General features: G+C 34.9%; 1 protein-coding gene across 1 annotated transcript; it reads right to left on the reverse strand.

Moving 5' to 3' along the window:
- Window positions 1-36862: 36862 nt before the first annotated feature.
- Window positions 36863-38286, reverse strand: LOC131054716 (embryo-specific protein ATS3A). Its single transcript, XM_057989286.2, has 2 exons — window positions 37996-38286; window positions 36863-37613 (listed from the first exon to the last, which is right to left on the reverse strand). Exons 1-2 carry the CDS (start codon window positions 38077-38079, stop codon window positions 37137-37139), a joined length of 561 nt encoding a protein of 186 aa, XP_057845269.2. The 5' UTR covers window positions 38080-38286; the 3' UTR covers window positions 36863-37136.
- Window positions 38287-72089: the final 33803 nt, after the last annotated feature.

Genomic DNA, 72089 nt, shown 5'->3' on the forward strand with positions numbered 1-72089 from the left:
CTTCTACCGGTAACCAAAACCTATCTACTAGTAACCAACAAAAACAACTAGTGTTGACATCAATGACAAAACATCAATGCAACACATAATCAATTCCTCCATATTGTCAACAATTGTAAGGTTGTGAACCTTCCTTGATGGTTGTAGCCTTTCCGATTATTATATTTTGAGCAGTGAGCTCTAGACAGTGTGCCTGAATCCATGTGCATTCTGCATTGTAATATTTACACATACTACTACATAGTATCAACTTATTTTGGGTAGGTTCTCACCATGGTTTTTCCCTTAACTAGGTTTTCCACCTTCAAAAATCTTGGTGTTATGTGTGTTGTTGTTACTATACTTATATTTATTCTTGCTACAGTTGATCAAATTTATATTTGTGCTTAAATTGTAAAATCCGGTGAAAATTGATTCACCACCCCCCTCTCAGTTTTCCTTCATTGTTGTTGCCAACAATTGGTATCAGAGCTAGATCCTCTGGAAGAAGCTTGACCACTTGAGGAGATTCAGGATGACAACCTATATTTTTAAGAAAGAGATTCCAACATTTGATGGAAGCAATTACACTATATGGATGGATTGGATGGAGTGTCATTTGAAGTGTCCTAGAGATGATTATTGGAAGATTACAAAGAATACCTACAATGTTCCTCAAAATGGTCCGGTTACTGCAACAATGATCAAGGATGTTGGACATAACATAAGAGCTAAAGAAGCATTGCTGAGTGCCTTGACCGATTCAGAGATGACTAATGTGATGGGTTTGCAGACTATACATGAGATCTTGGAAAAGGTAGAGACCTTGTATGAAGGAGATAAATATGTCAAAGTTGCTAAGTTGCAGAGTTTGAAAGGAAAGTATGAGATGTTGAAGATGGGAGAAGATGAGAACATAACATATTTTATGGCTAAGGTGAATGAACATGTCATAGACGTCAGATGTGCCGGTGAAGCTCTTGAAGAAGATGAGATTGTTGCTAAAGTGTTGAGATATTTGCCTCCTGCTTACAAATCTAAAGTTATTGCTATTGATGAGGTCCAGATTGTGACTACTGTAGCCAAGAGACATGCTTGTTTGTAAGCATGCTGCATGGGTTAGTGCAGGATCATGGGGGGCCAAAAAGTGGCAATGTGAAAAAAATAGCCTTCTCCACTTGGCTAAAAATGCGAAAATCCGTGTTGACTTTTTTCTTGGCCTAGGTGTCAGTACACCTTGGCATGGTAAACACCTAAGCAAATCAAATATCTATTTTTTATTTGTAATTTTAAATTAAAAAATAAATTATATAATATATTATTATATTATATTATATTATATATTATATAATATATTATTATAAATTATATAATACGTATTATATAATATATTATTATATTATATTATATTATATAATATAATATTACTTAAAAATAATTTTAGTATAAAAATAGGATATTCGATTTTCTGAGATAATATATTTGGACTGTGACAACCCGTGAGTTATTTTTAACCCACGGGTTGCGTGATTTTTGAGAATCTGATATTCGGATTTTCGCCCAAAAATTGCTAAAAAATACATTGAAAGGTAATATTTTTATTGTTTTAAATCATTTTCATTTAATTTTTGTATTTTTTTTAATGTTTTTTTTTTTCATTGAAATATAGTTGTTTTCATGAAAACTAGGTTTTTTTAAATCAAATACAAAATTGTTTAAATTTGTTAACTAAATTCAATTGTTTACATTCAATTAGGTTAAAAATGGGGGATAACAGTGAAAACATTGATCAACCACAACCGCAACAACCAAACCCTCCTTTGCCAAACCCTCCCACAATTTAGTATTTTATTGCACAAAAATTGAAAGAATCGAGGGGGATTGCAGATGTATATCGTAGGATCCCTCACCTAAACCCAATGTTTGATCCTCTCACATTGATCATAAAGAGTATGGAAACCATGACTGAGGAGCACAATGGCGCCCTTTTGTGGTGAGATTATGAGGGAACAATATGCAAATGGCTTGTCCTATAAGGAGATCAAGGATCTCGAGACATCCAAAGCCGATATCGACTCATTGTTTGGGAATCCCCACACTGGTCAACCCGTAGATCCCCCAAAAACAAAACTTTCTATTAAATGATGCACAAATGATGGTATTGTGAAAAACTTTTGGGATCACTAGTGGATGGTTTTCGACAAACAACCCAACAACAATCTTGATGTCCCCTTCTACTTCATAAAAAAATTGTATGCTGAGTTTATTTTAGGAAAACATGTGAACTACTTTGACATCCAACCTTTCCAAGGTGTGGGTTTAGGTATGCCCAAAAATAGACTTGGGGTAGTCAGAGTAGTCCAGGGCCCATATGTACCCCCTCCTCCTATTGATCCCCCACCTCCAATGAAACATCCAGATATCATTTGTGAGGCGACATCATAGACCCTATCGATTATTCACTCTTTGAGTAGCCTTTTGGTTTCTCAGGCTAGGTCAGTAGTTTAGCCTACTTTTGATGGTAGCAGTGCACCCGGTGGTGCTGAAACTTCATCCTCAACTCCACACATTTGCATGCCCCATAGTTGTGTCATGTGTGGGCACGTATGCTTGGGTCCAATTGGACAACCTGTTGATCCTCCTACAGACAATGTAGATTATGAGGTGCATGAGATGCACGATGCACCAAATGTTATGACACAGACTGGAGGATACCCTGAGGAGTCCTCGCATGATAGAGGTGAGGATGAACCGTCATCATCCATTGATGATGTAGTAATAAGATTTGTATTTTCACAGCTCATCCTATATTTTAAATGAATATTTATTATCTAGATTTAATATTAAGTACTAATTTTTATTTACATGATCTATTTAACAGTTGATGATCGAGGAGGAGTTGACACAGATTCAGGAGGGCACCTTGATGACCATTTCATTTGTCCTTGATAGCTTGATGGTACATATATTATTGGACCTAGTTGTTTGTATTTTATTGTACGTACATGCTCATCATTTATATTGGTATTAATTAGATTATGTAGTAACTTGAATGTATATCTTATTTTACTATTGTAGGGAACAAGCAGCACGAGTGCAGGGTAGTGTGCTTTAGGATTTGGTAGTGCAATTGGAGACAAGGGAAAGGTAATTGAATGCAAATATGATTGAATGAATAGTTTAAATAACTTATAGTGATTATACACATCTAGACATAGATTGATAGTTTCATATACTTGTTGTGTATATGTACAGAGAATTCTTGGCTTCACATCCTTGTTGACTACACAATGTCATGTTTGTGAACATATGTAGGTTGTGTATGAAAATATTTAAAACATACCTCCTCTACGGAAGACATACATCAAGAACCCCGCAAAGATGAAGAGAAAACTTGGAGATGAGGTAAACAAGAGTAGTTCAAATATAGTTCATTTTTATGTTAACTTTTTGAATGTAAGTTATATAATATAACTAATATTAATCGTGGTTTGTTTTTTCTTGTGTAGGATCCTTCAAAGCTGAGCAGTACTCCGAAGAGGATCGATTTTGATGATCCATCAACAACTTAGGATGTTATAGATAGTTTTGGGATGCTTACATGTCTATTTGGCATGTATATTTTGTATATGAACATACATTCACGTATATAGACATACATTTTGTTTGAGTTGGCGTTTATGCCATATTTGTGTATGGACATACATTTGTAATCATTTTGACATTTTCATATATACAGAAGTTGATATTTGATCATATAAATTGTTGCTCATTTGTGCATGGTGTTATCATGTAAATATTTAATCTTCATTCCAATAATTAACAATGGTTAATAATGGTTATTTAATGAACAATACAATTCATTTCATTTCATCGTAAGTGTTGTTTGTATAATGAACAATACAATTCATTTAATGAATAATAATTGATACAATTCATTATTACCCTATTCATGCTCCTATTTTGGCCCCTCACTCAGTCGAACCCTCGGGGTCATACCCTACCGGCACCTGCGAATGGTCCCTTGAGCACCCTAAGTGCTAAAAATTATCAAACTTTGACGAGACCTAACTCGAAATTCATGGCACTTGTGAATGATCTATTTGAACCTACGGGTACACGAGAAGGGTCCCTACAAAAGCCTATCTCAGTTTTTCAAAATTCCCTATGGTTTTATTAGGGCAACATTTTTTAGGTTGGCAAAAAAATCGTCAGTCTCATTCAATCGAATGATGTCGCGTGACCAATTTATCGTTCTTCTCTTCGTGATAATGAGCCATCGGCTCTGACATGTCTAGTTAGGCATTATTACCCTATACATGCTCCTATTTCCACCCCCACTTGATCGAACGCTCGGGGTCATACTCTACCAGTGTCGTCCCTTGAGCATCCTAAGTGCTAAAAATTGTCAAACTTTGACAGGACCTAACTTAGAACTCATGCGACCTACAAATGGTTCATTTGAATCTACGGGTCCATGAGAGGGGTCCCTACAAAATCCTATCTTGGTTTTTCAAGTTTCCCTACGGTTTTATTAGGGCAGCATTTTTTCAGTTGGTGAAAAAATCGCCAGTCTCATTCGATCGAATGTTGTCGCGTGGCCAATTTCTTGTTCTTCTCATTGTGATAACAAACCCTTAGCTTTGACATGTCCAGTTAGGCATTATTATCCTATGCATGCTCCTATTTTTCCTCCCCACTTGGTCGAACGCTCGGGGTCATACCCTACCGACGTCGTCCCTTGAGCACCCTAAGTGTTAAAAATTATCAAACTTTGACGGTCCCTAACTCAAAATTCATGGCACCTGCAAATGATCCCTACAAAAACCTATCTTGGTTTTTCAATTTTCCCTATGGTTTTATTAGGGAAGCATTTTTTTTGTTTGCAAAAAAAATCATGAGTCTCATTTAATCGAATGTCATCGCGTGGCCAATTTATCATTCTGCTCATTGTGATAACGAACCATCAGCTCTGAGATGTCTAGTTAGGCATTATTACCCTATGCATGCTCCTATTTTCCCCCCCCACTTGGTCGAACACTCAGGGTCATACCCTACCGACGTCGTCCCTTGAGCACCCTAAGTGCTAAAAATTATCAAACTTTGAAGGGCCCTAACTCGGAATCCATGGTACCTATGAATGATCCATTTGAACCTACAAGTCCATGAGAGGGGTCCCTACAAAAGTCTATCTTGGTTTTTCAATTTTCTCTATGGTTTTATTAGGGCAACATTTTTTCGGTTGGCAAAAAACTCATCATTCTTATTCAATTGAATGTTGTCGTGTGGCCAATTTCTCGTTCTGCTCGTTGTGATAATGAATTGTCGGCTCTGACATGTCTAGTTAGACATTATTACCCTATTCATACTCCTATTCCCCCCCCCCCCCCAATTTGGTTGAACGCTCAGGGTCATACCCTACCGACGTCGTCCCTTGAGCAACCTAGGTGCTAAAAATTGTCAAACTTTGACGGGCCCTAACTCGGAATCCGTGGCACCTGCTGTTATGATTCCCAAAGATACTGAGAGGGGGGGTGAATCAGTATCTAACCGGTTAATGGATTTTCTGAACATATTAAGTAAATTGCATTCCAGAATAGTGTACCGGTAAACCAGAATTAATGCAGTAAATAAGAACAGTAAACACAACATAGAAAGCACACCATAACACATTATTTTTGGTGAGGAAACCCGATGTGGGAAAAAAATCGATGGGATTTGTAACCCAAAATATTTACTCACTGGCCAATAAATGAATATTACTTACAATAGGGGCCTGCACATGCAGGAAGGCCAACTGCCTAAAGCTCACTGCTTAATTACAAAAAGGAAGTCAAACTGACTTACAAAATGGATTATGTAAATCCAATATCATGTACTGCTTCGGTTCAACATCTTCCATGCCAGGTTCAGTACTGGTTTAAGCTCTTGCAATAATCATAAACCTTACTTCAATATTCGCTCATCATATCCATCTATCATATCCTTACTTACAAAATGTTCCTACAAGATCTCATACTTATATATGAGTCTTATTACAATTCGCCATGTCGGCTTACAACAAGATATTACAATTAAATAAATTAAACAATAAACAAAATATTGTTGGCCAGGGTGTCGGTAATCATCTTTGTTGCTGCCAGTGAACTATTTGTCGGTGTAGAGTCTGCCGGTGCCGGTGCCTGTCGGTGTCATAGGATTGCAAGGTTGCCATCAATGACAATACCTTCAATCACCTACAATTTCTCATTGGAGTGTGCATTTTCCAACACCTATGAATGATCCGTTTGAACCTACGGGTCCATGAGAGGGGTCCCTACAAAATCCTATCTCAGTTTTTCAATTTTCCATTAGGTTTTATTATGGCAGAATTTTTTGCATAGTTGGCAAAAAAATCATCACATTCAATCTAATGTTGTCGCGTGGCCAATTTCTCATTCTTCTCATCGTGATAACGAACCATCAGCTCTGACATGTCCAATTAGGCATTATTACCCTATGCATGCTCCTATTTTGGACCCCCACTCGGTTGAACGCTCGGGGTCATACCCTACCGGCGTCATCCCTTGAGCACCTTAAGTGCTAAAAATTGTCAAACTTTGACTGGCCCTAACTCAAAATCTGTGGCACCTGCGAGTGATCCATTTGAACCTACGGGTCCATGAGAGGGGTCCCTACAAAATTCTATCTTGGTTTTTCAAGTTTCCCTTATGTTTTATAAGGGCAAGATTTTTTGCAAAGTTGGCAAAAAAATCGTCAGTCTCATTCAATGAAAAATATAGATAAACAAGCATTACATTGTAGACACATAATGATCATCAATATTTCCATGTATTTTATACACATAATTACCATTACACTTGCATGTGAGATCCATGAATGGATATGCAAACATGATTTTTTTCATTATCAATACAACTACACCAATGTACTCATGTACAGATACATTGTATGTCATCAATATAACTAAACCAATTTGCTAATGGACACTTTATATCATCATAACAAAGTTACATCAATTCACATCCATATACAAATACAACATCCCACTTCATCTACATCAGACATCCTCATGTCCTAAGAGAAAAGCTTACGTACATCAATGCCTGCATATAAATGAAACCCAAAATAAGTAACCTTTTTATGCATAATGAATGTGCTACAAGAAACAAATTATAACACTTAATACAAATTATTTTGTCAAATTATAAATTATAGATCATTTGTAACAATTTTAAGACGTACAAGATTGTATAATTACGAAACTTACCAGTTTCTCTACAAAGTATACAAGCATAACTTTGAAAAAAGATGCATGTTGATTAAAGCCCTTCTCACTGCATTTCTCTTCATGGTTGAAGATGATGGTAGATATGGTCATTTCTAAATAGAAATATATTCACTTGACTTAGTGTTTATGCACAAAATTTAATCTCATTAATGCACAAAGGAATATGTACCATCACCAAGAGAGGGTCTTGTCAACGACGAATGATCTAGCATGAACTTGCATTTTTAAGAATTGTTAGTCTACACATAAAATGCATGGATGAACATAAGGGCTTTATGATAATCACTTCTACTGAGTATGATAATAAATGAAAAGGTGGGATTATATACCATAAAAATACGTCCCTTTGAATTATATCAATAGAACCCACTATGTTGATGCAAAAATCATAATGTGACATTGTTGTATATCATCAAAAAAGACTTGCATGAGCATAAAGGTTTTGTGATAATTATATCATAAAAAATTGTCAAATAGTGTTGTGTAATAACAAAAATTGTAAAGCTCATCAAAACATGATAATAAGTCATCTTGCAAAAATACATCCCTTCCAATTATATTGAGTGTACTCGCTATGTGCATGTAACATATAATATATTTTTTAAATTAAAATTACAAATAAAAATCGGATAAAATCCGATATCCGATTTTATCGGATATCCGATTTGTATAGGTGATTACCAGGCCAAGGTGTACTGACACTTAGGCCAAGCAAAAAGTCAACATGAATTTTCACGTTTTTAGGCGAGTGAGGAAGGCTATTTTTTTCACATCGCCACTTTTTGGCCCCCCTTGATCCTGCACTAACCCATTTTTCTAATGTTTTTCAGTCGTATCCACTGTCGGTTTCTCTATCTGTACCTCTGCATTGTCCACTACTGATATCTCAATTGGTTTTTGTGTATTCTCAGTAGGTTTAACTTGTGTCTCAACCTCAATATTATCAGTCAGTTGCTCAGTAGCAACATCATTTTTCTTTTCCTCAGTGCTTTCTTTTTCAAATACAATATTTACCTCCTGAGTATCTATGTTCATAGTATACAAAATTTCAGACTCAGGGTTTGTGTCCTCATGTGGTCTTTCCACATTTTCAGAAGTCAATGTATTGTCAGTCTGTATCGGTGGAGTAACAGAAGGTGGTGGTAGATTATCTATCACTTTTATATTAGGTAGTCCATCTACCTTTCCTTTTCCCTTGTCTTTATCCTTTTGGTATACCTTGAATGGTTTAGGTCCTTTTAATTCTTCTTGTTTCTCTTTCTCAACAAAGAATATGTCCCATTTATCTGTTGTTTCTTCTGAGATTTCATTAACCCCATCGGCCATTAGGCTTACATGCCGGTGTCCGCTAGCAAAGACTGTTCTGTTAGCTTCACTAATCAATTCATCAATTTCTTCAACTGGTTTCATAGGATGTACAACAATTAGTTTCTCAATTTTTATTTTCTTGTCAAGTTCCATAATAGCTAGCCTTTTAGCATCTAATCGCCTATACAAATCACTAGGAAAATCATCTACAACCTCTATTAAAACTTTCTTATAAATATCAAGGTGTAAGACGATGCTATTTTCAACACTTTCTTTCTCCTCATTGATAAATGTATCATACAATTTGCTTATATTAGATAATTTTTCATCATCTGTTATCTCATTTAGTAGGTTGTCAAGTGGAGAAATGACCTGTTTTTCCTTTTTCTTTCTAGGTGTGATCTTCTTAGCTGGTGGCCTCACTGCCTTTTGTTTCTTTCTTGCCTTCTTAGGTGTAGGAGAGGGTACCGGTGAACGTTTTCTCTTCCTATCTACTCTTTTAAACTCTACAGGGATTTCACTGTCTGATGAAGTTCCGACTAGTGAGAGATGAGCTTCCGATTGTAACCCTTCTAAATCACTCTCCTTGATACCAGTGATATTCATTATGTTTTCCTTTATCTCTTTGACCTGCTTGGTTTCACTTTTGATGTATTTCTCTCTTTTCTTCCTTTGTTTCAGTGTTTGTACATAACTCTCTATAGTCTCAGCATTACCAAAATCGTTTTCTTCTGGTTCTCTAGGGTCTTCAAGTACTGCTTTGGCATATGTTTCAATTATGTACACATCAGCCTCATATCCCATTTCTGTTAACAAAACAATTCTAGGAAGAACTACATCCATCCAGATCTCATCTTTCTTGATTACAAAATAAATTTCTTTCTGATACTTGTCTACAATGCTTTGTGGTAATCTCTCCCTTGTTTTCATTTTTGCCTTAAAGGCTTGGAAATACTCTGTTATTTTGTTGTCCTTGTCTGTCCCCATATCGGTGAATATATCTAATGGTTGTTTCCCTACCAGTATGTCATAACCAAAGTCTTTCTTGCCTATACCGGGAACCTCTTTTGTAAGATATAGCATTAAGCATACAAGAAGATTACCAAAATGAAAAGTACCTTTCTTATCTCCTTTTATTTTCTTTAGATTGTCAATCAACTCATCTTTCAACCATTCACATACATCTATCTTAGCTTCATTGTCAACCATATCATATGCACTTTGTTAAAGTCATCACCTGTTAAAGTCATCACTGTGTTATTTGAAACTTTCTTAGTTTTATCTGGCCTGCTATCGGTGGATGGTAAGCCAGTCACTGCCATAACTGCTTCCTTAGTGATTTTATGAATGGAGTCAAGCCAAAATAATTCACCATGAACTCTACTAAGCACAATCCTTACAACTTCGTCAAGGATTTCCATAAAACCTAGGGTCTCAATAAACTTATGTTCGGGTTTCACAACTCAACTATCATCATAGATAACATTTTTGTAAATTTTCATGATTTCCTCAGAACCTAATTCCTCAATGTGGCAATGTATGTAAATTCTAGGGTCTTCTGCATATGCAACTCCTTTAGGGATTTTTGAGAATGCTCCTAGGGTATCATCTTGTTTCGCTACCTTGGGGATAATTTTGAAAACTAGCCTAGGGCGTTTAACCACTTCTATAACAATAGGGTTTGCAATGAATTCTGGAATAGAGGAGGAAGCCATTGATAAATACCTTAATCTGCCTAATAGGTTTGGATTCTTGAAAGATCTTGCTTCACTTCTCACTAAGGATTCCTTTGCTTGGGTTTTTCGCGCTCTTAGGAAATTTGAATGCTCGGTGAATGAAAAAGAGGGAAAAACACTGATTTATAATGTCTTTTCCTTCAACAACCACAATAAATGTCTGTTGGTTAAGTGAAACTAAACACATCTGCCGGTAAAGAAGAAGTTCATCTTCTTACCATCAAGCGAGGGTAAACTTGCATGATTTTCAACTTGTTGTCATAGCCCCAAAAGGTTTTAGTTCAGTTGGATGAGGAATCTTTTGCCGGTGGAGTAATACTTTGTTCTACCGGTGAAAGAATAGTCTCATCAACATCCTGATCTCTTTTTCTAATCCATTGTTTTGAAAAGTATTGCTTTACTTCATCTACCTTCTCTTTGCCTTTCAAACTGGGTCCTTTATTATTTTCCAGTGATGCCTTACTTCTATAAAATTTTGTAATATGTCCAATCTTGTTACAAGCATAACAAGTCACATTGTTCTTTTGAATAGCCTTTCCATATCCTATGTCGGTATGTGTTCTGCATTGATTAGATAAGTGTCCAAATCTTCCAAAAAAATAACATCCTACATTCATTCTGCAGTTTTCTGAATTATGACCAATTTTGTTGCATTTGGAACATTGACCGGTGGGAGCATTAGTGTTTTAATTGTTTCTAGATCTACACTAATTTTCTCTATGACCATACTTGTTACAATTAAAGCATTTCCCATAAAATTTTTAAGCATTAGGTTGTCTTATCGATTTACTATGATCATGATTGTTTGCAGTACCGGAGCTTTCACCAACTTCAAATCCAAGTCCATTAGTGTCTCCATTAGGTTTATGATTTTTCAGCATATTATCAAGTTCTTTTGAACTTTTCTTGAATTTCTCTTTGTGTTGATTTGCAATAGCCAACTCATTTTCCAGGATTCCCTTCTGTCTCATAAGTTCAGTTTTATCATTTTGTATGTGCATTAAATATGTCTTTAACATATCATTTTCATGACAGAGTCTTACATTTTCATTTCTAGCATCATTGAGTCTCCTAGTCAAGTCATCTTCATTCTTCTTTCTGTCTTCAATGTCTTCAAAAAATCTCATAGTCATATCTTGCATTTCATTCCTCATAGCACTGTTTTCTTGCCTCAACTTGTTCACAAGATCAGTAAGAGTTTCCTTTTCATCATCATCACTCTGCATCTTTTCATAAAGTTCTATTTTTTTGTTTCTAGCAATAGTGAGATTTTCTTGAAGTCCTTGAATGAATTCCTATGCAGTCCTTAGATCATCTTCAAGTTTGATATTCTTCAACTTTTCTGCATCAAAGTCTACAAGAGCTGCTTCCAATTGCTTTCTCAAAATTTCCATCTATACCGGTGTTAGAATCTCCCTCAAGCTGTTAGGCTTTTGAAAATAGAGGACCAAGCTTTGATACCAATTGTTAGGATTTATGATAGTCCCAAAGATACTAAGAGGGGGGGGGGGGTGAATCAGTATCTAACTAGTTAACATATTTTCTGATCTTATTAAGTATTTTACATTCCAAAACAATGTACCGATAAACAAGAATTAATGCAATAAATATGAACAATAAATACAACATAGAAAGAAAACCATAACACAAGATTTTTGGCGAGGAAACCCAGTTTGGGGAAAACCTCGGTGGGATTTGTGACCCACAATATTCACTCACTAGCCAATGAATGGATATTACTTACAATAATGTGCCTGCACATGCAGGAAGGCCAATTGCCTAGAGCTCACTGCTCAAATACAAAAGGAAGTCTCACTGACTTACAAAATGGATTATGAGAATCCAATATAATGCACTGCTACAAAAGCATCTGCTATGCCAGGTTTAGTACTGGTTTAAGCTTATACAATAACCATAAACCCTTATACAAAATCTACCTTGCTATTTGCTCTACATATCCATCATGTCTATCCTCTATCATATGTATGTTCCTAAATAATCTACAAGATCTCATACTTATATATGAGTCTTATTACAATATGCCATGTCGGCTTACAAAATACAATAATCAAAATCCTGTCGGCTAGGGTGCCGGTATTATTGTCCCTGCCGGTGAACTATCTACTAGTGTAGAGTCTGCTGGTGCCAGTGCCATAAGATTGGAAGGTTGCCATTAATGACAACACCTTCAATCACCTTTAACTACCATTTGAGTGTGCAATGCCAACAACAACAAGTTGAATATCATACAATTTACCCTCGATTGATGGTGTGAAGATGAATTTCTTCTCTATCGGCAGATATGTTAAGTTTCACTTAACCAGCGAGCATTTAATGTGGTTGTTGAAAGAAAAGACATTATAAATCATCGGTTTTCCCTCTTTTTCGATTCACTGAGCATTCAAACTTTTAGAGAGCATGAAATCTAAGCGAAGGCATTCAAGGCGTATAAGTGAAGCGATTTCTTTCAAGCACTCAACCTTTATCAGGCAACTTAAGGTATTTTTCAAATGGATTCCTCTTATGCTCCGGAATTTATTGAAAACCCTACTGTTGTGGAAGTTGTAAAATGCCCTAGGTGTGTTTTCAAAATCATTCCCGAAATAGCTAAGCAAGATGATTCCATAGGCGCATTTTCAAAAATTCCTAAAGGTGTAGCTTATGCTAAAGACCCTAGAATTTACATGCACTGCAATATTGAGGAATTAGGTTCTCAGGAAATAGTGAAGATGTTTAGAACCATTATCTGTGATGAAAATGGCATTGTCAAACCTGAGCACAAAATTATTAAGACCTTAGGTTTTAGGGAAATCTTGGACATCCTTGAATTTCCTAAGGAGGTAATGAGAATTGTCCTTAGCAGGGTACATGGAGAATTTCTTTGGCTAGATTCAGTTTGCAAACTCACCAAGGAAGCAATTAGGGCAGTGGTAGGTTTACCCTCCACCGGTAGCAGGCCAGACAAGACAAAGAAGGTACCTAACAACACAGTCATGACCTTAACAGGAGCAACATCTGATAGTAGATCCCTGAGAGTAAATGACATCAAGGATATAAATGTTAGATTCATAAGTATGATCTTAGGTTACAAAACCACACATGCAAACAATATCAATTCAGTTTCTAGTCTTTGCATTAAAAGTGCTTATGATATGGTAAATAATGATGCAAAAATAGATGTGTGTGAGTGGCTAAAGGATGAATTAATAGACAACCTGAAAAAGATAAAAGGTGATAAGAAAGGAACATTTTTTTTTGGTAATCTTCTGGTGTGTCTTATGTTGTATTTCTCAAAAGAAGTTCCCGATATTGGAAAGAAAGATTTTGGATATGACATACCAGTAGGCAAATAGTTTCAAGAAGCCTTCATCGACATGGGTACTGATAAGGAAAACAATATAACTAAGTATTTCAAAACCTTCCAAGCCAAAATGAAAACAAGAGAGAGACTACCACAAAGTATAGTAGACAAATATGATAAAGAAATCTGCTTTGTGATTAAAAAGGATGAAATATGGATGGAAGCAGTTCTTTCTAGAACTGTATGGGTAACTGAAATGGGGTATAAGGGTGATGTAAATATTATTAAGACTTATGATAAAGACCTGTTAGAAGCATCTAGAGAACCAACACAAGAAGTTTTTGGTAATGTAGAAACAATTGAAAGCGGTGTACAGACATTGAAACAAAGAAAGAAAAGAGAAAAGTATATAAGGAGTGCAACAAAACAAGTAAAGGAAATCAAAGAAAACATCATGGACATTACTAGAATAAAGGAAAGTGAACTTGAAGGATTACAACCGGAGGCACATATCTCACCGGTTGGTACATCATCTATAAGTGAAATACCTATTGAGTTCAAGAGAGTTGATAGGAAGAGAAAACCCTCACCGGTACCCTCTCCTTCACCAAAGAAAATAAGAAAGAAGCAATAGGTGGTAAGACAACTGGAAAAGAAGTTGACACCCAAGAAGAAACAAAAACAGGTTATACCACCTTTGGATAACTTATTGAGCGAAATCACTGATGATGGCAACATGGCAAATGTGAGCAAACTGTATAATACATTCATTGATTCTGAGAAGGAAAGTATTGAGAACAACATAATTCTACATCAGGACATTTACAAGAAAGTGTTAATAGAAGTTGTAGATGCTTTGCCAAATGAATTGTATAGAAGGTTAGATTCAAAGAGGATTGCAGTTATGGAGTTAGATAAGAAACTTAAGATTGAAAAACTTTTGGCTGTTCATCCAGTTAACTCTAAAGAAGAGATTGATTAACTAATTAGTGAAGCTAATAGATCAGTTTTTGCAATCGGTCACCGACATGTGAGCCTAATGGCTGGAAGAGTCAATGAAATTGTAGAGGAAACAACAGATAAATGGGATATCTTTTTTGTTGAAGAAGAAAAAAAGGAAGAATTGAACAGACCCAAGAAAAATTTCAAGGTATATTAGAAGGATAGACACAAAGGAAAAGGTAAAGTTGGTGGAATACGAAACATAAAAATAACTGACAACCTACCACCACCCTTGGCTACTACACTGGTAAACACTGATGACATACCGTCTACTGAAAATGTTGACACAAAACATGAGGACACTAACCCTGAATCAGAAATTCTATTCACAATGAATATTGATACTCAAGAAGTGAACATTGTTGTGGATAAGGATAGCACAAAGGTGAAGAATGATAATACCAGAAACATTGTTGAGCAATCGACAGAAAATATTGAGGTTGGAATACAAACAGAGCAAACAGAGCAAATAGTGCATACAAAGCAACCTTTGGGCAGTGGAATAAATAATGGTAGTGTAGATGTTGGCATAGAGAAACCGATAGAGATAGAGATACCGATATTAGATAACACAGAGAAACCAACAGAGAAACTGACAGAGGCACATGTACATGTTGAGATAGTAAAATCGGTAATCTCTGAGAAACCCAAACCATTGCTAGTAGAAATGCAAACTCAGACTGATCCACCGAAGGTTGATACAAGAAAATTGGTTACTAAGACTGCAAGCACTAAGATACCAATAGCAGTTGGTCAGACATCAAGTACTTCACTAAGTGAATTCAGACCTACAAATGTGACTGAAGTACTTTTGGACTCAATCAAAAAGATAACTGATTGTAATGCTTTGGCCTACAAGGTAGTTGATGATACCATACCTATTCTTAAGATGATTGCACCAAAATTCAATGTAGATAATGTAAAGGATTCATTAAGTCAGCTAGACACATTATTTAAATTCATTACTGGAAATGTAATAACAGGTGATCAAATAAATGAGGAAATACTCAAAGAGAAGATAGAAAAAGAAAAAGAAAAATTCTTTGAGGAAACAATAAAGAAGTGCACAGAACACATTAACACACTTTTACCGACACTGAATACAACAATTTTGGAGTATAAGGAACTCTACAAAGAAACATGCAAGCCACATCTATTGACCTAGGACATTGGAAAAGAAATAAGTAGAGTACAAAAGGAAATTGATGATATAGCAGATAATATCATTGGTTCATCCGAACCTATATCAGTTATTGAGCAAGAGATAGTAGGATTTGAGGACAAGTTGGAGAAATTGGAGAAAGTAAAAGAAAGGATCAAGGCAAATGCCAGAGAGCTGAAGTATAAAATAAGTTCTAAACTAGATAACCTTATCTCTCTGAGGAATGAGATCTCTAAGGAATTAATTCAAGGGGAAAGGTCATTCGAGGAGCATATGCATCATCTCACCGGTACAATCCAAAGAACTAAGGCAACCATGAAGGACAACAACAGATTCATGCAAAGTTTAAACTTGGTTTTGGCTAATATTTTTCAGATTGTAACCAATCGGTTACAAACCTTAAGGTGAAATTTTGCACTCGTTTGACAATTTTTGACAACCTTTGTCATTGATATCAAAGGGGGAGTAGTGGGATAGAGAAAAATGGCTAATTAAAGGAGATCATCTGCTTAGGGGGAGCACATATTTTTGGTAAAATTTTTGGACTTTATTTTTGGATTTTTCTCATGAGTGTTGCCATCAATGCCAAAGGGGGAGATTGTTGGCATTATAAAATCTAATAAGAATTGAAGGTATTGTCATTGATGGAAACCTTGTGGAAACCTTGAGGAAACCTTGTGGCATTCATCTGGTAAACCACCGACAGGCACCAACATCAGCAAACACTCCATCGAGAACAATGCATACCGACACTCCAGCCGACAGGAATAAACTTTTATTTATTGTATTAAATTTTAAATATCTTTTTGTAAAGACGACATGACATATTGTAATAGACTCATATATGTATGAGATCTTGTAAATTATTTTTTAATAAGGATAGTGGATGGAATAGAAGATGATATATATGCGAATGCATAGGAAATTTTTTGTATAAGGTTAATGGCTATAGTGTGAACTTAAACCGGTACTAAACCTGGCATAGTAGATGTTGAATTATAGTAGTACTTTGTATTGGATTCTCATAATCCATTTTGTAAGTCAGTGAGACTTCCATTTTGTACATTGAGTAGTAAGCTCTTGGCAGTTGGCCTTCTTGCACGTGGAGGCACCATATTGTAAGTAATATCCATTCATTGGCCAGTGAGTGAATATTGTGGGTCACAAATCCCACCGAGGTTTTTCCCACACCAGGTTTCCTTGTTAAACATCTTGTGTTATGGTGTGTTTCTTATGTTGTCTTTATTGTTCCTATTTATTGCATTAATTCTTATTTACTGGTACACTGTTTTGGAATACAAAATACTTAATAAGGTCAAATATTTTGTTAACCGGTTAGATACCGATTCATCCCCCCCTCTTAGTATCTTTGGGACTATCATTAATCCTAACATAGGACACAATATGACCCCTTACGACACCATAGGACCCATAACGACCCAATATGGTGTCATAAGGGGTCATATGGTGTCCTAAGGGGTCGTAGGACACAATATGACCCCTTAGGACACCATATGACCCCTAACGACACCATATGGTGTCATAAGGGGTCATATGTTGTCCTCTTATGGTGACCACATATGACCTCTTATGACACCATATTGCGTCATTATAGGTCCTATGGTAACCTAAGGGGTCATATTATGTCCTACGACCCCTTAGGTCACCATATGACCCCTAACGACACAATTTTATATTTTAAGGGGTCATATGGTGTCCTAAGGGGTTGTAAGACTCAATATGACCCCTTAGGACACCATATGACCCCTCAAGACACCCAATTGTGTTGCTATGGGTCATATGGTGTCCTAAGGGGTCGTAGGACACAATATGACCCCTTAGAACACCATAGGACCTATAGCGACCCAATATGATGGCATAAGGGGTCATATTGTATTCTAAGGGGTCATATGATGTCTTAAAGGGGTCATATGACACAATATAACCCATTAGGATACAATATGACCCATAACGACACAATTGGGTGTCTTAAGGGGTCATATGGTGTCGTAAGGGGTTGTAGGACACAATATGACCCCTAAGGACAACATATGACCTCTTATGACACCATATTGGGTCGTTATGGGTCCTATGATGTCCATAGGGGTCATATTGTGTCCTACAACCTCTTAGGAAACCATATGATCCCTTAACACACCAAATTGTTTCATTGAGGGGTCATATGGTGTCCTAAGGGGTCGTAGGACACCATATGACCCCTAAGGATAACATACAACCTCTTATGACACCATATTGGGTTGTTATGTGTGCTATGGTGTCAATAGGGGTCATATTGTGTCCTACGACCCCTTAGGAGACCATATGACCCCTTAAGATACCAAATTGTGTCGTTAGGGGTCGTAGGACAAAATATGACCCCTAAGGACAACATATGACCCCTTATGACACCATATTGGGTTGTTATGGGTCCTATGATGTCTATAGGGGTCATATTGTGTCCCACAACCCCTTAGGACACCATATGATCCCTTAAGACACCAAATTATGTCGTTAGGGGTCATATGGTGTCTTAAGGGGTCATAGGACACCATATGACCCCTAAGGAAAACATGTAACCCCTTATGACACCATATGACCCCTTAAGACACCAAATTATATCATTATGGGTCATATTGTGTCATATGACCCCTTTAAGACATCATATGGCCCCTTAGGACACAATATGACCCCTTATGACACCATATTGGGTCGTTATGGGTCATATGGTGTCCTAAGGGGTCATATTGTATCCTACAACCCCTTAGGACACCATATGACCCATAATTACATAATTTGGTATCTTAATCACTCTCTCTTCCCCTCTCCCCTAATGCCTCTCTCTCTCTCTCTCTCTCTCTCTCTCTCTCTCTCTCTCTCTCTCCCTTCCCTTTTCCTCCTCTCCCTCCCTCCCTCTCTCTCTTCGCTAATCTCTTTATCTCTCTCTCTCCCTTCCCCCCTCTCTCTTTCCCTTCCCCTCCCCCCCCCTCTCTCTCTCTCTCTCTCCCCCTAATATCATATACTAATTTATTTATATATTAATATATTAAAATATTATATATTAATAAACATTAGATTTATTATGTGCAAATTTAGTTAGTGAATTTACTTATTAAAATCAGATATCCGATTTTTGTTGTAAAATTTTTCAAATTTCAAATTTTGGCTCGGGAATGCTTTGGGATTTGGCTTGGAAGTGACAAGCTTGGAAAGTCAACTAAAAAAACGTGTTTTTTAGTATTCCTTGATTTTCCAAAATTTACACTGGTGGCTGACGACTTTTTTTGTAGCCAAAATTGATAAAACAAAAAGGGTTTTTTGAGGACGTTCTCAGGTTTCCAACAATATAAGGCTTGTCTTATTTTGACTTTAATAAATCATTATTATTTATTTTCTAATTGAATTCTGACAATAGTCCTGATTGATAGATTGATTGAAAAACACTCATAACTTTCAAACGGTATAACATTTTTTGAATCCAAAATATGCATCACATCCTATGCTTCTTCTACTATAGGTAAAAATTAAAAAAAATAAAAATTTCATAAGGTTTTGACCAAGTTAAAGTGGTCAGAATTAGGAGTTTCTGAATTTCTGAAAAGATGTAGTAAAAAAATCATAAATAATTATTTACTTTATAAAAAATAGAAAAAAATATGTGTCACATCTGGACATGAGTCTAATACTTACTTTATAAATATTATAAAAAAATATTATGATTTTATTGTGATTAGGGTGGTCAGACATACGTCTACTTCTTATCTTTTTCCTGAAATTTAAGTACCACTGCATTGAAATTTGAAATTTTCATCAAATAGGATTTTTTTTTCCAAATAACAACTAGTAGCTTAGAAACTAAATTCAATTTTCTATAGATTCTGTTCTTACATATTTTAAAAATAATGGTCATAGCTTATTCAAATTTTCATGTCAAGTTGCATAACTCTGATTTTCTAAAATTTCATTGCCACTTAAGGGCCTATTTTGGCACACCATGATCCTACACATACCCGGTTTCCAGATATGAACGAGAAATGAGAGAGATGGAAGAATAAGAAAGAGAGTTGGATGAGCTTGAAGCACTTATTACTCGGAGATTGCCTAAGGGATTCAGTAATTATCATGGGAAAATGCCTTTAAAATGTTTCTCTTGTAATAAGATAGGGGATTTTTCTTCTAGGTGTCCTGAAAGAATGAAAAGGTATGATAAGCATGATAAATTTGAAAGGAATGATAGATCTGATAAGTATGATAGATACGAGAAGCATGATAAGTATGATAAGCCCTATAAGCCTAACCTAAAGTACATATATCAGAAGAGATGTTATTATTTTGTTGATGAAGGTGTGATAGATGAAGAGTCTGAGAATGGGAATTCAAAAGTCTTTATTGCTATCAAGGAAGATGATCCAGTACGAGTGCATTCTACAAGATAAATTGTTGAGGAGAAAGCTTTTTTGGCTAAGATTGAAATGAAAGATGAATGTGTAATTGACAACGGTTGTTCACATCATATGATAGGTGATAAAAGAAAATTTGTGAATATGGAGAGGTATGATGGTGGTATAGTGGGATTTGGAGATGATAAAGCTTGTGTATTTCGTGGTAGAGGTTCTATTTCCTTTGATGGTAATCATAATACTAATGATATCTTATATGTTGAAGGTTTAAAGCACAATCTTTTGAGTGTTAGAGAGATGGTTGACAAGGGATATGATTTGCAATTCAAGAATGATAAATGCAAGATTCTAAATGCCTCTGATATAGAGATTGCATCACGGAATAAGAATAAAGGTAATATCTTTCACTTGAATTCTGGTGAGAAAATTTGTTTGATTGCTCAAATAGATGAAAGTTGGTTGTTGCATAGAATGATGTGTCATATTAATTTTGACAACATGATTAAGATAAGTTCTACTCAAGTTGTTAGAGATCTGCCTAAAATTGTAAAACCTTCTAATCATGTATGTAAAGAATGTCAGTTGGTAAATCAAACAAGAATTTCATTCAAAAGTAATTTGTATACATCTAAAGGTTTATTGGATCTTGTGCATACTAACTTGTGTGGTCCTACAAGAGTGAGAAGCATGTAGGGTGACATATATTTCATGTTGTTGATTGATGACTATTCTAGAATGATGTGGGTTACTTTTCTAAGGGAGAAATCAGAAGCACTGGAGAAATTCAAGATATTCAAAGCTAAGGTGGAGACAAAGATAGGGTTGAAGCTGAAGTGTCTAAGATCTAACATAAGAGGAGAATTCACATCCAGTGAGTTTGATTCATTTTGTGAGAAGAATGGAATTAGAAAACAATTATCTTCTCCTAGGACTTCTCAATGGAATGAAATTGTTGAAAGGAAGAATATAACTATTTTAGATGTTGCTAGGACTATGATGATTGAAGGAAATATTGCACAAACCTTTTAGAGGGAATTTATTAGCACTGTTGTATACACATTCAACTAGGTGCATATAAAAGGTGATTCCAGTAAGACTCCTTATGAGTTATGGTTTGGTCATGTTCCTACAATTTGATATTTTAGAATTTTTGGAAGAAAATGTTATATTAAAAGAGATGAGGATATAGGAAAGTTTGATGCAAGATGTGATGAAGGAATATTCTTGGGTTATTCTACTAAGAGAAAGGCCTACCAATGTTACAATAAGAGGTTGAAGAATATTGTGGAGAGTGCAAATGTGAAGGTTGATGAACGCCATGGAAAGCAGATCAGAGCATGCCGATGTGAGTTTTATGATCAGGATGTTATTTCAAAGCCTATGTAGCCTAAGATCTTAAAGAAGAGTGCTCCGGTAGAGACAATTAATCAGGATATTATTGCTGCCGGTGAAGAAGTTCAAGAAGCTGATAACCAAAATAATCAGAAGACTCCGAGGCATGTAAAATTGAATCATTTAAAAAATCAGATTAGTTGTGATAAAAATAAAGGAGTGATGACTAGGAGAAGGATTGTTGCTGAAGAGATATTTTTGATTTCCAAGATTGAACCTAAAGATGTTGCAAAAGCATGTAAAGATGAGAAACTAAAATATATGGAAGAAGAGTTGAATCAGATTGAGAAAAATAATGCATGGTAACTTTTTCCAAGACCTAAAGACAAGGATGTGATTGGTACAAAATGGGTGTTCCAAAATAAATTGAAAGAAGTCAATGAAGTGGTTAGAAACAAATCAAGATTGGTATGTAATCTCGATGTTCTCAAATGGAAGGAATTTCTTATGAGGAGAATTTTTCTCTGGTAGCTAGAATTGGAGCTATTAGATTACTTTTGCATATGCTACTTATAAGAATTTCAAGGGATATTAGATGGATGTTAACTCAACTTTTTTAAATGGTGATTTGGAAGAGGAAGTCTACATTGAGAAATCATATGGATTTCATTATCAGATGAAGGAGACATGGTATGCAAATTGAAGAAGGCATTGTATAGACTGAAGCAAGCCCCTAGAGCCTGGTACGCTAGATTGGACAGGTACCTTTACATAATCCCAACTTTATCAAATACCTATGATTGGACATGTATTTGATAAAGTTGGGATTCTGCAATTCTAATAATAATTTCATCTCACCTATCATAGACCAGATATCATGCATGTTGTTTGTCTTTGTGCAACATTTTAAGTTGATCCTAAAGAAAGTCATGTTACTGTTGTGAAGAGGATTTTCAAATACTTGAAGCGAACAATTGATTATGGTTTATGGTATATGAATAATGATGATTTCATGTTATGTTATTATATTGATGTTGATTTTGGCAAGTGATATTGATGAACGAAAGAGAACTACCGATGGAGCATTCTTTTTGGGCAAGAAGTTGTTTTCATGGTCCAGTAAGAGGCAAGATGCTATATCTCTATCTACTACATAAGTTGAATACATTGCTGCTGCTAGCAATTATAGTCATGTAGTTTGGATGAAGCAGATATCAAAGGACATTAGAGTTGTGTATGATGAGCCTACTATTATATTCTGTGACAATTCAAGTGCCATTAGTATTTCCAAGAATCTGGTACTGCACTCTAAAACAAATCATATATCACTTGAGTATCATTTCTTGAGGGAGAAAGTGAGTGAGGAAGAAGTCAAATTGGAATATGTATCTACAAAGGATCAGATTGCAAATATCTTTACTAAGCCTTTTCCTGTAGATACATTTGTATTTCTGAGAGACAAGTTAGGGGTCTCTGCCCCTCCTGGTCTTATCTTCTTATCCAGATTGATTAGTTGGTATTGCTGCTCAGTCAGAGTAGTCAGTGTATCATTCAGATGTTTAGATTTGATAGTTTATCCTAAGGGGGGGAGAATAATGATTTTTATTTTTTCTTTGGCATTGTTGTCAAAGGGGGAGAGAAGAATGTGAAAAATTGCATTATCTTTGAAGCTTCGTGTGCATGATCTTAGTGGGAGACTATTGGAGATCGCTAGTGTTCATTTCATTCTTTGCATTGATTGTTTTTCACATTTATATATTTCCATCAATGCCAAAGGGGGAGATTGTTGGATATTACTGCTGCTAGGAAATGTTGTTACCATTGATGTCAACATATTCCTATGCTTTGGTGTTTAGGTGATTGGAGAGAGTTAAGTTTGTATTTGATCTGTTGTGCTCTGGTATGATTATATTCTTGGTTGTGGATTTGGGAGAGTGTTTGGGATGTTAGTGTGTATATTCAATTCAGATGGTTCATGATTTGGTGCTCCACAAGTAATCTTTCCAATCCCAGTTGCTGCTGTTAGGTGTTCTTGAGTATCAGTGTGTTGATCAATGGAGATTTGATTAAGTGGTGTTGGTGCAGCTATTATGGATGGTTCTAACATTCTTGTTGGTGTTTCCTAATAATGTCCTATTTATTTTGGTGGTCCACATTGATCATTGTTCATGTTATTGAAGATCTTATGGGTCCGGTGATGTTCTTTGTGTTATGCGGTATTTTTGGTGGTGTAGCATGTTGCAGATGATCTTGGTGAGATATCTGATGGTGTTGCATGTTCAAGGATTTGATTTGGGTTCGTGCTATTTCATCTATGATATTGTATTGGTCTATTGGTTGATTTATGTATCGTGTGATGTAATTTTGTAATCAGGTCTTAAGGGTTGGGTAGTCCTTGTAGTCAAGGTTGATGATTTATATAAATATTTGTCATATTCATGAAATTTGTAGATCGAAAGTTGATGGGAGTTGTTTCTACATTATCAAAGAGTGGTCTATGTGCGAACAAGAGAATTCATCTTTTCGTGTGAATTATTGAGTAGAGATTATTGCAAGACAGAAAAATGAGCTTAACCAGAACTGTCATTAGGCATTTGGAGATGCGATTCTTTCAATTCATCTAAACTGGAATAGTCATCAGGCATTTGGAGATGCTATTCTTTCAATTCATCTAAACCGTATTGTAGTCCAAATGTTATTGTAAGGTAGTGAACATTCCCTGAGGGTTGTAGCCTTCCGGGTCATTATATTTTGACTAGTGAGCTCTAGGTAGTGTGCTTGAATGTATGTGCATTCCCATTGTAATATTTACACACACTACTACAGAGTATCATCTTATTGTGGGTAGGTTCCCATTGTGGTTTTTCCCTTAACCTGGTTTTCCACGTCAAAAATCTTGGTGTTATGTGTGTTGTGATTGTGCTTATCTTTATTCTTTCTGTAGTTGATCAAATTTGTATTTGTGCTTAAATTGCTTAATTCGGTGAAAACTGGTTCACACCCCCCCTCCCTTAGTTTTCCTTAATTGTTGTTGCCAACATAGCTTCTGGTGGTTGGCATTAGAAGGATTAGGGTTTAAGGGTAGGATGTGAGTATACTATTTTGTTTAATCTTGCAAGAAATAGACAATGCAAATTTATACTATATTAATACAAGGAATCAATTACCAATGAAAAAAATTGCAATGAATCAAGCATGTCAAAGGAAACAAGAAACCAACATTCAAGTAAAGTAATTTAATATGTACAAACAAAATAGATATGGACAATTCATGCTCCATGTAATGAGATCCAAAGTTCTGAGAGTAGAATTTAATAAAAATATGGATTACATGAGAGAATGGAGGAGGATCTTGGAACAAAATATTACAACTAGAAATGGAGGTGTAAGGTTGTTGATTGAAACACTATAACCATGCTCCAAGCTGATAAAATGGAATGATGTGAGATCATGTAATGGATCACTATACCCAACAAAGGAGGTGGTGTAGTAATGTTTAATGAATCTTTCTAATCATAATCATATGGTTTTTGATCCTTGGAGAGATATTATAGCCATAAACGTAAAAGAATATCTATGACATAAGATACTTCTCCTAATTGACATGCATTGCTCAAGAAGATTAATCTAAACTACATTTGTAATAAAAGGCAAATTTTCATGTATATACAATGTCTTCTAGACTAAAGGATGCATTAAGACTACTTAATATGATAATTTCAAACACACCCAAATATTTCATCCATGAATTCCTAGAAGTATACCTAGATTATTAGATAATTAACACATTAATGAAGACCATATCTAAGAACTAAGGATGATGCTAAAATACATAGAAGTTTGAGAATTTATTTAGAAGTTTCAAAAATTTTGTTAGCAAATGTTAGCATAGATTTACATTTACATTGTTTTAACAACCACTTAATTTCAATCATTATGTAGTTTACTACTGATGGTTATGTAATTTGGCATGTATTGTAATTATATTTCTCATTTTTATAAATGAGTATTTTATTTCATCAACTATACTAGCAAACATTGTGCCTCACATATTCCTATCAGTGAAAGATTAATAATAATTTTCTTGTGAAGTTTTGCCACAAAGAAAAATATATGGTGGCACGCTTGTCTCTCTAAAAATATATAAGCCATGAAGCTATGGGGAGGCATCTAATGGATTTAGAAACCCACTTTCTTAGAAATTGAATGTTTTTATTAAAGAAGTAGGAGTTCTCAATTGGATTTTAGAACATGAAATATTTGGATTCTTCATAGAAGATTATGGTTGCATGGAGAAGAAGGCCATAACAAATAAAGAGTAAATATTCACATAAACATTTGAACTATTTTATATCATTTAGTCACATCAATGATATTTATAAATATATCTTCTTCAAATTCATGCATGTATTCTACTATTTATTCCTTGCTAAAATGGAAGGGAAATGGGGGTTTACCCTAAAAATACAAACTAGGAACCATTTCTACTTACGATATATTATTTCACCAAGAAAAATTAATTAGGCTCAACTTAAATCCCCTAGGAGAGGTGAGAACTATGATCAATTTTTCAATTGTTTGATTTGATGCGATTGTAATGAGAAAAAATGCAAAATAGACAATAATCAAAATAAACAAATAGATATATAACTTGAAGTCAACTCAAAAATAAAAATCAAAACCCAAAAATATAAATCTATAAATGAGATGTAGAGAGAAACCTATAGTTGAAATCTAAGATTGTAAATGATAAACTATGAAGCTAGTTTCCTTAATCCTATAGGTTTCCTTATCAACTGATGCTTTGAATTACGGATAAAGAGGTTATGTAGACCACTCTCTCTAAAATTAAGCCAAAAAGGATTGGAATGTGAAGGTAACCAAAGTGTTCCTAGAATTTTCACCTATTTAAAATACGAAATTATGTGTCTCAGTCTACTTTTCACAACTATCTCACTTTTAGTAGCCAAATCTATAACCTAGAGAGAAAATGTTGGGTTGAATAGCAGCTTGTCTAACTAAAAACCAAGGTAAATCTTGAACCACTTCCATAAAAATAATGATGTATTAAAGATAGCACACCCTTGGTAGAGGCTGGAAACCTTAATGAAATTATTGAATTAACAAATGATACCTTGATATAAAAATCATTTCCTTGAAGCCTCACACAAAGCTTGATGTTGCTTGATAAACATTAATGCATTCCTTCATTCATTGAGGAGGACACAAATTGATCATGATTGTTGAAGTTGAACACTTGAATTCTTAACTTTAGATATCTCCTCAATTGCCTTGATAATACATGATTGAATGCTAAATTGGAATGATAGGAAATATGAACTTGAAAGATGCAAGAGAGAGATGTTCAAATGAGAGAGGGACTTGTATTTATACATAACTTACAACTTTTTGGGTTAAAATTTTGAAGAAGATTGACATCAGGGAGAAATTTTTGCTTCTTAAATTCTGAACCATTATGATTTTAAATTTATACCTAAATTGAATAGACCATGATGCTAGGTGACATAGTCTGAGAGGTCTGAGGTGCTAGGTACCATAGTACATGATATTTGAGATAAAATCAATGTTAGTGAGTATAGGATTATGTTAGGCTTCTATAAATCACCATTGACTAAGCACAATCAGACATGAATGAGGGGCATGAGGCACAACCACCAAAGTGAACCCAAAATGAATGTGGAATTGTAAAGGGATGACGATTTATAATACTACACTTAGCCCCCACCTTGTCGGGAGTATGAACTTATGCTCATACTCTTAGTAAAGTATAGGATAGCATAGAAATAGTTTCACCAAGATATATAAGAGACAAGGCAACATTAGACCCCAGGAATTAGGATCTTATTAGTAAAAAATATCAAGATAAAGGGAGAAACATGATCAACATAGGTTATGTACACATACACATGTACCATGTAAGACTGAAAAATGATACAACATCACAGGTCTAGTAATGATCCATAAGAAACTTACTAAGAGCCATAAGAGAATAAGCATGGCATCTAGGACTAGTAAGGGATTCTTGCTAGAAGCTATGTTAAAAATGGGAGAGTCATATAGGTCTAACAAGGTGTTTTATGCTAGTTTACTCATGCTAAGGAAGGTTACAAAAAAAAAAAATGTTTGTTAGATAATTTTCAAAGACAATTGCAAAATGGGTGCTACAGTATGCACCAAGGAAATCGTGGTGTGTGACAAATCAACCTCATTGTGTGTGCACAATGTGTAACACATAAAAAATTTAATTCTCCCATATTAAAGTGAATATGGATGCCTTACTAGGAGTAATTAATTTAATTTAGCTTACATACATCCAAAAGACAAGAATGTTGCGATACAGAGAAGGAAGACTAAGAGAGGGGGTGAATCAATCTTCACCGGATCAGCAAATTTAACCACAAAAATAGATCTAATAAACTACAGTAATAAGACAGATAAGAAAATTGAAGGCACAACACACAACACACAACACCAATATTTTGATGTGGAAAACCCGGTTAAGGGAAAAACCATAGTGGGAACCTATCCACAGTAAGATGATACTCTATAGTAGTATGTGAAAATATTACAATGGGGAATGCACATGCATTCAGGCACACTGCCTAGAGCTCACTACTCAAATATAATGGAAAATTTAAGGCAATAGTCATAAGACATTAAAGAGAACATATGGGATCCACTATATAGGGTCAATATATGCATTATGTAAATCATGAATATCAAGTATGCTTTATTTTAATTGACCTCATCTACCAAATGTTGTGGAACTATAAGCACAATGGAATAAGAGCACATAAGATGAACAAAAAGTTTTTTTAGGTAAAGATGGAAGATACCAAAAATATATAAATGTTTTGGATCATCCCTAAGTAGACATCACAAAAGAACATTTACTAGAAGAGCATGCTTACAATATCACATGTATACAATATATTGAAAAGGTGAGATGCAAATAAAGGAATTTTATGACAAGCTCAATCTCTTTTATATCCTTGTGCCAACAAAGAAACCAAGGTTCATTGAAAGAGATCTTACAAAATACAAAGAAACATCAAACAACACCATACAAGAAACAACACTGCATCCAATCAACACAAAAAATAAGGAATCTTTTGCATGAATGAGCTAGTCTAGCAAATTATCCACCTCCCAATCTTTCTCATCACCTTTTAGTGATGGTGGACAAAATTGAAAAGGAGCTATGGATAGTATTGTAGATTGAGCTTTATGCAGAGCTTAACATGGACCATTCTCTATTGATGGATCAAAATGTGTGTCACTAGGAGCTAGAGTTAATGCTTTTGGAAAAATTAAAGACAGATCATCATTACCATTTTCAACAATTTCAAACTATATCATGGAAATTTCCATCTGAATAGATTGCAATAGGAGATTTCATAGGTTGAGGAGGAGAAGAAGAATCATTTGGAATCAACATCTTCAAATTTTTGCGAGACTAGCTAAGATAAGGCTCCTCTCCAAGTGTGGAAGATGACAAGGAAGGTTGAGGAGGTGAGATCAAATCAACATTTGACTACTTAGGAGAAGAATCGCTTTTGGAAGAAAGCTCATGAGAATTACAACAATGTCTTCATTAGAGTTATATCACAATGCGATTTCATCATTTATGAATAAAAATATTATTAGAAGAAGGTTGGGGATCACTCAAAATTGATTCCTTTCTTCCTTTGCTCTAGAAATAGAGGAAGTATAAGGAACAACTAAAGGTTGAGAGATAGAAGGTGTTAGGCATTTCCCTCTTTGTCCTTTGTAGGATTGTGGAGGTGAAATCACAACATATATGATGAATATTAGGAGTAGGGTGGATTCCTAGTCTAGGATGTTGTTTACTAATTACCTATGGACTAGGAAGAGCTCATTCTATATCTGTATATGATGAATGATCCTGAAGGGTAGTAGTCAAAGTGGATCTTGAATAATTACTTGAGGATAAGTCAACTATCATATTGGATTTAAAATTTTGATAGGAAATGAATAGGATATCTTGATAATGTTTAAGTGGTTGAGGTTTTTGAGGTCAAAATTAATGAAGGGTAAAGTTTTCATGATTAGCTAAGCACTAGAAAAGATTATGTTGTATTTTATAACTTGTCCTTTGTAGGGAAATTTCAAACACTTATGCATTATATGTAAGGTATTTATTTCATAGATGTGGCCAAGGATGACACAAATTCATATGAAATTGGTCAAAGGTAGGGATAATGTTAAAATGAACATTTAAGAAATTAGAACCAACTTCAACGAAAAGGTTGATGGAAGCTACGGTATGACAAGTGAAACCATCATGCACCCTGGATCAAGATGTTGGATTTATCATTTGTGTCTTGGTATAATTCATGTGTGTAAAGGTTTACTTCTATAATCACATTCACCAGACATATTGACTCAATAAGCACTCCATGTGAGATTTTATCTTTGATTTTCATAATATTTTTTAATGGACTATCGGGTGCATTTATGTTATCATTTGAGGTAAAGGTGATATTAGGTTCATGTTTAGGCTTAGATTTCTCTTGGTCTATCAAATTCACAATGCTTTTTTGGTCAAATAAGTCATCAGTGGTTATATGACTATCATTCTTAAGCTCAACACCATTTGCGGAATGGGAAGGTAAAGGATTGATAAATTATCATTCACACCATCCACTACAATAAAATCAGAGTTGATGAGGTCTTGAATTTCTTTTTTTTCAGATGCTTACATATCTCTATGTCATGTCCAGATTGACAAAGATATTGACAAAAGACTTTTGAGTTAAAGGAAGGAGGTAAAGGTTTTGAGGTATGTATGTGATGGATAAGGAGAAGCTTCATCAAATTGTCATAATTTTCATAGCACATTTAAACTTTTGTGTTGACTCCTTAACATATGAGATACCAATCAAAACTAGTTCTGTGTCATATGTAGGTGTGGCCAACATGCTTGCTTAATAAAATTAAAAACATAGAAAAACCTAAAATAGAATATAAATGCAAAGAATAACATGTGAAAATAAGTGTGTATATATATATAAAAGAGAGAGAGAGACGGTATAGATACATAATGTATACATAATTACTTATCTCTACTCGTAGTTAAATGTGTAATAAATGGATATGACTTGAGGGTTATGCTGATCTTGGTAAGCTTCTGAGATGTGATCCTCTGGGTCATATGAAGAGCTTCAAATAATTGTTGTTATCATTTAAAGCTTTTTTTAAGTTTGGAGGAATTCAATAATACTATCTAGTATCTGTGAGCCAAATTGTGTAAGCCCCACTTGGAAAGTACTCGGAAATATTGTGTTGCAAGCCAGCTGTGTTGCAAGCTTTAGTTGGTAAAATTTTAAGACTAAAAGAAGTTGCAGGCTGGACCTGTCAACAAAATGACAGCAATGATGGTGACACTCACAACTTGCCGATATTTCATTATCCGAATGGTTAATTAACAATGAATTTTAGCACTTTATTCTAACGACTCTGCAACTTTTGTTAAAATAAATTTGACGGATTTCCTTTTTCTATGTTATAGATGAATTAATAAATTATTTATATTTACTTTCCATTTTGGATTTCTAGATTTCTGATGAAAAAATGATTTATAAATAATATTTTTTAATATTATAATTTAATCTTATTGATTTATTTATTTTTAAATTTTTTGTCAAAATGAATTGGGTTCTTCTTTTTTTTATTTTTATATATTTTTACTAATATTCTGTTATTCTATTTATCAGTTTTTTATTATAAAAATGGTTCAGCACTTTGTTGAGTTTTAAGAGATCATTCTACATCTTTTGTTAAAATAAATTGAATTAAGACTTTCTTTTTCTTCTTTACAGATTTTTTTTCTTTAAATCATCTTATATTTACTTTTATTAATATTTAATTTAGATATTATTTATCAAATTTTCATTATAAAAAATAATTCAGTCTCTTTCTCTAGTTTTAATGGACCACGTTGACACCTTTTTGTTAGAATGAATCTGAGTAAGATTTCCAAATTTTTTATGTGTGAATTTTTCTTTCTTAAGTCATTTTGTGTTTTTTTAAATCAATATTCTAATTGAAAGCTTATTTGATAAATATTTACTATTGAAATTGGTTTAGCAGTTTACTCAAAGATTGAGGGGACCATTATGCACCTTTGTTAAAATGAATTGGACTTCCAATTCCTCTATAAAGACATTTTTCCACAAATAATTTATATTTATTTTGATCAATATTCTATTAAAAGTTTAGTTGTCCTTTTCTCATACTAAAATTGAATTAGTACTTAATTCTAATTATAAGAATCTACTTTACACATTTTCTTAAAATGAATTGATTTATGACATCCATTTTTCTCCTTATAGATTATTTTTCCATGAATTAATTAATATTAATTTCACCCATATTATGTTGAAATCTTATTTGTTAACTTTCCATTAATCTGACAAATCCATTCTACATCTTTTATTAAAATGAATTAAACTAAATCTTCAGTTTTCTTTTTGACAATTCTTTATAGTTTAAATCATTTTGAATTTACTTCTACCAATATTGTTTTCAGTAGAAGCATGAAATAAGATTTTCCAAGTAGCTTGCAGGCTTCTATTAAGGTAGGTAAAGATCTGGGAAATAAAATTACTAATCTGATTTAAAAGTATGAAGGGCGGGCGAATAGATCTATACTATTCTTTTTGCATGCGTATTTACTCACTAGAGCATTCTAATTCTCACTTTCTTGTCATATTTGATCTGTAGAAATGGCATGTACGCTATCATGCTTCTATTTCGAATGTTTATGTTCATGGTTTTTCAATTTTATAGTGTATATAATAACATTAGCATTTATTAAATGACATAATTACATATAATACAATTTATTATAAATAAATATAATATAATATTTAAAACTATAATTTTAAAATTATTTATTTTCAAAATAGAATATAATTATTTCTGTTTTTTAGATTAATGTTAAGAAGATTATTTTAATATTTAAAAATAAAATTTCAGAAATTTATTTAATTGTAATAATAAGTTTTTTTTTAATCATTTATAACTAATAATTCTATATATATATATGTATATGTATATGTATATGTGTGTGTATGTGTGTGTTTGAGAGAGAGAGTGTGTGTATGTGTGTGAGAGAGAGAGAGATTGTGTGTGATTTCTTAAAGAATTATCACGGAGTTTTATTGGTGAGCATGATAATGTGGTAATTGGGGTAGATATATAACTATTAGATTAACAAGGAAAATATATCATTTTCTTGATTTTATATTTTAGTCTAATATATTTGAAAGTTGCGATTTTGCGATGATCATAAAAGGAGAGACCACACCAAAAATTATATTTATCAATATTCTTTTGGTTTATTTTCTTTATTTTGTTATGAAAAATGATAAAAATATTTTAATATAAATAAATATAGAAAACAATTAAATTAAACATTATTTTGATGATTTCTATTTTTCTCAAAATGAAAAAAATGAGACATTTAAATGAATAGAATAAATAAATAAAAATGAATGTCAAATTCTACCATGTAGACTAACATTATTTGTATTTGAGCTACCTCCATTGTAGCCCATGTGCCTCCCAAAAGGTTGTATTAATTTTCGTCCAAGTTGGTTTTTAGATTCTTATATATAGAATTATTTTAGAAGATTGTGTTTTTTGGTGTTGAGGGTATCCCTGCAAACCAACCTAACATCCATTGGGTAAGGACTCATATATTACATACACCCTATAAACACCGAGTTTGAAGAGTCAAACTCACGACCAATGGGGAGCAAAGCCAACTCTCCTACCCATTGCAAACTTATTTTAGGAGATTGTTATTATAGTTTATGGGTTCTAAATTCATTTAAAGTTTGTTTTTGATCTTTTACCTTGAAAAGAAAAATCGATAAATTATGACTAATAATACGACTCTACCACTTTCTATTTGTTTTGATGATCCTAATAAATTCTTAATCCAAATTTATTTATGGTTCATTATATCTAAAATATGCAATTATATTTTATTTTTAATGTTTGAGTTTTATTATTATTAATTTTTATATATTTTTTATTATTATATATGATAATTATTTTTATATGATGATCTATTGTGCGAGTTTACTCTTAATATGCAACCTTATCTTAACATTTTATTTGATAAACAAATTGTAATTTAAGTTTATACAACACCCTTATTGTAATATTTTATATTCAGATTTGAGGACTAAAATTATTTTTCTATTGTCTTAAATTTGGATATTATTTGAAATGTAACACCACTACTATATCTATTCAAAAACTCATTCCATTTTAAATCTATAAGAATTTTAGACCACATTTTTTAATACTTGAGTTTTAAAAGTAGTCATTTGCTGTAGGCTACTTTTTCACTTTAGAGAACTCATATTTTTGGTTAAAAATTATCACATTTATTTCCAACATGCAAGCCAACCTCCATTTCGTGGGATTATGTAAATTGTCTGACTTGTTTTCAATCCAAATGTAGAGCCTCTCTAAAGTTTTCCATTTTCTCAATCCCATGTCTTTATTACTATCTATTATCTCAACCCTCAATGCATTCTTCTCATTTTTTATTTTCAATATCATGTGCGGTACTTAAAAATAAAAAAATAATGTGTGGCTTAGTCCCATCTTATATATTTATAAATTAGATTAATGCATAGATATACAAACTCATTTTGGTGTGAATTTATGTATAGATTGACATAATTTAACTTGTTGTTATTGATTTTCAAACTAATACCTATAGATCAACAACTAAAGAACTATCCAACAAGAAAAATGATTCAACTAAAGGTCAAATAAAAATATAAATATCATCAAATCAAGGTGGCTTGAAGCCAAATACTCTAAAGAGATTTGAATGTGTTCACTAGACCTAACTAGAATCATAAATGTTTGAATTTTCCTTAACAAAATTTACCTTTTTATAGTCACTTGTAAATCAAGATATATCTCATCCAAAGGTTGCGTGCTATTTCCTATAATTTGGAAAGTGAAACTAACAAGCTACCAACCATTTTCACATTTACGAAAATATACACTTGACTAGCCAAATTAGTACCCCTTCAAAAAAATCCATTTGAAGAATGTTTGCCATCTATGACATCACTCACCCAAGTACAACCTTGAAGGTTTAGCAAGAGGATCCACATTTTTTTTTCTAAATAATACTACCCTCTTAAATTTTGAGCAACCAACATTAGAGTGACCAAGGTTGTGATAATTTTGGCACATGATTTAAGAATTATTCTAGGAAATATCTTGCCTCAAAATTCTAAATTTTGAATAGAAAATTATAAAGGATGAGATCACCAAATAAAAGTTAATCATTTACATAGAATGTAGCATACAACATTAACTTTTGAGATTTAGTCATCCCCTTAATACCAATGAGCTAACCACAAGTGTTTGAAACACTTTTTGTCATCTTTTTCTCATTTTAATCCATCAATAAGCTCTAAAGTCTCATCCATATGAGATTACAATTGATGCATTCATTCTAAATATTAAAATGAGATCTAAAGACTCAACCATATATGATTATAATTGATGGATTCATTCTTAATATTAAAAGTAGGTTCCCATTTTTCAAGAATGGAATTTATCATAATGGAAATTTTGAACCTTAATAGAGTATTTAAGAATAATTATTATAGCTTGAGAAAAACATCACTCCTCATGTAAATTATTTTGGAATGGTCAAATAATTTCCCCTTTCTCTTGGCCTGATCTCTAAAGATTAAATATCACTTCATGACCAAAAAAATTCTTGATGAGAGAGAAAATTAGCCTAGAGGATGTCCTGTCCACTAAATAAACAAAACCATACTATTGAATATTCACAAAACATTTAGTTATAAAGCTAAAAGTAGACAAAACCTACCTAATAATGACCACATCTAACTATAAAGACTTCTTTGGTATATTTTTAGAACTACCCATGTCATCAATAACAAGAAGCTCTAAAAAATATCACCAAAACCATCCCCTATCAATAAAATAAAATAAATCTCAAAACCCAAAATAATCAATGTCATTGACCTATCTTTATCCCTTAGGGAGCAAGCATGGACATCCAATGTATAATAAATAGGTCCAACAACCTCTAAAAGATTTTTATGGGGTAAAAGATCAATAATAGTACCACACAATATGCATCATGCAATAACAAGAGATATATTGCTTTGCTCCTTATACTTAGAGGTGGGAGGATAAATCCATGTTTTAATCTCTTCTACATTACATATACCATAAGAGTGCATTGATCTATAGCCACAATATTTTCACCCTCCATGATAGGGGAAACACACTTCCTAAGAGATGGAGAGGGGAGAGAGAGAGAGATCATATATTCGAATGATAAAATCTATAATGTTTTATATGAACATAAAACCTAACAATGTTAGAATTTAAATTTGTATCTATAATTAATACTAAAAATGAACTATTATTGATTTATCTATACTTTTGTCTTCTCTTTTTGATCCTTGTATACCCTATTCTACCGTCTCTTTATGCACTTTATTTAGGAAGCCTAATTAGTTGTAAAAAACTATTTGTTCTCTTAATCTTAATGATGGGTCATATAATCTAATCTAAATATTTATTTGAAAAACTTGCACATAGTCACATCCAAAAGTGTTCTTGATTTCAATGGATTACTTAATGTCAACTTTTACGCATCTAATTGGATTAGCTTAGATCAATATTAGGCACCTGTTATTTTACCTTACATGAAGTGTCATATGAGCATTGCATGCTTTCTATTTTAAATGATTGTGATGAGGTTAGCTATTAGTGATCAATTTTCTACTTCTGGAAAGGCATGTGCTATTTTAAAGGGAAAATAATGCTTGCTAGATTAGATTAGCTCTATTTATATCTCGACTCATATTTATCTCTTACATAATCCATAAAAGAATTGCTTTAAATATACCTATTAATAACTCCACATGATTAAAGATGATGTAATAACTTTTCATATGATATTGGTGAACAATTGAAATTATATATTAATGATTGGTGACCCTAACCTTTCTACTTTCTACTTCACATTACACTATACCCTTGTCACCACCAAACCCTGGATTCCTTTTATGATCTATTAATCATACATAATTTTACTATGCATATTTTAACAATAAAACTATGCTAAATAAAAAAATCATTCATTGACTTTTACTTTCTCTTAATTCTATAATTTACATAATTTTACTATGCATATTTTAACAATAAAACTATGCTAAATAAAAAAATCATTTATTGACTTTTACTTTCTGTTAATTCTATAATTTAAATCAGATTATACATACAGTATTTCCTTTAAATAATAACATACTTAAAATTATTCAATCAACACCAATACATCACTTATCTCAAAAGTACAAAGCTTAGAGTCTTAATTTCTCTTTCATCTTATCACATGAAAGAGGTTGTTAATACACAAGCATTGCCAATACAAGAGGATTAAACACACTAGTTACCTATATACTAGAAGACTAATACCCTTTCTCCCCTCTATTAGTTCATAAGATTATTTGTTACTCTTCCATCTGTTAACAGAAGTTCTAGTTACATCACCAAAGGCAATTTAATGTACCTTTATCTTTCTGCTTTTTCGTTTACCGTTCTTATCTACTTGCTCAACTGCATCCTCCGTAGCCGCCAAAGAGGCAATCATCTCTGAATTCGCATTGCAGTATTCAGGTCCATCCCAAGTATTCTCTGGAAGCTTCTTATTGAAGTGGAATGTATCTTTACCGTAGTTATGATGAACTATGGCATCATTAACGCGCCATCCATCTGTGCCCTCTACCTTAAAATATACATAGCACAAATTGTCCTTCACACAAGGCCCAGTTAAGTTGAACTTATCAGTGCTGCCCCATCTGAAGGGTTTCTTGTTGCCTTCGTTCATGGACTGGCTAAGATGCCGTTCTAGCACCTCAACTTTGTTTTCCTCATAAAAACCTTTGTCCCCAAACCTCACACGGACAGGGTCATCTGTCTCTGAACCGAGAAAACTATATGAGGTTTGCACCTCTAATAGATAGGAGCACTCTTCTCCCTGTAAAAAGAAATTAGTGAGAGCTATTTTATTAAAACCCAGAGAGCCAAATTATCCAAGACACATCATGTTCATACACTTTCATTTTCATGACTATTCTCTAAAACCAAACAAAAATGTTTATTTTCCTCAAGCAGTGACTTCTTTCATGAAATCATAGGAGAAAAATGGCTCAACAGAGTAAACACTTCAGAACTGCCTTAGTTTTCTTTGAAGCCCATTTAACTTTAAAACCCATTACAGATCTAGCAAGATACTTTAGAAAACAGGTATTGCAATACCAAAACAAGCAAGCCATTGGAGAGTTTTAGATGGAGCCAAAAAAAGGAATACAAACTAAGTTAAGTTCTTGAAATACGTAGAGAATACAAACTATTCTAACCTTTGCAGGGAGAGTGTGAAATGGAGCCAAAATAAGAAGAAGAAGAGCCATGCATTCGAGTCCTCTGCACATCTTTCTTTCCATTTTCTTATAAATGCTGAAACTTTATGAAACCAGAATGAAACTCAACACGCCTAGCTTTGTCAAGGAACTTCTTGACTTGCTCTTATCATAGCTATAATGATCAGGTTTAGTTATAAAAAGTAGAAAATAAAATTTTGGATTAGTAAAAGAAAAATATCAAGGAGAGCAAATGTGGAATGAGATAGCAACCATTAAAAGTTGTGGTGAATTCCATGGAAATAGCGACAAAGATGGCCCCCGCAGAATTGACAAAATGCATACCCCTCTCATACTATATTTATTCTCCTTTTTCACTTCGACGAGATCGGATTTAAAAAGCATATTTAGGGTCCCTACCACAATAATGGTGTGATACAATGATATCTTGTTCGAATCTTTGTAAGGCATATTGTACTCGAAATTATGTATCCAAGTCATATATATGTGGTAGTAGGTTGGATAATGTAATAATATAATTATAATTACAATCAATTTCACAATCACTGAAATAAATGTATTGAAATTGAGAAAGAGGGGTAGTTATGCTTAGTTTTCTATGTAAAAATTAATTTTTTTTGATGTAGAATGTATTTGATTAATGTTTTTATGTTTTAAATATTAAACTTGTAATAATGAAGTGTTGATAGAATAGTTTGTGGTTCTTATTTTATGGCTTTGAACTTCTGTTAGAGCCTTCACATGTGTACTTGAGTCTTTAGTTCATAAATGTCTATATATATCTAAAATGGTTGTGCTTAAAGGCCTCATTAGGGCTTCTTATACTATGTAGGAGAAGTCAACTTCTCAACTTGTACCTTAGTCAAGAAAGTTAATTGATTTAACAATTTTGGTAAGCATGAACACATGCCTAGCTAAGCTAAATGCAATTGCCTTGATCTATCCTTAAAACTATATATTTAAATAATTTTACTTTTATGATGATAATGTAATGATGCACAAGTGTTCAAACTATCATATTATCTAAATGGACTAGAGATCTTTCATTCTATACAAGACCTTACTATGAAATTTTGAATATTCATGCTTGAGTTGGTAAATATGTGTTGCTCTAGATTTATACACAACTACTATGCATGAGTTGAACTTGGCATAGCACACATGTTACACTTGTGCGACATACACATGGATAGATAACGCTTGCCTTTGTGATAGAAGAAAGTGGATTGAGGCAATGTCAAAAGGACCACCCTCTCAATGAGGAAGGAGAGTCCTAAAAGTTTCAATGTGGATTTTTGCATGTAGATTAATTGGTATACTACTTTAATCGCTCACTTCAAGAAGGAGGAGTGATTGATGGTAGATGATTGTGGTGATGTGTACTGTCTTGGTTGCAACATATGGGTAATGTTTGGAAAACATTTGAATAGTTGTTTCTATGAAAATTCTTGTGACACTAGTATATTCGGGGCTAATTTTCGATGGGCCATCGTCGGAAGTTGGACTACTTTTTGTCGGATTGCTGACAAATGTAGCCATCGAAAACTCATCGTTAGGTTTCCCGATGATGCCATGAATGTTGAAATTCCGATGACACCATGAACTCTTCCAACGGCTGCTATGTTTGCTCCTTTGGCCAAAAATATCGTCAGATTACGGTTGGAAATCTTACGCTCCCCCAATACCATGCATCGATGACCATCCGACAAGGAAGTGACGTCGGGCATACAGCATCCTTGTCGGATGTTTCTTTAGTTGTCATCGGAATTCCGACGGCATCAGATGTTGTGGCTCTGACGGTTTGGTTGTCGGTGCATGAAAGCATTGAATGAGTTCTACTCTTAAAAATTACATAAAACATTTTTAATTTATTTGATTGAGTCTTATTTGAAAAAAAGATTATCAATGATGTTTCTTTTCTCCAAGAATTGGATATAGGATCTTTCCATCAGATAATATGTAACATCTAATCACTAAATATTTTCTTTACAAATGCTTATTTTATTTAATCATCTGAGCCTGAATTATAATTTATATTTGTGCAGAAGCAGAAGATACAAGATGAAGAGTCATGTGCAAGTAAATTTTGTAAAAGAAAGCAAGGAAGCATTATCTTGAATGACATGGAAACAAGATCATTAGCTGCCCAGAAGAGAGCAATTGGAGAAAAGTAGAGGAAAGTGTTAAAGGGTGATAAATACATAGAGAGTATGCAATACAAACAAACAATGTCTGGAGTGTGTGATGTGACGTCTCTAATTTATGTCTGGAGGGACTAACTGGTTTTGGAGTTCCTGGGAAACCTATTGGGCCATGCTTGGAGGAAATCAATGTGTTCATGAAAGGGCCACCTATTTTCTATTATGAGAATGATGCTTTTGCAACAAAGGATATTTGGAAGAAAATATCCAAAAATTTCTATAGTGTGGAACCAGAGTTGGTGGACTCGAAGTACTTTTCAGCTTCCAGAATACCAAGAGGTTATGTACACAATCTCCCAATAGAAGGGAAATTTCAAGCATTACCTTTCCCCTCCATGACTATTCATGAAGCACTTCCTCAGACAAAGGACTATTGGCTTCCATGGGATCAAAGAAAAAAATTGAATTGCATAGACTCTAGACGATGTGGTGGTGTCCTTCGTGAAGAACTTCGTACTATAATTGAAAATTCATGAGGGAAATTGCAAGATAGTGAACATAAATACATTCTTGAAAAGTGCGAAGAATGGAACTTGGTTTGGGTGGGGCTAGGTCAGGTGGCTCCTCTAAAGGTTGATGAGATAGAAATTATATTAGGATTTGAAAAAGATCACACTCGTGGAACTTCTTGTGCGACTGATCGATTGCACTATTTAGGTAATGCATTCCAAATAGATACAGTTTCATATCATTTATTTGTCTTGAAAGCATTTTATCCTGATGGCATTCAAGTTCTTTCTCTATTTTCTGGTATTGGTGGAGAAGAGGTTGCTTTGCTTTGACTTAGGATACATTTAAGTTGTGTTGTATGGGCGGAAATATGTGAAAAGAATAGGCTTGCCCTTAATAGTTGGTGGACAAAAACCCAACAGACAGGTAGGTTGATTCAGAGGAGAGATATCCAAGATTTGAATACAAAAGTACTGGTGTTTTTAATTAGTTTTTCAAGTTGTCTTGAACTAGAGTTGCCATTGCTGCATTTGAACTCTTTTAACACTTCAAACTTTTCCTTACGTGATTTACCTTCTTACTCCATTGTAGAGGATACCAATCTCAATCCCTTAATGCCATTATCTTCTCTTTAGTGTTGCTGACTGGAAGACTGCCACAGACTGAATGAGAGAAGCAGGACAAGTGCAAGTGATATAAATATACAATCATTCATATTATTGAAGACAAAACTAGTTGGCCATAATTTTAGGCAATATTAGGTTGGTCCTAATTGAATTTGACATATTATTTTTTGAAATTTCAGTAATCGTGTAACGGTTTACATCATTTTTTTTATTGCAAAACTCTTTTTCTATTACTTTCTATCCTTGTTCGACACTTTTCAAAAGAACTATAGCCAACGAATATCAATCTTGGTTGTGGCATACCAGTAGAAGTGATCAAATCATTGAAGGTAGGGTAAAATGCTCCAAAATTGAAGAGATTTTTCTTTACTCGATTTTTAATGCATGTCAAATTCCTTCCTAAGGAAAATGGTTTACCAAAGCTCAGGTTGCAAGCAACTCTCCACATTTTTTGCAACTTGCCATTGTTGCTTCTCAAGGAGAGGCAAATGATCTAGGAGGATCTGACACTTTAATGGATTTGAATGAAATGGTAGTACTTCATTACAAATATTTCTTCACCACTACCTTTAGCACATTGCCTAAAACATGTGTTCACATTGCAGCACTCTTAACTCCATTTCATTTTAATCTCACAACTTTGACAATGACAATGCTATTTTCATTTACAATTTTTCAAGAAAACAAAAAGACATGGTACATGAATGGATAGAATCTCGTAACTTCCATGATACTTATCTTTACTCTTGTATAATAATGTAATATAGTAGTTCCTAGATAGAAGAATATAAGACTACAAAAGATAGAAACCTGGCAGATACTTTTGCATAAACAATCTTGCAACCTATAGTTTTAGCATAGTGTCTTTTCATTCTTGAATCTCTCTTGTTGTGTGACACTGATATGTGCTCTCTAATACATTTGTATTCATTTTTGTGTTTTTTCTCTGGGCACACCTGAGCCCTAGATCACTAACATAGGGTTAACCATTATGTTCTACAACAGGTTTCTGTTTCAGAACTTCAAATAAACATCACTCAGAGTGAGTTCAACCCCTTCTCCATCAATACCAGAAAATAGAGAAAGAACTTTAATACCATTAGGATAAAATGCTTTCAAGACAGATAAATGGTATGCAACTATATCTATTTGGAATGCATTACCCAAACAGTGCAATCGATCAGTCACACAAGAAGCTCCACAAGTGTGATCTTTTTCAAATCCTAATATAATTTCTATCTCGTCAACCTCTAGAGGAGCCACCTGACCTGGCCCCACCCAAACCAAGTTCCATTCTTCACACTTTTCAAGAATGTATTTTTGTTCACTATCTTCAAATTTCCCTCATGAATTTTCAATTATAGTACAAAGTTCTTCACAAAGGACACCACCACATCGTCTAGAGTCCATGCAATTCAAATTTTTTCTTTGATCCCATGGAGGCCAATATTCCTTTGTTTGAGGAAGTGCTTCCTAAATAGTCATGGCGGGGAGAGGTAATGCTTGAAATCGCCCTTCTATTAGGAGATTGTGTACATAGCCTCTTGGTCTTTTGGAAGTTGAAAAGTACTTCGAGTCCACCAACTCTGGTTCCACACTATAGAAATTTTTTGATATTGTCTTCCAAATATCCTTCGATGTAAAAGCATCATTCTCATAATAGAAAAAAGGTGGCCCTTGCATGAACACATTTATTTCCTCCAAGCGTGGCCCAATAGGTTTCCCAGGAACTGCAAAACCAGTTAGTCCCTTCGGACATAAATTAGAGATGTCACATCATACACTCTAGACATTATTTGTTTGTATTGCATACTCTCTATGTATTCATCACCCTTTAACACTTTCCTCTTTTTTTCTCCAATTGCTCTCTTCTGGGCAGCTGATGAGCTTGTTTTCATGTCATTCAAGATAATACCTACTTGCTTTCTTTTATGAAATTTACTTGCACATGACTCTTCATCTTGTATCTTCTACTTCTGCACAAATATAAATTATAATTCAGGCTCACATGATTAAATAAAATAATCATTTGTAAAGAAAATATTTAGTCATTAGATGTTACATATTATCTGATGAAAAGATCCTAGATCCAATTCTTGGAGAAAGGAAACATCATTGATAATATTTATTTTAAATAAGACTCAATCAAATAAATTAAAAATATTTTATCTAATTTTTAAAAGTAGAACTCATGCAATGCTTTCATGCACCTACAACAAAACCATTGGACCCACAACATTATTGTCGGTGCAATTTTGTGGTTAGATGGAAGAGGTAAGAAAAGGATGCATGTTGTTAGATGAAAATGGTGCTGCTTGAGTAAGGACTTAGGTGGATTGGGGATCAAAGACCTCAGTCAACAAGGTATTGCCTTAGAAATCAAATGGATTGTCAAGGCTTTAGAAGGGAATGAACCATGGAAGATATTAATCAGGAGAAAATTCATGATTGTCAATCGTTATAACATTTTAGGTGGGAATATTGTTGATAATTTCTCATGGTTTGAAATTATTGTCAGGTATGTCTGAAATCTGAGTAAAAAGTCTAACTATTTTTTGATTTTATTGTCTATTGAAATTCATTGGTTTCTTTGGAAGAGAAGGAATGAGAATGTGTTCCAAGGTAAAGGGAGGGTTCTTATTGAGTGTAATCTTAGAATCACAAATGCTCTGGGAGTTTTTATCGAATGAAAATGCTCTGATAGACATTTATGCAAAATGTGGAAGCATCAATGAGGTACGTGAATTGTTTGACTGAATGCCTCCAAGAAATGTCATGATTGTAGGGTATGCACAAAATGATTTTAATGGAAAGGTTCAGATGCTTTCAACTAAATTCTCCTCCAGCCTGTGTGAAAATGGGAGCTTTGGAATAGGTTGTAGACATCCATCACAAGATAAATAGTAGACAAATTTTTTCAGTTGGTGTAGCTACAATTATCCTATTAGAGGCTAGTTTTGCAAATACTATTATGATGGCATTTGCCAATTATGGTGATCTTGGTCCTATTGAGGTGGGTTGTGGGGTTTTCCTTGCTCCTATGTACCCAATTGTTGTGTTTGTAGGGGTTTATGCTACTAATAGGTTTAGGGGCTCCTTTCAAAATCCATTGGTAATTCATGTTCTAATTCATTCCTTCACTACACTTTCCATTGTGATCAATTGTTTTTGGGAATGGCTAGGTGATTGTATTGTTTCATGGATTCTAGGTGCCTATTAAACCTAATTTATTTTTAAATCTTGGTGATCCCTCTCCTTATATGAGAGATTATTTGTTCAAGGTATTCTTATAGGGAAAAGGTTTTAGAGAGCCTTTCAAAACCCGTTGCTTGTTGTTTATTCCCTTAGCTACTTTTGTCTTGGCTTAGGTTTCTTTTTTTGGAATTTGGTTTGGGGTTCTTGCCTAAACCCCTTTGATCTAAATTTTTTTAATCTAATGTAGGGTTAGGACCCTTTTTCCTACCAGTTTGATGGTCCAATCAAAAGCATCTCTTTCAAAAAAGGGTTTTCTCTTTTTTAGTTTTTCTTTTCTCATTACTTGTGAGATCCTCTTTTTGCATAGTTGGTTGTTATATAAGGGTTTGGACCCTCTCCCAATTACCTAGTCTTTAGAATAATTCCAAACATTCTAGTGTGACCTTTTTGAATTGAAACTAGTTAAGTCACATAATCAATATGTTACAATGATGAATTATTTTATATTTTTTTTAAAACCTATCATAAAGTGTGATAGAAAATAGAATTTTACTTGATCATAAATCCTTTATTAGTTTCTTCATATAGTGATGGGTTTGAATATAAGGGCCTTCTAATTAGAATGTTTATTCAAGATCTCTAACTAATTTAGTTTTTATTTGCTATCATTAATTTATCCTACATTGCATGATAGAATATTATGTCTTAATTCTCCCTAATTGGTATTTTGTCTCAATTTTTTTAACTAGAAATAAAGGCGATCATTAGATTTCTTTCTTTAGTGTTATCTTTCTCTAGATTAGTTAATTAGGGATTCTATTAGGAACATTTCCCATGAAATGAATATAATATAAAGATTAAATCCATAATAGAACAAATCACCATAATAGGCTATTATAAAGTATCTATACAAAAATATGAAAGAACACTAAATTACCATTACAAACCCATAAACCATAAAATAGTGAAAATAGATATAAATTTGTAAATGTCTCCCTACAAAAACCACAACCATAACCAAAAAAATCATAAATAGCAAGGGATAAATAAAAACTCAATAATTCCAAAATCTTGAATTCACTATACCACATTACAATCCACTAGGTATTCAACCTCTATTGCATTAGGGTTATACATTACATTTGTCAAGACACTACCAACTATGGGATCAAGTAATGGAACCTATTTCATGAAATAAATCCTTCCTATGCCAAGCTCTATCGATCTTATATCTAAAAAGTAATAGAATTGTGGAGATGCTAGAGACATCTACTTACCACTTATTATGAATCACCATGAAAATAGTCAACACCTACCATACTATTACATAAAAATTATGAAGAAATAGAAACTTACAATGCACCAGTTTCAATTATTCATTGTTTATAGTTAAAAATTGTAAAGGATTTGAATGGCTCTTAACATTAGATGTCACTAATAATTTTCTTCCATATTTATCACCCCTTCTTCCTTAAACTTCAATATATTCATATCTTTAAATGTGTAGGATATAGAAAACATATAATCTCTACTCTCTAAGATACACTGGGGATAAATACTGCCAATCAATATGAAATCCTCCCATATGCAAGCCTTCTAATATAGGGGACATGATTAACAAATTACCATTACCCAAAACTAACTTAAGGAACCTTGAGGCAACTATTTCATTAGAAGTGAAGGTTTAAATCAATCTTGTATCCGTGAGTTGATTTGTTCTTAAGAGATCCCTTCTAATAATGATGCTTGATTTTCATGGTGATTATTACACTATATACCACCCAAAGAATGAAAATATAAATTGCACCAAAATACCACATCACTAATTATTACCAATAATAAAAATAGTTAAAAACCACCACATTATGTGAATTCAACAATGTTCCATGCATACTACATAAATGTAGAAAGATGCTTTAATATGTAATAGATTATTACAATACTATTTTACTAGACCAAGATTAATTAACTATTTCTAATACCTCAACTAAAAAATATTTTGAGTTTTCTTTGCAACCCATGTGAAAGTACCGTCTTGAAATATGATGGAATTAGGATTCTTGAAAGTTGCTCTCTTATTCATTTTTGGTGCATAAAGATGAAAGCTTCCTTGATTTAATATATATGGAGGGAAAATCCTATTTCTCTTACATTATTGGTAGATAACAATAGTTAGACGTTGGATTTTTGCGCTAAAGAGCATCAAGAGGCAATGAAGAGGGTTTCATTTGCTCCTTATTTTATTTGTTTATTAATTTTTTATTGGTACTTTTCCATATATTATTTTGATTTAATTATTAAATTCAATCTCTATGTCCATAAGAAACACATATTTAATATAATAGAATTAGAGCTACAAGCATAGTATCCATTCTTTTCTTAAGCTGGTCAAACTACTTCATTAGTGTATTGATGATTTGGATGTGGTATGAGAAACATGGGAAGAATAAAGGATGTCTAAAGAGGGTAAGAAATAAGAGGGAATAGAATGAAATGGTAGTGGAAGGAAAAATCACACTAAAAATGAAGATTTGTCATATGATGACAAGAGAAATGATATAAGAAATCATTATAAACATACTTAAATGAATAAAATGATAACCTTAGAATGATAACTTTAGCTTGAACATAGATGATTACAATTTAATAACATGACAAATCTCACTCATAATAAACATTGACAAAATAAAAATTTCATCAATTTCAACCTAAGCATTTATGATAAACCTTCTTAATCTCATATATTCTTCAATAGTTGGCATAGTGAATTTTAACTACAATTATCTATGATATAAAACATCTTTAAAATATGTACCTTGGAAATTGCAGCTACAACATGTGACAAAATGCCTCTATTATTTATCCTATGATAGATGTTCATACCTTGTTCCAAAACTTCCAATTTAGCACAGGCTGGGAGGATACTAGCAAAGCTTTATACTTGACAATCACATTTAATTGAAAGTCTCTAAAGCCTTTCCCACAAACCCATTATGTTCATATCTTGTAATCGGGTGTTCTGTGGGAGAAATTTCTCTGAGGCATTATGTCAAACCGTTGGCATACCTTATCTCATCTCACACATTTTGCATACATGACTGCCAGGGCAATTGCAGCTACACCAAGTAATAAAATTCCTCTACTATTTATCTTTTGATGGACGTCCACACCCTATTCCAAAGCTCCCATTTTCGCATAGGCTAGGGGATGTTGACAAAGCTTTACACCTGCTAATTGCATTTGGTTGAAAGCATCTGGACACTTTTCAGTAAACTCATTTTGTGCATATCCTGCAATCATAGAATTCCATGAGCCGACATTGCTTGAAGCATTCAGACAAATAGTTCACGTGCCTCATCGATGGTTCCACATTTTTCCATAAATGTTTATTAGAGAATTTTTTACTGTAATAAAATTTCCCAAAGCATGTTCGATGATAATAATCCCTTCTGTTATGGTTTGATGGATGTGTACCTACCCAAAAGCTCCCATATTGGCACAAGCAGGGAGTATGCTGGAAATAAACACCAATATGGATGGAAACCTATTTGTTCCATATGGTAAGACTTCTGGGTGGGAATAATTCAAATTCGGATGTTAATGACTGTTAATTTGAACAGAACGGATGGGATTGTATGTTTAAGCCAAACCCACCCATTATTACACTATCGGGGGCGGCAACGTGAGAATGGTTGAGTTCTATTTTCTATCAATTTGCCCCAATTTTTTTGTGATCGTAGAGTTCGACGGGACGAAGAGGCGGGAATAATGTTTATCAAATGTCTTGGTCTTTTTTTTTTTTAACTAATGCCTGTGGTCATCGGAATTTTGAAGAACACAGTCACTTTTTCTTAAAAAAACACAAATTTCATTGCCAGTTCCTTCTCCATCGAAACCAGATGTTGAATTATCGTCGTAATTTCGACGAATGTGAGCAATTTTTCAAAAAAAAATTCAAATTTGGTCACAATATACCTCCTCCATCAGAATTTTAGGCCAAATGTATTAGTGTGATTATGTGTGCTATTAGCATGGATTAAGTTGAACTCCTACCAAGTGCTAGTAACAAAGGAATTTTATTGGAATATTTTGAATAGATCAAATCTTAGATTTGATATAACTCTCTCCCTCCAAATAATGGATGGATTCTACCTAGTCCTCTCCAAACCTATATAACGTGAGCCAAAGGTTAGAGAGAAATGATAAATATCACAAATCATTATTTTTTAATTCCATTATTTATTTGACTTAGTTATAATTTTTTTATTAACACATTTTGAAGTGGGCTCAAAATCCTATTACAAAATGCTACCCAAAGAAAAAAACCAACCAACTAGTAGCCAAACAACAACCAACAAAGAAACAACAACTAACAAACTAGAAGAAAATAAAAAGTAACAAGCATTATTGTAGCTTCTTAAGAGTTACCACAACGTCCAAGTCTTTCTTGTAGAGGTCCTTATACATTTTCACAATGCCCAATAGGTCATTCTTCTCTTGAACATTTTCTTATTATTGCCATGGGTTCATGGGCTTGGCACCTTTTGATCAGTTTGCTTCATATGTCTACCCTTATCTTTATTTCTCTGATCCTCATTTCTTTTCCCTGTAGTGTCATAATCGAAGACATTTTCCTCCCTTAGCTCCTTTAGCTTCTATTTTAAATTTTGAATGCCTTTTGCAAAATTTTTTATGGTATAATGGCCAGTATTAATTACTCTCCAATATCTAATTAATTTCATGAAGATTCTTATTTATATCTATAACCCTTTTATCATAATCATTTTTTAGGTTGAGAAGATCTTTATCCATCTCTTCCATTTTGGGAATATCCTACCAACCATGGGGGATTTCCTTATCCATCTCATCATTCAAGTCTCTCCTATTGCCCATCCTTTCCTGCACAATTGTAATATTGAAATTGATCCTATTTATTTCTAAAAAGAACCATTTAGTTGACTTAAATTGACAACTAATGACCTCCCTAGCCAAACCTAAGACATCCAAAATCTCCTCCATATTTTTGTTCAAATAAGGGAAATCCTTAAGCTTTTTGGGTGTAATACAAATTCTTAGATTCTCCATTCCACTACCCACATATATCTTAGGGGTTTCCTTATTATCAATCGAGGTATCCTTAACCATTTATTTCTCTTTTCCTATATCTTTTTATTTTCCCACATCACCATCTTCCTTGATTATGTGACTCTATTTTCCTACAAATTGTTGGCAATATGCTAGATTTGGTTAAGTGTTCTCATTGATGTCAACAATGTATCCTGGTTGGATATGGTTCTACTATCCCAGTTGGACCTATCCCAGTTAGACTTGGTGTTAGTCTTGGTTTTGGCTGTGATTCTAACCCAGTATGATCAGATCCATGAATTCAGTTTTGGATGGTTATTTTGGATGGTCATATTCTTTTCATATTCTGTTGGTTCATGATTTGGTGCTCTAGAAGCCATCGTTTATGTTCTCGATTGGTATTTCCTAATACAGGTTAGCTTTACTAGTTAGTGATATTTGATGATTTGGTTCAGTGATTTTGGTCTGACTTATGGAGATGGTTTCTAACATGCTAAAGGTGCTTCTTGATTGTGTCCCAATTGTTTGGTGGCTTCGCATTGGCTAGTGTGCTGTTACTGTGGTCCTATTTGGATCCGGCTAGATATTCTGTGTTATTGCACTAAGGGTTTCTACCGGGTGGTAAAATGTGTTGGATATTGGTCTTAGCATGATTTTCGATGGATTTAATTGTTTGCGAATTTGAATTAGGTCCATACTATGTAATGTAAATAATAATATTGGTCTGGTGATATTGGGTGATGTAATTTTTGTAATTATGGGTTTATGGGTTTAGGGTTTAGCCGACCTTATCAATAAGGTTGATGATCTGTATTTATAGGTGACTTATTCATGTAATTTGTGGATCGATGGTATGACATGGTATCGATGGTTATGTATGCATTATCAGAGAAAGTTTATGTGTGAATAAAGCTAGATCATTTAGCAGATGGTTTTTAGTGTTGTAGGGTAGACATTTGTCCTTAACGGGAACTGTATCAAGCATTAGGAGATGCTACTTTCACAGTTCATTTTCCTTGGATTGTAGTCTGATGCTTTTGTAAGTCAGTGAGACTTCCCTTTTGTGATGAGCAGTGCGCTCTAGGAAGTGAGCCTTATTGCAAGTGCAATGCCCATTGTAATTATTTCACATATTGTTGTATAAGTACTATCTAATTGTGGGTAGGGTTTCCCACTGTGGTTTTGCCCTTTACTGGGTTTTCCACATCAAAATTTTGGTGTTGTGCTTACTGTTCTTTAATGCTATATCTTTATTTGTGTTGGTTTCTTTGTGCTCTGGTACAAACATTATAATTTGCATTAACTATTATACTTGGTAGAAAACTGATTCACCCCCCCCACCCTCTCAGATTTCTCCTGGTATCAGAAGTGTCTAACAATTGGTATCAGAGTGAGGTCCTCTCTGCAAAAGCTTAACCACTTGAGGGGATCCGATGGCATTAACATCTACTTCTACATTCAACCCCTACTGGAAGGAGAGTCTCATATTTGATGGCACAAATTACAAGATATGGAAGGGGCAAATAAAGATTTATCTGAGATGTCTTGGAGTTGAAGTTTGGGAGATAGTGGAAAAAGGGTATATACCTCATGATCCTAATTCTGGAACACCGACACTTGCTGATGAACAGAAGAGAGATGAAAATGATGTGAGAGTGAAAGAAGAATTATTAAGTGTCCTATCTGATGAGAAGTTATTAAATGTTATAGAGTTGGAGAATGGTAAGAAGATCTAGCTAAAGCTTGAAACTCTTTATGAAGGCGACCAAGCAGTAAAGATTGCAAAACTTGAAGGTTTATGGGTGAGATATGAAACTTTGAAGATGGAAGAAGATGAGAAGATAAGTTCTTTCATGGATAGAGTGAATGAGATTGTCATGGGAATCAAATGCTATGATGGATCAGTTAGTGAGGATGAGGTTGTGTCAAATATTCTAAGAGTTCTACCTCCGGCTTATAAGATGAAGGCTATTGCAATTAATGAAATCTGGACAATGTTAAGTACCCGTGTTACTAGAGATACATTACTTGATAAATTGACTACTTTTGAGCTTGAGGAACTTGGAGATCAGAGTGCTACTAAAATATAAACTGTAGCTAAGGCATCTACCGCTGGTAAGAAGAAGATCGATTGGAGAGAGTTATATGCTAAAGATTTGGAAGACATTGAGAGAGAAGACAAAGAACTTGAATAGTTGGAAGCCTTGATTTCTAGAAGAATCCCTAAAGGACTGGTTGGAAGTAAATATGAAGGTAAAGTACCTTTCAAATATTTTTCATACAAAAAGATTTGTCATTTTGCCTCTAGAGACCCTGAAAGAGCTGCTAGGAATCAAGAAAGATTTATGAAGAGTTATAAGCCTAATCCAAAATATTAGAGCAGACTTAGATTTAGAAGGAATAAGGATAAATCACGTTACTATGTTGTTGATGATGATTTTGGTATTACTGATGATGATGATGATGATGATGATGATGATGATGATGATAATGATGAACTTCTGAGTCTGCTCCGGTAAAGATTGGGTCTTTATTGCTATCAAGGATGATTCTCCAGAACCTATCATTGAAGCAACTCACACTAAGGAGAAGGCTCTAGCTGCTAAGATTGAAGAAAAGGATGAATGGGTTATAGATAGTGGTTTCTCACATCACATGACCAGTGACAAGAGAAAATTCCCAACTTTGCAAGAATTTGATGGCAGACTAGTCAGATTTGGAGACAACAAGGTATGCAAGATCAAAGGCAAAGGAACAATATCATTAGATGGTAAGTCTAGTACTAACAATGTTTATTATATTGAAGGATTGAAGTGTAATATTTTAAGTGTAGGTCAAATGGTGGATAGATGATTTCATTTGCAATTTAAAGATGGAAAATGCAAGATTATCAATAGATCTAGATTGGAAATTGCATCCGGAACTTAGACCAAAGGAAACATCTTTCATTTAAACTCCGGTGAGAAAGCTTGCTTGATTGCTCAGATTGATGAAAGCTGGTTATGACATAAGAGGATGTGTCATATAAACTTTAATTACATTATGAAGATCGGTTCAACACATGCTATCAGAGATTTGCTGAAGATTGTTAAACCTCCTAATCCAGTATGTAGAGAATGCCAAATGGGTAAGCAAGTTAGAACTTCTTTCAGAAGCATAAATGATAAATTTAATGAAATTATTAATCTTATTCATATTGATCTGTGTGGATTGGCAAGGACTAAAAGTTTTCAAGGTGATAGATACTTTATGTTGCTTATTGATGACCATTCTAGAATGATGTGGGGTTCATTTCTCAAAGAAAAATCTGAAGCTCTGGAGAAATTCAAAATATTTAAAGCTATGGTTGAGGTAGAAACATGATTAAAGATAAAATGATTAAGATCAGATCAAGGCGATGAATTTACATCCGATGAGTTCAACAACTTTTGTGAGAAGAATGGAACCATAAGACAACTTTCTGCACCTAGAATCCCACATCAGAACGGAATAGTGGAAAGGAAGAACAAAACCATCTTGGATGCTACAAGAACAATGATGATGGAAGCCAATTTCCCTAATATCTATTGGAGAGAAGTTGTTAATACCGTGGTATACACTTTCAAAATAGTACACATAGAGGTGATACCGGTAAGACTCCTTATGAATTATGGTTTGGTCATACTCCTACTGCCAGATATTTCAAAATTTTTGGAAGTAAATGTTATATTAGAAGAGATGATGCATTAGGAAAATTTGATCCTAGAAGTGATGAAGGTATATTTTTGGGTTATTCCACTAAGAGCAAAGCATATAGATGTTATAACAAAAGATTGAATAGGATAATGGAAAGCATAAATGTCAAGGTGGATGAGCAACATAATAATCAGACCAAATCATATGATTATGGACCGGAAGATGAATTTGTCGGATCACAACCGACAGTACAAGAATCAGTTCAAAGCATAGATCCAATTTCTTTGATAACATTAGATAATTCCACTATGACTAGTGAAGGACAGGGAGAATCAAAAAGTCAAGACAATCCGAAAACTCCCTGGTATGTGAGGCTAAATCATTCTGCAAATCAGATCATTGGAAATAAAAGGAAAGGTGTAATGACAAGATAGTTAGTTGCTGAAGAGGTATGTTTAATTTCTCAAATTGACCCGGAATCATTTATTGAAGCAAGTAAGATGAGAATTAGATGAAAGCAATGGAAGAGGAACTAGATCAGATAGAAAAGAACAAGACTTGGGAACTGGTCCCTAGATCTAAAGATAATAATATTATTGTAACTAAATGGGTTCTTAGAAACAAATTAAATGAAGAAGGTCAGGTTGTAAGAAATAAGGCTAGATTGGTTTGCAAAGGGTATTCATAAGAAGAAGGAGTTGATTATGATGAGACTTATGCTCATGTTGCAAGAATTGAAGCGGTAAGACTATTTCTTGCCTATGATGCACACAAGAACTACAAAGTATATCAGATGGATGTCAAATGTGCATTTCTGAATGGAGACCTTGAAGAGGAAGTCTACATTGAGAAGCATAATGGATTTTCTTTATCAGAGGACAAGGACATAGTTTGCAGATTGAATTTTTTTTTATATGTATTGAAACGAGCCCCTAGAGCACGATATGCTAGATTAGATAAATATCTTTCAAAGATTGGTTTTAGCAAAGGTAATATTGATAGTAACTTATATTATAAGATTGATGATGATGAAATATTAATCATTGAAGTCTTTGTGGATGATATCATTTTTGGAGGAGAAGAAAGCTTGTGCATGAGATTTGCAGATGATATGAAGAATGAATTTGAAATGTCTATGATTGGAGAAATGAATTTTTTCTTAGGTTTGCAGATTACTTAGACTGATAAAGGTACTTTCATCTGTTAATCTAAGTGTATACGGTGAAAATGGATAACAAGAGTGTTGAAAGACTAAATGAATTCAACCACAAAACCCTAGCCTAACTATATATGGTGAAAGTGGAAACAATAATATTGAAAGACTAAATGAATTCAACCACAAAACCCTAGCCTAACAACAACAAAGATCCACCATAACATATGAAGATTACCTAAGACAATGCAAATCAAATGAAATCACAAAGATTATACCATCACATGTCCAATAGGGTTTGGATCTCTATTCTTCCTATCTCCATTGATCTTGCTTGATATATTTGCTCTCAGATTTTATTTGTGCACAAGAGCTCAAAAAAGAACAGAAATGTGGTTGCAAGTAGGATCACCTATGTTCAAAAGCGTAGTGTAGTCAAGTAGTCAACAGGGGGTTTGAATGCATAGTGAGGGTTTGATAATGAAGGAAGCATCTCCTTATATAGAAGACACTATATGAAATGGAGGGATAAGATTGAGAGGTGTAAAAGGAGGTCGGCTATGATTAGAGGGTAGGTAAAAGAAATAATAAAATAATGAAAGGGGTAGGTAGTGTATGAATTAAGAGATGAATGATATGTGTCATGGGTAGAAAAGGTTAATGAATTAATTAAATAAATAAAGATTTATTTAATTAATAGAAGAAGTGGGATCAATTAAATAAATAAGATATTTATTTAATTCAGGAAAAGGATAATTTAAATAAATAAATGTATTTATTTAAATGAGAAATAAGGCTAGAAGAGGATAAATGAATTAATTAAATAAATAAAATATTTATTTAATTAGACTGGACAATTTTGGGTGTCTACATTTTGCCCCTCTTTGAGACAATGCGGCTTGTCGCGTTGTTTCAAAGAAGATAAGCTGAACTGATACAGAGTTGCCCCAAGATGGGAATGATATGCCCCCTTGAGAGATTGGATGAAAATGTATGAAAAGACCACAGACAATCTCTCAATAAGAAAGAAAGGCTAGAATGGACTGACCGGATAGAGTGAGAGAGTCATGGGATAAAGAAGATTGACTCGGGAGATGAGGGCTAGGGCTAGGGCTAGGGTAGTCTATAAGATAGACCACGAGGGGAAAACATCCTCATTGTCATCCACACATTCAAGAGATCAGAGTGCAGAGAGAGAATAGAGTAGCAACAATCAGCAGCAATGGCAATGGCTCATAGATTCGATCGCGTTCACTGATTTCAGAGGCCAGCAGAGGCAGGAGAGCCAGTAAGTACCACAAAACCTCCTTGTACTTTGATGCATTTATTGTTTTCATTAATGCATACTAGGTAGAGTAATAAATGCGCTTAGAATAGGGTCCAAAAAGTAAAAAATGTGTAGGCGTGTCTGCATTGGTGCCAGGTGCGTTTATGCGGTATAAAAGAGCATTTATGTCATGAAAGCATGTTTGTGTCCAAAAATGTGAATTTGTGTCTTCTAGGTCAAATCGACAGTTTTGTGATGAACATATGCTGTTGATTGGATAAGCTGCTGAGAGGATACACTCAAGCAGGTCCTCTAGGGAAAACTAGGATAGCAAATAGGGCTAGGATTGACAATTCTGTGATAGAACATATGTTGCCAATTAGGAAACTACTCAAGAGGATTCACTCAAGCAGAGGCCCTAGGATAGGATAGATCAAGGCACTTTGTGATGAATAGTGAGTACCAAGATATAGTACTTTGTGATGAACAGGGAGTACTAAAATATGAGTAGCACTTTGTGATGAACAATGAGTGCAAATGTGAGCAACACTTTGTGATGAATAGGGAGTGCCAAACACATAGTACTTTGTGATGAACAGGGAGTACCACTAGGATAGAAGAAACACTTTGTGATGAACAGTGAGTGTCACTAGGACTGAGATGATTGATTTGTGTGACTGCAGGAGTATTTGCCTATGCTGGAGTCATGGGAGAGATTCCCATCGACTCAGAGGTTGCGACCTGAGTTGACAGCCGAGGACCAAGCTACGATTGAGGCTATGGGATTGAGACATATTCTGTATGTGCCAGAGTTTTGGGTGAACATGGGATTACTGACTGCACTGGCAGAGAGGTGGCACTCTGAGACTTACACTTTTCATTTACCGATGGGGGAGATGACAGTCACCTTGGAGGATGTATACATGATTTTGCGGATACCAATCGATGGGGAGCTGATTCTGTACGATCGAGATGGAGATAGGGATGCCCTTAGATGAGTGTTTTAGGATCCGGGACTAGAGATGAGGGTGGGACATGTGGCATGAGATACCATGACATGGACAGGATTAGCACTACCAACAGTGTTGGCAGGAGTTATTAGTGGGTTACTCTGTCCGGATAGGGCGACACGAGGGGTGGCAGCAGAGGACATAGGGGCCAGGAGAGATGATCTTGGGGTAGGTCCTTCTAGGGCTCAGACTCTGTTGAGGCCAGCTGGCTCTGAGGGAGGCAATTCATCATAGCCGTAGAGGGCTCCCTATGTATCAATATTGTACCATTTTTGTATGATGATGTAGACACCTACGGGTGATTGTAGCCATATGATTTTGACATCATTGTATCATGACACTTTATATATATATATATGAGATGATTCATATTTGCGGCAGCTATATGCATGTGTACCTATGTGATGAGATATTCTTATGTGATGCTTATGATATGGATGCAAATATGTATATGATGCAATGCAATATAATTTTTTTTGTTCTTTTATGTTTTATATGTGTATGCATGATGCAAATGTGAATGTATGTAATGCAGATGAATATGATCATGCAAATGTAAATTGTGCTAATAGGTGTTCTGTGTAAGATGTGATGTAGTTGTGATATCTATATGTATGTATGAAATGCTTATATGTGGTAATGCAGGTGCAACTACATGAAATGCAAATGTTTTTGGTGTGTCATTATACTCAGTCATGTGATAGCAGGCTACGCGGACTCGAGAAGGACGATGAAAGTCAATCAAGAAAGGGGGATGGAAGACAGAAGATATGAAAGTGAAAGAGCTTCTTGTGTGTTATCATCATTGAGCTTTATTATGGCAAGTAGGTTATGACAATCGAGGCATATGTTTGACCCAGAAAGTCATTGTACCTGTTTGCATGGAGATAAGACAGTTGCAAACAAGGAATGCCCCAGTTCATACTAGACTCATAGTGTCCTCATATCCTTGGACAAGTCATAGTATTACTAAGAGACAATCCATAGACAACAAAAGAAAAATAAGTGATGATACCCCATTCTCGCCTTTCTAGTCAAAGACATCCTGGAGATAGAATCTCTAGTCAGAGACATCCTGAAAAAGCTAAAAGACATGTCACCAAAAGATAAAATCAAAACAAAACCAAGATTCGACACCAACATCCACTGTAGTCCTCAAGTTTAGTGTCTCTTGTCGCTTGTATAAGTCTTATTTGATTGTGGTCACAATGTTTACTTTCACAAAAAGAATAGATAACACAGAACCATATGTTGTCTGAGTCTGTTGAAATATTTGATTTTGTTGAAGCCCATTGTTGCTGTTGTCTCATCTGAAACTAACTGAATCCATGAAACCGATACTTTATTGCGAAGAAGACGGAACTTTATTGCAGATTGGCGATGCAGATGTTGCTTTATTGCGAATTGGGCGTGGATAGACTGAAGAAAGCTGGAAGAAACTGTACTCCTTGAAACATGTGATGCTCTCAATTCCACACCCATCACTAGACGTAGGATTTTCCTTAGCCATAGATAGGAGCTAATTTATTATGGAAGGAAAGGAGTGAAAAGGGAGGTTTATTATGAATGGCGAACCAATCTTGGGTAGATCAATAACAAGCCATGATGGGAATGTGTAAGTTTATTATGGATGAATTGGTCGTGAGTGTGTGCAAAGTGAAGTGATGAAAGAGAATCCTGAAGGAGGGAGGAGCAATGTCTCTACACATGGCACTAGTGACCTAGTTTTCACCATGGTACTTGCCTAGGGCACCACCGAAGTGGTTTTCACCATTGGACGAAATTATTTCTCTTTACTTTTTTTGATTTTTCAATGTTTTTTTTTTTTGTGTCACAAGGCACCTGTTTGTCAGGTTTTCACCAAGTAACGATTTTTTCGTTTTATAATTTTTTTTGTATTTTTGAATTTTTTGATTTTTTTTGTATTTTTGAAAATTTTGATTTTTTTGTATTTTTGATTTTTTTTTTTTTTTGTATTTTTTCAATTAGGATATTCCAAAGAGCTATGTGTAGAACCTGCGAAGGTGCATGCTATTGATAGGATCCTCTAAAGGTTCACCTTCTGTAGTTGAGAGATGATATGCCCCAGATCCATATGCTGTTGTAATGATGTAAGGACCAAGCCAATTTGGTTCAAACTTGCCCTTCTTCTCTCTGTCTTGCTGATTTTTAGGATTTTTTTTGAGAACCAAGGCACCCACCTCAAATGTGTGAGGCTTAACCTTATGATTAACTGCAATGTTCCTTGACTAAATGATATGTTTCTCGAGTGGTTGTCTTCCTTAATAAAGGAACTAAGATAGAATTACTAGTGTGTAGACTATGTAGGCCCATATGCGTGTCACCTAAATAAGTTTGGGCATCCCTAATAACAAAGTCCCTTGAGGAAGCTCCATTAAAGGTCCATGATGTATCGCCAGAAGGGAATAGATGTATGGAACAAGTGGATCAGTGATAAAGGCTTATGATTGCGAAAAGAAGTGAAAGTAGGATAGCATGATGGAGACTTAGGATCAACAAGTATGCATTTTGACTTGAAAATGTAGAACTTTTGCCCCCAGTTATTTTGATATTAGGGGAGATCATCTCTTGCTCTTTTTCTTTCATAGGATTTTTATCTTTGACTTTAATTTTTTCAGAGTCCAATAGCTTTTGAATTTGGTTTGGACTAAAGAACTTCTCTTTATTATTTACTTTTAGATTTTTCTTTTCAAAGCTCTATTTTTGATCACCAATGAATAAGGGCTTTTGTAATTCTTGTTGATCCAAGTCTGGAAGTGGAGTGGAAATGGAAGGAGTGGATGAAATGATAAGGCTATGTGAGCTCTCAAAAAGACTGGTGATATGCTCAATAGATTCTTTGTTGGAACCACTCTTAGGACTATTGATATCAAGAGTTGCTTGCACCACTAAAGGAGATTTGCATTCAGACTTAGTAGCCACAACACTAGGTGGTTCACACCCAATTCCTTGCAAATTGTTTATAGATTGTTCCTATCGATTGAATACCTTAGGAGATAATGGGATTTGATCAACATGAAAGATATACTCACCACATCCCATGTCTTTAATCTTGAAATTTTCTTTGATCTCTGCTTGTTTTGATGTAGAAGCTTTCAATGATTCTGGATCCACATATGCTGATGAAGGAATAGCCTCTCAATTAGATGGAATTGTTATTTTTGATTTAGGTCACGATTACTGCAATATATGAATGGGTTAGGATCAGCTTTGATGGTCACTTCAACTCCATTGTGTGGGAACTTGATACATCGATGATATGTAGATGGGACTGCGCTCATCTCATGAATCCATGGACATCCCAAGAGTATGTTGTATGTGAGATCTAGATCAAGGACTTGACAAACCGCATCTTTTGTAACTGGCCCTACTCTGAGAGGTAATGTGACTGTACCCTTGGATGAACGCTCTTCATCATCATATGCTTTGATTGTAATTTTGTTTGTAGAATTCACAACTTTAACTAAATATCCCAATTGTTTAATAGTGCTCAATGTACAAATGTTTAGACCCGCTTCTCCATCTATCATGACTTGTTTTATTCGATGTTTGTGTATGAAGGCTTCAATGTGTAAAGGTGCATTATGTGGCTGACTTACAGAGGTGTCATCAGCTTATGTGAATGTAAGGGAGTGTGGAACAGAAAGGTATCCCACCATGGCTTGAAACTGGTCCACGTTCAGATCAGTAGGAACGGCAGTGTCTCTCAAGATTTTGTCAAGAATAGCTTTATGTGCGAGGGATATGCTTAAGAGCTCAAGGATGGAGATGAGTGTGGGTGTTTTCCCTAACTGTTCTACAAGGTCATATTCAGGCTTGGTTGATGAAGAAGTAGTATTTTTAGCTGGAGCACCTTGCAAAGTGAATTTACCTCGACGGGTTGTAACATGACATTCAGAGGTAGGTTCAGAAGAAGATCCAATGCCTTTTAGGACAATTTTGGGTCTTTGGGTAGAATTCTTAGGCATTTTGTCCTTGATGATAATGGTAGAGACATAATTGTCCATCGAGATGTGATTGATAGTTGAATCATAGTTATAAGATGCTCTAGTATAGTTGGTTTGGTCATCTGTGGCTGCAACTTTTCCCTTGTCATGCTTTGGGAATGGTTCCTTAAACATCTCATGTTCTTGATTGGATGAGTGTCCTTCAATCTCAATGTCACCTCTAACAATGAGATCTTGTATGATGTTCTTCAGTCAATGACAATTTCCTATCTTATGACCCTTGCTCTTATGAAATTCACAATATTCATCATCATTCCACCACTTTGGTTTAACCTTGGTTCATATGGAGGAAAATCTGGAATAGTGATTACTTTGTTTACCACTAGCTTTTTGAAAACTGACTCAAGTGGTTCTCCCAATCTAGTGTACTTCCTTCATGATTTAGAAGTTGTTTGAGTATTTACTTCATTTGATCCAAAAAAAATGAATTTGGGTCGCACTGTATTGGCATCAACAACACCATCATTGACTGTGTTCTTGTTTTTATTCCAAAATCTTGGCTTGTCTTTTCCTTTAAAGTCATCTTTGTTTTCCTTGAATATCTTAATGACTCCTTGTTCAATTAGGACCTTCTTTGTTGCTAAGCCTTTTTCAATGACGTCCTTGAAGGTGGACAAACAAGCTTTCCTTAAGTCATAACCAATCTCTTTGTTAACATTTTGGGTGAACATTTCTACCATTTGTTTTTGTGGAATTTCACAAGAGCATCTACTAGCTAGATTCCTCCATCTTTGTAAAAATGATGAAAAAGACTCTCCATCTTTTTGCTTGGTGTTGCACAAAGTAGTGACTGATATGTCTGTCTCTATGTTGTATGAGAAATGTTGGATAAATGCCTCTGCTAGGTCACCCCATGACTTAATAACATGTGGAAGTTAGGAGAACCATTCCATAGCTTGATCACCTAGGCTTTGTGGGAATAATTTCATCAAATATGTCTCTTCTGAAGCTACCTCAATGCAAGCTGTGAAAAACTGTCATATGTGTGCCTTAGGATCCCCTTTTCCTCTATATTTATAGAACTTAGGTGTCACAAAGTGTGTAGGAAAAGGAGGCATTGGAATGCTCTTGTCAAATGGATAAGGACATATGTCTCTCATTGTGTATGTTGGCTTCGGTGTATTTATGTCCTCCATTTTCTTTTGTAAGTCCCTCATTTGTTGTTCCAAATTGTTCTTAGGTGGAGATCGACTTCTTGGATCATACCCCATGCTTGGGGCACCAATTGGAGGAGGAGCATGTTGCATATATGGATGATATTGATCAGACACATGTTCATATGGAGGAGGTCTATAATGATGTTGTGTATATGGACCACTTGGTATAGATTCATGTTGAGGAATGAAATATCTGTTTTGTCCATGTATACCATACTCTACAGGCATGTCATGAGTTTGTTCTAGTGTGTTGTCCCCAAATTTCACACGGGGTTTCCTTGTGTCCAAATTTTGAGCATGCCTTTGAATATCCAATTGCTTTGCTGGTTGATCCTTAGCATTGGTATGTGATTGAGCATATTTTTCTGCATAAGACTTCCATAATGGTCTACGAAGGTCAGTATCATATGTTTAGCCATGTGTATGTGGGACCTCTGGTTTTTGAAACAAAGATGATGGTAATTCAGGCACAAGATGTGGTCTTCTATTGCCTCCACTATTAGGCCTCCTTTGATCCATGTTGGAGTGAGGTTGTTGCAAAGGTTGATTTTCCATTATTTGAGACATGTCAAAATCATGAGGTATCTTGGCTCCACTTTGTGCCATCATTTGTAAGAAGTATTGTCTATCCCTCCTCATTATTTCCTCAACCAATCGATTGAAATGGGGATCCATAATGGATTCTTCCACATCTGCTGAATGTACTAAAAATTTGTCCATATCATCATTGTGTGTATCATTGTTGTTTGTAGTGTCCATGTTCTCAACGTTTGGAATGTTTCTATAGGAATCCATGTTAGGTAATGTAGTATGATCAGAATTGAAAAAGATAGCATTGTCATACTTGTAAGAACTCATGTTTGTGGACTCTTGAGCCTCTTTAGTTTCTCTCCTAGATTTTTGAAGACGGGTTTCAACCATGAACTAGGTATTGACCGAGATGTGTGAGACTAGATGAAAATGGAAAAAGTATGGAAGACCAAGAGTTGGATGGAATGTAAATGAATCTGAGGTGTACTTGCAATGTTCAAAGTGTAAGACCAAATATGTATGTAGTAGAGTAGGTGTGACTTCCAAAGAGAGGATAGTTTCTCTTGATGAGGTAAGTTGACCTTGACTCTAATTAAGACCAAATGAGACCCAAAGGTGATAGACTTTGATGAGGGACCACTTAGCAAAATGTTGTTGTATGTAATGTGTTGACAAAGTATGATGAGGACAAGCAAGTGACCTTTTGACTCGAGTTTAGACAAATGTAAATTTAATGCAAGATGTAAAGCAGTGATGGACTTTGTGAGACCCAAAGACAAGTTGAATGCTAGATGAAAACCTGGAGAAACAACCTAGGAAGGTCAAGAATTCTGAAACTGATTGTTCTTGTTTGCTGGACTGTAAAATTTTTCCAATTTGTGAAGTTGTTGGTTGTGACCAAATCTGAATGTTTGACTGTTTTTCATGACAAGAGGACACAATGTTGATGAGGACTCAATGTTTGCAAGTGTTTAGACTCAAAATGACTCCAAGAAAAGTGTGTTGTTTGATGTAAAAATGTTTTGCATACACTTGAAGACACAAAAGACACAATGTTTTGCTGTTTGGTCTTGAATGTTTTGAATGTTTAAAATAAGTCAAGAACAATTCTTATGGCTGGCCAAGACAATAGTTGTTGATCCCACATGAGGTTTTACCCCCGAGGCTGCGCTATTCAGAGTGGATACTTAGATGCTTGACGTCACTGGCTCCACCTTTGACACTCACTTCTCAGGTTAGCCAAGCATTAGTCCCCATGAAAACTCCCCGTGGTGAACTTTGTATCTCTACTAAGAACCGTATGTGTGTGGGCCGCTACCAGAGGTCCGACCTCCTACCTCAACAACTAGAAGGATTTTGGCTTCTAAAACAAAAAGGTGCTAGTAAGGGCATCCGCTCGTGTGGCCATACATGTGGCACTTTCAGCTCTGTAAATACAGAAGGCTCCCAGCCGGTAGGGGTTACACCCTACAACTGATCAAATAAATTTGATCAAATGGGTTTATGGGGAGACATAGTGTCGGTATGAACTAATCAGCACACGTTATCCATAGTTTTCACCATGAATACAGTTGTTTATAGTGGTTTGAAAGAGGTGGGTTTTCTTCACTACCACTTGGGTCATTCTCTTCTCACTAGTAGTGCTAATGACCACACGGGAAGACATGCCCTCTAAATATTAAACAAAAAGAGCTTATTGCTCAAGACACAAAAGACAATGATTCAATTTTAGTGCACCAATTGAAGTGTTTGCTAGTTTATGAAAATAAGGCACACAATAAAAATCGAAAAACCCTTGCCAAGGACCTGCAACAAAGATTTATTAGTAGTTTGGATTGTTTGGAATAATCACCCCTTCCTGCAATCACACAAGTTAGGTAAATTTTAGATCCAAAAGACTTTGTGAAATAGGGGCCTTCAACAATGCATTTTGTTGACCAATTCAAAAGTCTGATTCATCATAAAAAAAGACCACTTGTAAAATTTCAAGAGATTTCTAGAAATATAAGAAAATCCAAAAAATTTGTTAATTTGCTCCAAAAATTAATTTTTTATGAAAAATCATAAAAAATTCATATAAAATGAAAAATCGATCCAAAAAATTTGAAATTTTTACTAGAGAGTTTTGACGGTTTTCCAAACTTGCATAAAAAAATGTCTACAACAATTCCAAGCAGTTTGTGAGATATGAGTAAAATAATGCAAAAACCTAATTTTCAAAGATCTAATTTTTGAGGAACAATTTTGCATCAAATTTAAAATCACAAAGAACAGATCCTATGTATAATTCTTATAGATTTCCAAAAATGTAAGAAAATCCAAAAAATTCGCTAATTTTCTCTCAAAATTAATTTTTTATGAAAAATCATAAAAAATTCATATAAATTGAACAAGTGATCCACAAAATCTAAAAGTTTTAATAAATCCTTCTAATATTTTTTTAGACATGCACAAAAAATTTTATATCAAAATTCAAAGCCGTTTGTGAGATCTGATCAAAATAAGGAAAAACCCTAGTTTTTAAAGATCCAATTTTTAGAGAAATATTTTGCATCAAAATTAAAATTACAAAGAACTGATCCTGTGTATAATTATGAGATATTTCCAAAAATGTAAGAAAATCCAAAAAAGTCTCTCATTTTCTCTCAAAATAATTTTTTATGAAAAATCATAAAAAATTCATAGAAAATGAAAATGTGCTCCAAAAATTCTAAATTTTGGATTTAGAGCTCCTGATACTCTTTTCAACTTGCAAAAAACATTTGGTGCAAAATTTTTAAGCCGTTTGTGAGATATTATCAAATCTCTCCAAGATCTTGATTTTGTGTCCAAAACCCTAGCTGCACAAGATTATTCTCCAAATTGTTTTACAAAACAACAATATAGGGTTAGAAAATTCTGCAAAAAAACATAGATCTAACAAAAATACATGTCCCACAGGGTGTGCCAAAATGTTTATGGTGAAAATGGATAACAATATTGACAATATTATTGGAGAAATGAATTTTTTCTTAGGTTTGCAGATTAATTAGATTGATAAAGGTACTTTCATCTGTCAATCTAAGTGTATATGGTGAAAATGGATAACAAGAATGTTGAAGGACTAAATGAATTCAACCACAAAACCCTAGCCTAACAACAACAAGGATCCACCATAACATATGAAGATTACCCAAGACAATGCAAATCAAATGAATCACAAAGATTATACCATCACATGTCCAATAGGGTTTGGATCTCCATTCTTCTTATCTCCATTGATCTTGCTTGATATATTTGCTCTCAGATTTTATATGTGCACAAGAGCTCAACAAAGAATGGAAATGTGGTTGCAAGTGGGATTGCATATGAAAGATCGAATGCTAGGTTGCTTGAATAAAAATGCATAGGGTTGATAATGAAGGAAGCATCTCCTTATATAAAAGACGCTATAAGAAATGGAGGGATAAGATTGAGAGGTGTAAAAGGTAAATGGTCGGCTATGATTAGAGGGTAGGTAAAGAAAATAAGAAAATAATGAGAGGGTAGGTAGTGTATGAATTAAGAGATGAATGAAATGTGTCATAGGTAGAAAAGGCTAATGAATTAATTAAATAAATAAAGATTTATTTAATTAATAGAAGAAGTGGGATCAATTAAATAAATAAGATATTTATTTAATTTATGAAAATGATAATTTAAATAAATAAAGGTATTTATTTAAATGAGAAATAAGGCTAGAAGAGGATAAATGAATTAATTAAATAAATAAGGATTTATTTAATAGAAGAATTAGGCTAAAGTAATTAAATAAATAAAGATATTTATTTAATTAGACTGGACAATTTTAGGTGTACATTTCGCCCCTCTTTGAGACAATGCAGCTTGTTGCGTTGTTTCAAAGAAGATAATATGAACTGATACAAAGTTTCCCCAAGATGGGAATGATATGTCCCCTCGAGAGATTGGATGAAAATGTCTGAAAAGATCACAGACAATCTGTCGATAAGAAAGAAAGGCTAGAAAGGACTGATTGGATAGGATAAAGTGACAGAGTCATGGGATTAAGAAGACTGACTCGGGAAACAAGGGCTAGGGCTAGGGCTCGGGTAGTCTATAAGATAGACCACGAGGGGAAAACATCCCCATTGTCATCCACACATCCAAGAGATTAGAGTGCAGAGAGAGAATAGAGCAACAACAGTCAGCAACGATGGCATTGGTTCACAGGTTTGATCGCGTTCGTCGATTTCAGAGGCCAGTAGATGCAAGAGAGCCGGTAAGTACCGCAAAACCTCCTTGTAATTTGTCACAATAAATGTTGTCATTAATGCATGCTAGGTAGCGGAATAAATGCATTTTAGAATATGTCAAACAAGGTCAAAAAATGTCGAGGCACGTCTGTGTTGGTGCCAGGTGTGTCTAGGTTAGCTAGGCGTGTCTGTGTTTGTGCCAAGTGCGTCTATGCAGAAAAGGCATCTATGTCCAATGCGAATGCGTCTGTGTTGTGCAGGCGCGTTTGTGCAATGTGGGCACGTCTATGCAGAGCAGGTGCGTCTGTGTATTTCAAACGCGTCTGTGCAGAGCAGGCGCATTTATGCAATATGTAAGCGTGTTTATGTCATGAAGGTGCGTTTGTGTCAAAAATGTGCATTTATGTCTTCTAGGGAAAATCGACAGTTCTGTGATGAACATATGCTGTCGATTGGATAAGCTGCTGAGAGGATACACTCAAGCAAGTCCTCTAGGGAAGACTAGGATAGATCGAGGCACTTTGTGATGAACAGGGAGTACCAAGACATAGTACTTTGTGAAGAAGAGGGAGTACTAATATGAGCAGCACTTTGTGATGAACAGGGAGTGCAAAAACACGTAGTACTTTATGATGAATAGGGAGTACCACTAGGATAGAAGCAACACTTTGTGATGAACAGTGAGTGTCACTAGGATAGAAGCAACACTTTGTGATGAACAATGAGTGTCACTAGGATAGAAGCAACACTTTGTGATGAACAGTGAGTGTCACTAGGATAAAGTATCATATGATAGATATAAGCACTAGGATAATAAGTAGCATTTTGTGATGAACAGTGAATGCTACTTTAACTGACACAGTTGATTTGCTTGACTGTAGGAATATCTACCTATGCTAGAGTCATGGGAGAGATTCCCATTGACTCAGAGGTTACGACCAGAGCCGCGATTGAGGTTATGGGTTTGCGATTCATTCTGTATGTGCCTGAGTTTTGGGCGAATATGGGATTGTTGACTGCACTTGCTGAGAGATGGCACTCTAAGACATGCACGTTCCATTTGCCGATGGGTGGGATGACAGTCACCTTGGAGGATGTGTACAGGATTATGAGGATACTGATCGATGGGGAGTTGATACCCTATGATCGAGATGGAGATAGGGATGCTTTGAGATGAGTGTTTCAGAATCTAGGACTAGAGATGAGGGTTGGACATGTGGTGTGGGATACCATGACACAAATCAGATTGGCGCTACTAGCGGTACTCGAAGGAGTGATCAGTGGGTTCCTGTGTCTAGATAGGGCGACACGAGGGTTGGCTGTGGGCTGGGGGAGCACATTGGAGATACTGGTGAGGTAACATACCAGATATGCCTAGGGACCATGTGTGCAAGCGCATTTGTATTATGAGCTCCATCAGTTTGTATACCATGGATCGGTAGGATTGGGCTGCAGAGTGACATTATTGCAGGTATGGGCTTATGAGCATTATGTCAGTTACCCAACCGATACATTTTAGAGGCAGTGGCCATGGACACAATTTTGTTCATTTATATGACATGATTACATCTCAGTCGCGGATCGGGAGATTGGAGCACTAGCGTAGGGTCATTGATGAGATTGACACTATGGTATGGATGCCATACTAAGAGTGCGAGGAGTGGAAGGATGACGCAGTGGAGCTAACATACACCTTCAAGAGTAGGTATCTAATTGGGTGGATGCCTTATGTACTGGAGAGGCAGTTGGTGGACAGAGTATGCAGGTAGTTTGGCAGGATTCAGTGGATGCCACAAGGTTCCGGGATGTATGCTTGGACAATGAGAGATCAGGCACACTTCGGGCCATTGTTATCATATGATCAGGTAGTGCTGCAGCTAGTAGAGATGGTGCCCATGCCCTGGGATATGTGGCCAGAGATAGAGGATGTCAGGATGGATGCAGAGTATACTGCATATTGGGCCGAGCATCCATTTCCTCGACTGACAGATCCAGGGGAGCACATAGATGGAGATCGTGGGGGGGATGAGGATGATGATGGAGATGGTGGAGGAGGTGGGGGGTGATAGGAGAGAGGAGAGTGGCTCCACAGAGAGAGGTTGGAGAGGAGATATAGGCTCGGGTGGTGAGAGGCCGAGGTGGTTTACCATTATAGATGGCAGCAACATAGGGTCCTAGATAGGTATAGAGATAGGGACAAGAACAAGGATAGGGGTAGGGACAACCACAGGACCAGCCATAGGTACAGGCATAGGTAGAGCCACAGGTACATGAGGGAGAGGAGGATGAGCTATTGGAGTTGAGGGAGATCTTCCAGGGACAAGCAGATGAGATACAAGATCTAAAGCAGGATACAGCTAGACTCAGGAGATAGCTGGGGGATACTGAGCAGGAGAGGGATCAAGCTATCTAGTGTTATACAGAGGTTGAGATAGCACTGAGGGTAGGGAGGTAGGTAGTAGAGGACATGGGAGTTGGTTATGATTATGTTATGCGAGTCTAGGCTACTAGAGAGACCTATACTATGGAGCTGTGCCACTAGAGCAGCGGGCTAGGAGCTTCCGTAGACCATCGGAGACAAGCGTCCAGCGGTGGGGTTATGGGTCCTCCACCACCACCAGATAGAGGGGATAGGAGAGATGATCATGGGGCAAGTCCTTTCAGGGCTCAGACTCCATCAAGGCTATGTGGCTCCGAGGGTGGGAGTTCATCATAGCCTTAGAGGGGCTCCCTATGTATCAATTTTGTACCATTTTTGTATGATGATGTAGACACCTTCGGGTGATTGTAGCCATATGATTTTGACATCATTGTATCATGACACTTATGATTTTGATATATATATGAGATGATTCATCTTTGCGAAAGCTATATGCATGTGTACCTATGTGATGTATGTTTCTATGTGATGCTTATGATATGGATGCAAATATGTACGAGGAAATGCAATATTTTTGTTCTTTTATGTTTTTAATGTATTATGCCAATGCAAATGTGAATGTATGAAATGCAGATAAATATGATGAGAGTGTAGAATGTGTTAACATGTATTGTGCGCAGAATCTGATGCAATCGTGATAGCTATATTTATGTATGAAATGCATAATATGTGGTAATGCAGGTGCAACTACATGAGATGCAAATGTTTTTGGCATGTCATTATACTTAGTCATGTGATAGCAGGCTACATGGACTCAAGAAGGACAATGGAAGTCAATCAAGAAAGGGGGATGGAAGATAGAAGATATGAAAGTGAGAGAGCTTCTTGTGCATTATCATCATTGAGCTTTATTATGGCAAAATAGGTTATGACAATTGAGGTAAATGTTCAACCTAGAAAGTCATTGTACCTATTTGCATGGAGATCAGATAGTCATAAACAAGGAATGCCCTAGTTCACACTAGACTCACAACTCCTCATATCCTTGGACAAGTCATAGCATTACTAAGAGACAATTCACAAACAACAAAGAAAAATAGGTGATGATACCCCATCCTCGCCTTTCTAGTCAAAGACATCCTGGAGATAAAATCTCTAGTCAAAGACATCCTAGAAAAGCTAAAAGACATGTCACCAAAAAATAAAATCAAAATAAAACCAAGACTTGACACCAACATCAACTGAAGTCCTCAAGTTTAGTGTCTCTTGTCACTTGCATAAGTCTATTTGATTGTGGTCACAATGTTTACTTTCACAAAAAGGATAGATAGCACTGGAACATATGTTGTTTGAGTCTATTGAAAGATTTGATTTGTTGAAGCCCATTGTTGCTGCTATGTCTCATTTGAAATTGACTGAATCCATGAAACTGATACTTTATTGCGGAGAAAGCAAAACTTTATTGCGGATTGTGATGCAAGTGTTTCTTTATTGTGGATTGTGCATGGATAGATTGAAGAAAAGTGGAAGAAACTATACTCCTTGAAACATGTGATGCTCTCAGTTCCACACCCATCACTAGACGTAGGATTTGCTTTAGCCATAGATGGGAGCTGATTTATTATGGATGGAAAGGGGTGAAAAGGAATATTTTTATTATGGGTGGCGAACCAATCTTGGGTAGATTAATAACAAGCCATGATGGGAATGGGTAAGTTTATTATGAATGAATAGGCTGTGAGTGTGTGCAAAGTGAAAGGATGCAATGGAATCCTGAAGGAGGGAGGAGCAATGTCTCTACGCATGGCGCTGGTGACCTAGTTTTCACCATGGTACTTTCCCAGGGCGTCACCGAAGTGGTTTTCACCGTTGGACGAAATGTTTTTTTATTTTTCAATTTTTTTGTGTCACAAGGCACCTATTTGCCAGGTTTTCACTAAGTAACAATTTTTTATTTTTATGATTTTTTTTGTCTTTTTGAATTTTTGAATTTTTCTTTTTTTTGCATTTTTAAATTAGGATAGTCTGAAGAGATATGTGTAAAACTTATGAAGGTGAATGCTATTGATAGGATCCTTCGAAGGTTCACTCTCTGTGGTTGAGAGCTGATATGCACCAGATCCATATGCTGTTGTGATGATGTAAGGACCAAGCCAGTTTGGTTCGAATTTTCCCTTCTTCTCTCTGTCTTGCTGATTTTTAGGATTTCCTTTGAGAACCAAGTCACCTACCTCAAATGTGTGAGGCTTTACTTTATGATTGTAGCTACAACTCATTCATTGTTGATAAGCCTTGAGGTGATTAAAAGCAATTTGTCTTCGTTCATCCAATAGTTCAAGTTCTTGTAAGCGAGAGACCCTATAGTCTTCATCACTAATAATGTTTTGCAAAGAGACTCGTAAAGAGGGTAACTCAACTTCAAAAGGAAAGATAGATTCAGTGTCATAAACAAGTGAATAGGGTGTAGCTCCTGTAGGTGTGCGGACGCTTGTGCGGTAAGCCCAAAGTGTGGGATTAAGTTGGATATGCCAATTGCGGCCAGCGTTGTTGACTGTCTTTTTTAGGATTTTAAGGATTGTTTTATTAGATGCCTTAGCTTGACCATTACCTTGGGGGTAATAAGGTGTGGAAAAATGATGGGTAATATGGAAGCGGTCACAGAGTTCACAAACATCCTAATTTTTGAAGGGATGCCCGTTATCGGTGATGATGGAAATAGGAATACCGTATCGACAAATGATATAGTTGAGAATGAATGTAGCAATTTGTTTTCCAGTGACTTGTGTAAGAGGCACGACTTTGATCCATTTTGTGAAATACTTTGTGGTAGTGATGATGAATTTATGACCATTGGAGGAAGGAGGGTGAACCTTGCCTATGAGATCAAGTCCCCACTGACAAAAGGGCCAAGGAGTCGCAATTGGTTGAAGTTCTTATGCTGGCTCACGAATGAGGTCTCCATGAATTTGACACTTCTTACATTTCTTGACAAACTGATATGAGTCTTTTTCCACATTGGGCCAGTAATATCCAGTCCTGATGAATTTCTTGGCTAAGGTAGGACCACTAGAATGTGGACCACA

The sequence above is a fragment of the Cryptomeria japonica genome, chromosome 5 (genome assembly GCF_030272615.1).
Source record: "Cryptomeria japonica chromosome 5, Sugi_1.0, whole genome shotgun sequence".
Lineage (NCBI taxonomy): Eukaryota > Viridiplantae > Streptophyta > Pinopsida > Cupressales > Cupressaceae > Cryptomeria > Cryptomeria japonica.

Coding starts and splice junctions, on each gene's coding strand:
- LOC131054716 (XM_057989286.2), bottom strand. CDS start 38,079: ATGGAAAGAAAGATGTGCAGAGGACTCGAATGCATGGCTCTTCTTCTT. Junction 37,614..37,995: donor TTCACACTCTCCCTGCAAAG/GTTAGAATAGTT, acceptor TTCTTTTTACAG/GGAGAAGAGTGCTCCTATCT.